Here is a 72,089-nt window from a genome sequence, read left to right on the forward strand (position 1 = left end):
CTCTTAGGTTAGAGCGTGGTGTGTTGCAGGGCTGTATGTTAGCCCCTTTAATAATTATTCTTTATATTGATGGAATGCGTTCTTTCTTGATCGATTGTGGGCAAGATGTCCCAGTGACAGACTATACTCCGATCACCACATTATTATATGCAGATGATGCCATGTTGTTGGCATATACCCCAAAGAGTTTAAAGAATTCGTTCATGGCCTTTTCTAATTTCATGATTGATTTAGACATGGAAATTATTTACTCTAAGTTACATGTCATGCTCCGAGTGTCTGAAAAGGAGTAGGCTCAAGATTAACTGTAATAAATTGACAATGATGACTAGCTTTCCTTATTTAGGGGTTATGTTCGAATCGTCTAGCCCCTGGCATACTAATACAACTACAAAATACCAGAAATCCACACAATCCATTGGCGCACTTTTCAATTTGGGTCAATTAATAGGTTCAAACCCATAGCGCCATTTTTAGACATCTATAATATCCAATGTGTGCCTGTCGCTACCTACGGAGCTGGAGTGTGGGGTTACGCATTTGTATTGTACATTCAGGGAGAGGAGGAATGTTTCTTTTAGTGTCTCCTCTCGCCACTTCTTAGTAGGCCATACTTCATTTGCCCAGAGGAATCAGGTTTATCTTTCATTGTTCCAGCTGCCTATCTGCAGTAACCCTCATGCAAACGTCAACAGTTGGTCATCAGGTACTGACTTAGATCATAGAGGATGGGTTACTCCGTCACAACGGAGATGGATATCCTGTCCACCAAAATATAAATCCTATTAAATCCTATGGGCTTTATTTTTCAGGGGAAGGGATAAATGTCACTTTTGTGATGGAGTAACCTGTCCGCCAAGATCTAAATCAGGCCCTTAGCTGGAACTGTGTTGAATATCCTGTAGCTGTCGTATGTAAACCACTTGTTTGGACAATTGGGCAGGCCTTCTCTTTTTGAGAATTCAGGAACTTTGACAAAACCTGATAGAACTTGGCTAAAGTATATGTTTTTTGGAGGATAGGTGCCTCGAGAGAGAAGAGAAAGAACTAGCTAAGCCTATCAACAGACAGCATATTATTTTACAGACTACTGTTGCATACAATAAGATTCCTTAAATGTTGATTTGCAAAACAAAAGATAATGATACAGATTTAAAAAATGTCCTTTGGAACAAAGAAAACAAACTCTTTTGCAGGGGAAAGTCAACTTGAAGGGGTTTGGGCAAAAGATAATCAGAAAATAAGAAGTTTCAAGGAAATCAGTCTATATACAAAGGGCATATCAAAAAAGTCCATAGTACAAACATAGTTCAACAATAAGAGTCCACGGTCAAATTAAATAAGGAAGTCTGACCACCAAACCAGAGCAACCGTGTAAATCCGGGTCCTGGCTTGTAGGAAAATGTGGGAAAATGTCACAGGACATTATCGCTCATAGTAATTTTCAAATCATCCACTGGAGCAAACATGAATCTTCTGGTTGGTGCGCTATCAGACACCCAGGGCCAGATTTACAATAACTGGCGCATCCCTGCATATTAGCAGGGATGTGCCAGTTATTTTGCGTGTCTCAGAAAACACCTTGCACCACCATGGATGCGCCGCATTTACAATACGGCGCACCGTGGCGCAAGGATAGACAGATGCATGAAGCATCTGTCGCCATAAGGGTGACGCAGTTCTGGAGTTGTGTCGCAAGTGCGACGCAACTCCAGCACTACTCAGGGGTGCCCTATACCTCTTATGCTGCGTCACTCCTTATGCCTGCTTCAAGCAGGCGTAAGGATTTGACGCAGCTGGGATGTAGAAGTGACTCAGTGAAATCTTGTAGATTTCACTGCGTCACTTTTACGGGGCTTCCTTGCGACAGAACGCCCACCCTGCATACATTATACCTGACACAGGTGTAATGTAGCGCAGGGCTTTACAACGTGACGCATCTCACCAAATGCATCACGTTTTAAATATGTTGCATAGTGGGGCATTGTTTACGCTGCCACTGCGTCACAAAAGTGATGCAACGGCGGCGTAAATGTGTCGCAAGGGGCTTGTAAATCTGCCCCCCAGTAGGCAAGAACATGCTGGGTAGCAGGAAAACAGTGAGGTCTGATGAACTGGGAGACTGGCGATGGGGTAGGATGAGGAGGCAGATAAGACATGATGGCAGCAGTGAAGGTGATGATGGTGCAAGTTAAGGTATCCAACTTTCCAGACATCGTCTATCGGAGCACCAGAACCTCTCCCATTAAGTCTCAGATGTCCCCAGAGATTGCCCCCTGAGCTTCTAAGTCCATCAGATCCCTGAGTGCAGCCACTGTCGGAGACTCACTTTGAACAGATTGGTCAGCACAAGAGGAGTGTGGGGTGTTGGGGGCAGAATTGTCCATTGCCTCCTGTTCTTCAAGGCAGGTACTGGAAGCAGAAGTATATGCGGGGGTGCAGCTTGAGGCCTCAATAGAATGGGGGATCAGTAGTTAAGGAGAAGCTGGAGACAGATGTCTAATGGAAGAAATTAAGGTTTAAAACAGATTACATGCACAGTAAACCAATTTTTGTACACAGACAACAAAGCATTGTTGCTATGTTTTTACGGTCATATATTTGTTGAGCTGCAAAGCACTTTAATCAATAAATGTGTGAATGTATGCAACATGAAATATATATATTCTATATTTGTAGTAAGGTACAGGTAATAAATGCCAGCAGTTACATAATGGCAATAGCCAACTAGTAGTGAAGATAAATAACATGTACAAACAACATGTATGTTAATAATCGTAAATGTCACATGCTTTTAAAAAAAACTGAAAAAGTTATTTTGAGAAAGTAAGGTTAATATAATATGACAGTACATCTCACTCAAAACTCACGTCTACCTATGTGACAAATACCAATGGACTTGTACTTGGTCTTTCTGCTGCTCCAACTCTTCCAGCTGAGCATGAAGTGTCCTCAAGGCAGCTTTCAGGACTCTCTGGTTCAGTGATGTCATACAGGGGTGCTGTGTATGTAGCTGGGAGGACAAGCCCATAATATCTTGGACTTTAATAGGGGCCGGGTGACGCAGGTCCTCCCAGCACCCCTGGCACAGCTATCCCCACCAATTTTGGACACCCACGGGACTGCAGCTCATGGCGATGTCTTCCCATATTTGGTTACATGCTGCATTGTTCAGCTGGATATCTAGTGCCCCAAAAAGATGAGGGTACGTGTCCATGACTCCCTTTACTGATGATGTTCAGTTCAGTCTCGGTGAAGGGGGGGTTCTCCTTCAGTCCATCAACCATGTAAGGGGCAACATTTGGGTCAGGAGTAGCAGGATGCTTCTCTGAAGTGAGAATCACTCCGAATGAGTTAAAAATGGCCAACTTCCTCTTCCTATATGTCATTTCCTGCTTATTTGCAGTAAATTGAGTTCTCTGCTCCAATCGTAGACTGTCTGGAACGTGAATTTCCGTTCGCAGGGCAGAGGCTCTACATGCTGAAAGGAGATACCGTACATAAAATAAAATACAGAAAACACTAACAAACACTAACAAACACCCAAAAATATGTGTGATGAATAAATATAAAATAATGTAAGGTTAAAAAAAATATTTTAAACAAAACAAATGTATTGTAGGGATGATTCCTAACGGAATATCAGAAACAAAAATATTGAATGGAGAGAATGGAGAGAATATCGTGTCAAAAATATCGAGGATCAAAATATTGAGAAGATAGGTGCGAATAGGTAAGTATAGGTTTACGATTCTTAACTCCACATGTACATACCTTGAAGATATATATACATCTTCAAGGTACATATATGAGGAGTTATGCATAATAAAACTTTGCTTACCTATAGTAACTTACCTTCACAATATTTTTGTCCTCGATATTCTTGACATGATATTTTGTGCCACTGTATTTCTATTGTCGATATTCTGTCTAACCACTCTCAGGGTGGTATTCCTGGAAAGTGTGTTAGATACCCACCATTCATCAATGTCAAGAGACTGTCCAACCAAAAAGGCAGCAAACCAACTAGCCGCTCAAGAGAAAAAAGAGTTGACAAGCTGATCACATGCCTGCATATCCTTACCTCTGTCCTGGGCAGCACACTGGTTACCCAGATGTGAGCGCAGGTGATGGTCAAGATCTATATGCAAGCCATGACGTATGGTGATATTCAGCAACACACACCTACAATAATCTTTTGCACTTCTTCAGGGGTGTACACTAGTACCCCGGCTGTACGGTCAATTAATTGCGGCTTGAGGACACCAAAAGTGTATTCAATAATGGCTTTGTATGTACGTGTGCCCTATTGTGCAACTGCTGAAAGTCTGTGGTTGGAACATGGAAGAGTGTGAGGAGATGTGGAGCGATATTAACCAGCATCATGAAGGAAAACAATGCATTATGTATGCCTACCTACATGCAGTGTGAGTCAGAGTCAGGTTTGTTGATTGTGCTGAATTAAATTAGGATTACTGTTAAAAGGCCAATAATGCTAACACTGTATAGGGATTTATTTCTTACCAGGAAGCCACACGTCACCAAAGTCACCAGCAATCAATCTACATGCAGGAGGTGACTGATGGAAAATAAGACCATTGTGTGTGCTTCCAGGAAAGGCACCATACACATCTGTAGAACAGTCCCTGGCATTGCAGACAGCCTACACGTTGATAGAGTGCCATTCGTGTATTTTGAAGAAAAGGTGTACTGCATGATGAGGTAGCGAAATGACGCGTGGGTGCACATAGTGTGTTATTCAGCCCTTCATTTGCTTGAATGTTTAGTAATTCCTGCTGACTTCTGAAGATACCTGCCCTGCCACGGGTAAATGCAGCTCACACCTGGGTCTGCCTACACTTTTGAACCCTGACAGATTGGAGAAAAACCCAGGGAAAAGGGAAGAACTAACCAGAAACAGTTTAGGCTTGGACAAAGGGGGTGTCCCCACATTAAAGCTGGCAATGGGTTTAAAAATGGCACCCTCAGAACCTCTGATCAGAACACTCTATGACGTGAGAAGATTCAGAAGAGGGACTGTCCTGAAAGACCAGACTTTCTTTCCTTGAACCTAGTACGCCGGATGTGACTCCAAGGGTCAGTTGCCTAACCTCCTCTTTGAGTTACAAGGACACAACAAGCTTCCACAGGCTTTTTCCTGCAACTGACCAACTGACCCTGTCTCAGCCCAGCTGCTTGCCTCTGCTAGAGTAGGGCCTAAACCCCAAGAAGGGCCCCTCCAGGTCCTGATCCATTTGCTGGTGTTAGAGTGTACTTCTGCAACCCCAAAGTGCAAGAACTGGACTCCCGGTAAAAAAACAGAGGTTCTGGCAGTGACGGCCCGTGTAGGGTGTTTTACCGGAGCGGTGACGTGGTGCAGAGGAGGGGCAGGGTGGGGGGTTGCAAAATGCGGCAAACAGCCGATTTCAGGTAAGTTACGAAAGAAATTAATAAAACAAATTTCGTTGTGCGCGCTGCATCGCATTTGGCGAAGCAGATCGCACATAAAAATTTGTTTTATTAATTTTTTTCGTAACTTACCTGAACTCGGCCGTATGCCGCATTTTGCAACCCCCCACCCTGCCCCTCCTCTGCGCCACGTCACCGCCCCGGTAGGTAAAACGCCCTACATGGGCCGTCACTGGGTTCTGGGCTCTTTGTGAAAAAACAGAACTGTCCCCGGTCTCCTTGCGAACACGAGTAGACTTCACGGAGGCCGACATGGGACCTGCTGATGCAACTTTCCTGGGCACAGAGCCTGAATGAACTTCTTCACCCGGAGCTCTTCGTGTTGACAACAACCTCCCTGAAATTCCCCCCCAATGTGAAGTACCAATCGTCAACCAGCTCTTTGCACTGCTGTCAACTGCACCGTAAATGTGAAGTTGTAACCGAGGCCTGAGACTCTAGCAACCCATAATTGATAAGCTCCTTTCTAGTTTCAGCTTGCAGCCCGGCTGCCGACGACCTTGTTGACAAATGCTTAGTGTGTGAAAACTTGACCAAGTTAGAAGGTAAACTTTCCACCGGGATGAACCTGGTTCCTTTATACGACCTGTGCTCCATCTTGGTTGATCTGGACTTTTGACGTTGCCTTGGTGAAGCTGCTGCAGATCGGCGCATATAAATTCTCCCTACTTCCACGGACAGAGTAACCTACAGTCACACGCACATACACTCATCATACGCTAGGGCCCATCACACTAGAATTCATACTATTACTCTATCCACACTGAATATGAGAGAGATAACCTAAACCAATCTGCATCTACAATGAGGTCAATGAGACCATAAAGACATTGTCCTGAGTCATGATTTTAAACATAGGAAATACATTTGAAAACTCAATAAATGACAAAGAAATAACCACCCGACACTGGAATTCAAACAAATGCTTATTTATCTAAATTAGTTCAAATGAAAGTCAATCATTAGTAAAATCATTATTCTCATAGTTACCTATTCTAGCTAAAAGGGTCAGGACAGGTCTCTCGGTAAAGTCTCTCGAGCTGCCGTCCTCAGCATAGGTTCAGGAAGAAGTCCAAACGCAATGACCGCAAGGAACTCAATGAATGTAATGAGCGCAATGAACACGGACCCTCTCTAGTCTAGCATATTTATAATAAAAATGACAAAGTAAAAGTTACAAACAAACGTTGAATATCCGTTGAGCCGCTGAGCAGAGCGAGCAGGAAAGGATATCACTTGGTTACATTTAAAAAACCTCCGCTCAGGAAAAATCACAAAAATAAAAAACACGGAAGAAGGAAACTCGAGTTTGCAAATGTTACTTTCGTGAATGCTCTTCCTTGGTATCATAGCAGAGCCACCGCAGACTGATCATTGTTCATTGTGGCTTTATCCTTCTCCAAGGACAATTGGATTCATGCCCATAGCTGCTGTCCTCACGGAAACTTTTAAATTCAGGCAGAGGCTGTGGTCAGGTGACTTTCAACCATGTTCAGCAAGGCCTCTCATCAAAATTCAATCACTCGAGTGCAGGCTGTAAATGGCAGCCATCTTTATTTAGGCCAAAACGGACCATCTTAATTAAAAGAAACACAAAACAACGTTACCACATCATAATGATTATACAATGTTAATCCCCACTAATACCCTTATGTGTATGTAATTATCTAGCCTTCTGCAACGCAATAAAGCATTAGCACACGTTATTTTAAAAGCATAAACACAAAACAAATAGCACTTTTACGACACTCATTTAATAAAATTGCACATTATTATTAGGCAACATATATGCATCCCACGTGTAGTTGTTTCTTCTCATTAGTAATGTTGGTTAGTCAAAACTTTTAACAAAACTAATAATTAGTAATTGTAAATCAGTAATTTTAATCATAACATATAAACAAAACTGGAGCTCAAAACTCAATAAATTTTCAACAGAAAACTCTGCTCCAGCAATCCCCCCTTTGGTGATATCTTATCACCACAAAAACCAACCCCCAAAAAAATGTAGTCCCAATTTTAGGAGAAATTGAAAATGTCTTTTATAACACAACATTAAACACCAGACTCCCTCACATCATCCCTCTTTGACTCCAAATAAACACTCTCCCTCAATTCTTCTAATTCTATTTCTTGCGGATCTCTCTTTGACCTCTTTTGTTTCTTGTCAGTATTTCCTCTAATTATTCTCTTTTTCCCTCCCCTGTTTTTACAACACAAACACCCCAATCTTAGTATCAATAAAGCAACAATTACACATGTAAAAGGAAATAATATTTTACCAATAAAGGTACTACCTATCTTAGCAATAAAATTCTTAACAGCAACTATCTTATTAGCTATTTTAGTCCAGATACTTTCAGCTTCCAGTGGTACTAATTCTTCATGCAAATCAGTAATATTTTTGATATAGACCTTTAGGTCTTTGCTTTCGTCAGGAATGTAAGTGCAACAATGTTGAACTTTCAGCATTCCGCAAAGTCCACCCTCCTTGGCCAATAGAATATCAAGGGCAAGTCGATTTTGCATAGACATGGCACGTACGGCAATCATCTCCGTATTTACCAAAAGAAACCCTCCAGCGGTACTTGTCGATAAGCGATCCACCACTGTTGACAGTTTCCTAATTCCATATGCATTTAAAGAAATTCCCACTGCTGGAATTAAAGCTCCAAAAATATCACCTACTATTTCTGACCAAGTTTCTCACAACAAATTTCGTTGTGCGCGCTGCATCGCATTTGGCGAAGCAGATCGCACATAAAAATTTGTTTTATTAATTTTTTTCGTAACTTACCTGAACTCGGCCGTATGCCGCATTTTGCAACCCCCCACCCTGCCCCTCCTCTGCGCCACGTCACCGCCCCGGTAGGTAAAACGCCCTACATGGGCCGTCACTGGGTTCTGGGCTCTTTGTGAAAAAACAGAACTGTCCCCGGTCTCCTTGCGAACACGAGTAGACTTCACGGAGGCCGACATGGGACCTGCTGATGCAACTTTCCTGGGCACAGAGCCTGAATGAACTTCTTCACCCGGAGCTCTTCGTGTTGACAACAACCTCCCTGAAATTCCCCCCCAATGTGAAGTACCAATCGTCAACCAGCTCTTTGCACTGCTGTCAACTGCACCGTAAATGTGAAGTTGTAACCGAGGCCTGAGACTCTAGCAACCCATAATTGATAAGCTCCTTTCTAGTTTCAGCTTGCAGCCCGGCTGCCGACGACCTTGTTGACAAATGCTTAGTGTGTGAAAACTTGACCAAGTTAGAAGGTAAACTTTCCACCGGGATGAACCTGGTTCCTTTATACGACCTGTGCTCCATCTTGGTTGATCTGGACTTTTGACGTTGCCTTGGTGAAGCTGCTGCAGATCGGCGCATATAAATTCTCCCTACTTCCACGGACAGAGTAACCTACAGTCACACGCACATACACTCATCATACGCTAGGGCCCATCACACTAGAATTCATACTATTACTCTATCCACACTGAATATGAGAGAGATAACCTAAACCAATCTGCATCTACAATGAGGTCAATGAGACCATAAAGACATTGTCCTGAGTCATGATTTTAAACATAGGAAATACATTTGAAAACTCAATAAATGACAAAGAAATAACCACCCGACACTGGAATTCAAACAAATGCTTATTTATCTAAATTAGTTCAAATGAAAGTCAATCATTAGTAAAATCATTATTCTCATAGTTACCTATTCTAGCTAAAAGGGTCAGGACAGGTCTCTCGGTAAAGTCTCTCGAGCTGCCGTCCTCAGCATAGGTTCAGGAAGAAGTCCAAACGCAATGACCGCAAGGAACTCAATGAATGTAATGAGCGCAATGAACACGGACCCTCTCTAGTCTAGCATATTTATAATAAAAATGACAAAGTAAAAGTTACAAACAAACGTTGAATATCCGTTGAGCCGCTGAGCAGAGCGAGCAGGAAAGGATATCACTTGGTTACATTTAAAAAACCTCCGCTCAGGAAAAATCACAAAAATAAAAAACACGGAAGAAGGAAACTCGAGTTTGCAAATGTTACTTTCGTGAATGCTCTTCCTTGGTATCATAGCAGAGCCACCGCAGACTGATCATTGTTCATTGTGGCTTTATCCTTCTCCAAGGACAATTGGATTCATGCCCATAGCTGCTGTCCTCACGGAAACTTTTAAATTCAGGCAGAGGCTGTGGTCAGGTGACTTTCAACCATGTTCAGCAAGGCCTCTCATCAAAATTCAATCACTCGAGTGCAGGCTGTAAATGGCAGCCATCTTTATTTAGGCCAAAACGGACCATCTTAATTAAAAGAAACACAAAACAACGTTACCACATCATAATGATTATACAATGTTAATCCCCACTAATACCCTTATGTGTATGTAATTATCTAGCCTTCTGCAACGCAATAAAGCATTAGCACACGTTATTTTAAAAGCATAAACACAAAACAAATAGCACTTTTACGACACTCATTTAATAAAATTGCACATTATTATTAGGCAACATATATGCATCCCACGTGTAGTTGTTTCTTCTCATTAGTAATGTTGGTTAGTCAAAACTTTTAACAAAACTAATAATTAGTAATTGTAAATCAGTAATTTTAATCATAACATATAAACAAAACTGGAGCTCAAAACTCAATAAATTTTCAACAGAAAACTCTGCTCCAGCAATCCCCCCTTTGGTGATATCTTATCACCACAAAAACCAACCCCCAAAAAAATGTAGTCCCAATTTTAGGAGAAATTGAAAATGTCTTTTATAACACAACATTAAACACCAGACTCCCTCACATCATCCCTCTTTGACTCCAAATAAACACTCTCCCTCAATTCTTCTAATTCTATTTCTTGCGGATCTCTCTTTGACCTCTTTTGTTTCTTGTCAGTATTTCCTCTAATTATTCTCTTTTTCCCTCCCCTGTTTTTACAACACAAACACCCCAATCTTAGTATCAATAAAGCAACAATTACACATGTAAAAGGAAATAATATTTTACCAATAAAGGTACTACCTATCTTAGCAATAAAATTCTTAACAGCAACTATCTTATTAGCTATTTTAGTCCAGATACTTTCAGCTTCCAGTGGTACTAATTCTTCATGCAAATCAGTAATATTTTTGATATAGACCTTTAGGTCTTTGCTTTCGTCAGGAATGTAAGTGCAACAATGTTGAACTTTCAGCATTCCGCAAAGTCCACCCTCCTTGGCCAATAGAATATCAAGGGCAAGTCGATTTTGCATAGACATGGCACGTACGGCAATCATCTCCGTATTTACCAAAAGAAACCCTCCAGCGGTACTTGTCGATAAGCGATCCACCACTGTTGACAGTTTCCTAATTCCATATGCATTTAAAGAAATTCCCACTGCTGGAATTAAAGCTCCAAAAATATCACCTACTATTTCTGACCAAGTTTCTCTCTTAAAACGTGTTAGTAAATGAATGTGCTCTACATCTTCTATCCTATCTATATGAAAAATCTTTGGAAAGACCAGGCCAACATAACACGTGCCATACCAATGGTCAGGCAACTTGTAATAAGCCTTGTTCCCACAAACATAATACACTCCTGGGAAAACTGGATCTTCTCCACCTTTAAAACCCCATCCTGTTGCAATGAAGTATGTATCATGACACACACTAGTCCCAACAAAATACCTATCATATTGGGATTTCTTTCTGGTAATGCATAGTTTACCCTTCTGTGGTGCATCTAAAGCTAAAGTTGGACTAACCCCATTCCTCAATTCCTTTCCCATCTCAATATCCCAAATTGTCTCACTCATTTTATATTTCCCTGCCTTCTCATGCATACTCACTCTCCTTTCCTCTACCATGTCTAGGAAAGCCTTCTCTTCTTCTTTCAAACTGCAAGTTAAATTGTTCCTAAAAATGTAATCTAATGTTAATTCTTCTTTCTCAATAAAAATCTCACCAAAAATGTTAGCTTCTCTAGCTGGATTCAGCTTTTTATTCATAGGCAATTGCCCAAAAATGTTATCTTTGTTAGACATCTCATAATCTATTTTCCCTAACAAATAAAAAACACTACTTAGCACACTACATGAAATTCCATACGTAGCTGGTAAATGGTGATAAGTAACACCTTCTGAAACGGATGCAGGTAACTGCATACATACGTAGCAATCCCTAACTTCCATTGTCTTTACGTATGCATACAACAACTTTGAAAAAACATTGCTAGAAAAATCATTAATTGACCTATCTTTATGTATATAAATGTTACTAATTCTAGTTGGAACTACTTTTTGTGAACTTTCTCTACATTAGTCACATTCTCAGTATGTATTCCAAAAGTGTCTATTGTAACTCTAAAAGTAACTAGTAAAGCTAATACACCCCATAATAGCATTAATAATCCAGTACAGCAGCAGCACATTCTACACCATCTTTTCAAGAAGGCACATCTACTTTGATTATTCTCTGTGTTAGCCATTTTACTACTTTGGCAGTGTCTTTTGACTTAGCCTCTTCTACTCCACTACTGAGATTTAGAACTCTAGATTATTTCACACAGCTAATTTCAAATTTTCTCTTTTCACTTTTCTCCAAGTGACTCCTTTAGTTCACTCAATTTGGATTTTCATCACTTTTCACTTCTTCTTCAGCAACTTCAAATTGTATCAAATCTTCAACAACATCCTGTGCATCTGACTCTTCTCCAATGTCAGTCAAGATAACTTTCAGGATTCCAACAGTTTTCTCTTCAACCACTTCTCGTACGGTCCCCTCTGGATTTCCTTGACTTTCTGTCTCTTCACCTTCAAACAGTGCCACGTACGTCCATTCCGGTGACCTATACTTCTGGTTAGGTTTTCTTATTCTCTTAATCTCCTCTGGTTCTTTTGAGACCTTTTGTTTTTCACCTTTTGCTTGATTCTGACTCGACACCTCGTTCACCTGTTCAGCTTTTGATGAATTTACTTGTGTCAGTCTGTATCTCAATCTCTTTGTTCTGTTAGGCCAAAGATCTCCTCTTACAACCCTCTTTGGTCTCACTTCTTTATTATTTCTCTCTCCAATCCAAGTTCTCTTTCTCAGAACTCGACCCTCTGATTTCTCATTTTCACTCTCATCTGATTCTGTCTCATTTGCCCCTTGTTCTTCAGCAGTTTTCTTTCGCTCCACAGTTTTTACCACCACCAATTGAGACTTCCCTATTTCTGTCCCTCCTCGGGTCTCCGACACGCAATCTTCTTGCTGTCTACTTGTCCCTTCACCTAGCTTATCAGGAATGTTCCCTACACCTCCTCGGGGGTCTTCCGCAATCTGTCCCTCTCTATCTTCTTCTGACCCTGTTTCTTCAGGTGTAATCTCAAGTGGATTTTCAACCTCCTCATCTGATTCAGGAGTAGTCTCTGTGGAATTGCTCTTTTCTCTTCTTTCTTCTCCACTGCTTATTGGAACTTCAGGCACTCTTACAGAATCCGATCTCTCCTCTGAGACTCTCAATGTTTCTCTTGAAACCTCTTTTGGAAAGAAAGAATCACCTGACTCTCTTTCTCCTTCAGCCCTTTCAGGATTCTTTCTCCTTCTCACTGGCTCAGTTTCCTCATCATCACTCGAATCTGACTCTTCAAAATACTCTTTACCAGTCCCATCCTTTGGATTTGGAACTCTCAGAGTATGACTTGCATGCACCCAGTTTTTCACACCGGCACACTTTACTGCAGTTGTCGTAGTCAGAACAACTTGTCTTGGCCTTCCCCACCTTGGAACCAAGCAATTTCTTCTTCTGTGTACCTTAATCCTCACCCAGTCCCCTGGACTCAGATCATGGGCTTGCTTCTTCTCAAGTGTGGTAGCGTCTTCTCCAACCTGGTGAAACACAGAATGAACTGCGTCAGCCAGGCCTTTACAGTAATCCAAAATCATGTCATCAGTTATTGTCATCAACTTGTTGACAGGCACAAATGCATGTCTCATCGCACGTCACATTAAGATTTCATGCGGACTCAAACCTGTAGTTCTATCTGGAGTAGACCTAATAGTCATCAACACTAGAGGCAAGACATCAGGCCATTTCATTCCAGTGGCTAAACACATCTTACCAATTCGGTTTTTTATTGTGCCATTCATCTGTTCAACGACGCCAGAAGCCTCTGGCCTGTATGCACAATGTAGCTTCTGCTGTATGCTCAATGCTTCACAAATTAAACCCATGAGCTCATTGTAGAAGTGTCCACCTCTGTTTGACTCAATTGTCACTGGGAACCCGTACCTAGGAATCAACTCTCTTAACAGTAACTCTGCAACTGTTATTCCATCATTTCTCCTAGTCGGATAGGCTTCCACCCATCTTGAGAACAAACAGACTACCACCAGAACATACCTCAATCTGTTCACTTGAGGCATTTCAATGAAATCTATTTGCATTCTGGTAAAAGGACCTCCTTCTCTGCCTATTGTTCCTAGACTTGTTAAATGGTAGCGGCAGTTTCAGTCGATAACCTTTCAAGTATTTGCCCGGCGGTAATCGCCTCTCATACCACTCGATAATTTACCAATGAAAGAGGCAGGCGCCGGAGACTGGAAGGCAGGAAACAAAGTTTTATTCCGTCGGAGCAGAACACATCAGATCAGACAGCAAGGTATCGTCACGAGGTGCTCTAACTGCATCTCTGAGACCTGGTCTCTTATACACCGGTTTATTGCTTTATTACACATAGTACATCCTTGAGAATCCCTTGATGCATGAGAGAACATCCCCTGAAGCCCCGGCTCAGATCCGATCCCACACATAGTTACAGTAGAGGTTCCCACCTTACCCGCAGTGGGAGATGGCTATCGCGCAGCAGGGAATTCCGCCAATTCCCGGGGGTGTGTGCGACCGGCCGGGTCTCAGGGGGTAGGGGCTTTGATCCACTGTAATCCCTTTGATGTGGGGTGTTTCCCTTACAGTAGGGGCAATAAACTGCATCCGCAGGGCTAGGTGATGGCCTGGGACCAGTTCGGACAATGGGGCGCAGAGGAAGGGGGTTATCAAAGGAGCGGCCTGACCATGTATGGGATGTCGGTCGGATGTGGTTCCGTAGCAGGGTCGCGCTGAAGGAGAGGGTTTATGGCCCGTGTATGAGAGAGCGGGGGTGGCCGGCGCGCGGGGGATGTTCGCAGCGCCAGGGGAAAGCGCTGGTGATCGAGAATGAGCGGAGAGAGAGTGGGGTGCCTAAAATAGCGGCCGTGCATTCGCTGTGCGTGGCGCTGGGGAGAGGCAAGATGGCGCAGATAATGTTCAGTTTGCAAGCTAAATTTCCACAGTCCTCCCTTTTAACATATCTCGCCAGCTTGCCTAGTTCGGATCTATCCCCATAATACCCCGTACTTCCACCTCATTCAGAGCTTTCATTCGCTCTGTTTCAAAGTCCAAAGTCTTAGGGCAGATGCAGTTCATAAAAAGCGAACATAAAGGTGGCAGACACTGAATCCCCAAGCAACATCCACATAGTATCACAATTGGTATGAGGATAAATGAAAACAGCCTCCATCCCCAACTTTTAATAGTGTCCCAAAACCAACTCCCCAGTGACCATTCTTCTTGCTCTTGATGGACCTCTGTGGACAGTCTGTGGAGGTGTTCAATTGCTTTGTAGACTGAGGGTGAGTTATCCGGTACGTAGGTACAACAGCTGGACCCAATGATGCGGCATGCTCCTCCACGATCAGCCAGAACCACATCTAGAACGAGGCGGTTCTGAAGAGCCACCAGGCGGACGGCCTGAAGCTCAGCGGTGTTGTTGGCGAGGGCGCCAGCTGTAATGTTCATCGCCGTCTCGACTGCCTGGGTTAAGTGGCGGATGGCACGGCTGTTTGCCATTGGACCCCAGAGTGGAACAAGGCCTTTCATTGCGTCCATGAACTGTGCTCCGGCGGAGTCGGCTTGCACAATGTCTTTGGCCCGCTTCTGTCGGTGGTGGTTTGCTGGAGCCACATATGTCGGAGGAAGGACAAAGGCGATGTAGCAGGTGCCTCCCCAACCTTTCGGAAGCCAGGTGTAGGCCTTAGTACCACAGACGAAGTACATATTCGGGGAGGCAACAAAGGAGGGTGGGTCAACTGAGTCCAATGTTTGGGTGATGAGGCAGGAGCTGTGGCCCACCAGCTGCGTCCCCAGGCCTTCGAGGCACACAAATCCAGTGATGTTGATGACGGACAGGGCCACTGTTAGGGTGGCGGCCGTCCGTTTCCGGAGGTAAGAGAAGGTGGGTCTGGCTGGGTTGTTGAACACCTGCATTTCAACTCGTTCTTTGGCAGGGATGTCCATGTGAAAGGAAGTGTTCGATCTCAGAGGGCAGAAGAGGGCAGAAGTTCTTCCAGTTTTGTTCAGCCAGAACCCATGGTAGAAGTGTGACATGGTTCTGCCGGAAGTGGCATTGTCCTTGTAGCTTTCTTGCAGGAGGATTAGCCAGGCGAGGCAGGAACCATGGACAGAAAAAGGTGAAGGGATGAAAGGGATAGAGTGTCCAGTGGCATGTGGCAGCAATCCACAAATCCAGCAATTGGTGGCGTTGGCAGCAAGATTGTGTTGGTGGAGCAACTGCACAAAAGAGTTATTCCAGAACTCCTTACGCCTTTCTCGGAGTTGGGGTGAAAGTGAGATCAGATGGAGTTCTTTCGTGGTGGTAGGTTGAACGGTGGTCAGCAATATCTTATGAGCGGGTGTGCCCTCCTCCATGATCCAGAAGGTGACCACGAGGAGAAGGCAAAAGAGAAGGGTAATGAAAAGTGCGATAGTCTTGAAGCTGTGCATTCGGTCAGTCTTTGGGTTTTTGTAGTGGATCTTCGGACGTCCCGTTGCTTCCATCATCTTCATGTCGGGCGCTTCCATCACCTTCAAGAGACTCGGTAGCGGGCAGAACCACAGACTTCGCTTAGTTTCTCTCCCGGTGGCCTTTGAGGTGACTAGGCTACCGCTCTGAGATTTCCACTTAGCCTGTGGTCTGCTTAGCCGAAGTTCTCTCCTTTCGTCGCAAGTTATACCCTTCCTTGGATGGCACGGTGGGATCAGGATATCTTACTAACTCGAGTGTCTCTGTATCTGGGCAGCGGCTCAGGGATGGTCGGTCTTTGTCCAGAAGTTCTTCTTGGGCGGTGATGTTGTCCGTGGTTGTCAGGGTCGGTGATACCTTCTTGCAGTGGTGTGCATGCAGCCAATTGCGTTTCCCCTCCACTCGAAGAGCTGTTCGGGTGGTGATCAGGACTTGCAGGGGGCCCGTCCACCGGGGCTCCAGACTCTTGGTGCGCTGGAAGTTACGCACTAAGACGAAGTCACCGGGTTGGATGTCGTGTCCGGGGCCCCTGGAAACATCGGGAATGGCGTGCAGCACCTGCTGATGGATAACAGACAACGTCTTAGTTAGGTTATACAAATAGTCAGACATGAGGACGTCCGGGACGTCGTGGATGGATGTTGGTTTTGGTGCAGTCCAAAGGTTCATGGGCCGCCCAAAGACGACCTCGTAGGGGGTTAAGTGGTGTTTGGTGGGGGTGGAACGCATTGATAGCAATGCTAGTGGGAGAGCGTCTGGCCATCTTAGTCCTGTGGTGGCGACTATTTTTGCTATCTTAAGCTTCAATGTGGCATTGTGTCGCTCAACCAGGCCTGCAGATTGGGGATGGAAGACCGCATGGAATTTCTGTTTTACACCCAACCCCTTTAAGATGAGTTGGATAACTTCGGCTACGAAGTGGGGGCCGTTGTCGCTCCACAAAATTCGACAAAGGCCGTATCGGGGGAAGAATTCCTTCAGTAGTACTTTTGCAGTAGTCATAGCGGTGTTGTCGTGGGTTGGGTAGGCTTCCACCCACTTGCTGAAGGCACACACAACGACAAGTACGTACTTCAAACCTTGGCACCTTTCTAACTGGACATAGTCCATTTGTAGGACTTCAAAAGGGTGATTGGGGACCCCGAACCCTCCCCGGGGTACAGCAGTTCCTTTCCCAGGGTTGTGTTGGAGGCATACTAGGCATTGTTGGACCAGACGTTTGGCTGAGTCTGGGATCTTGTCGTTGTGCCAGACTTTGGAGACGAGTTCGATCATGGGGGCAGACCCTATATGTGCGGGGGAGTGTGCCATGGTCAGCATGGGGATCAAGTATGAGTCTGGTAGCAACCATTTGTTCGAGTCCTTAGTCCGCCAGCAACCATCATCGTCCTTCAATCCCACCCGTGCCCATTCAGCTAACTCGGGTGGTGTACTGGCTAATTGGATGTCCCTAATCGTTTCCCCAGCATCCTTCCATTTCTCAGCTTGTGACCTGGTCACGTACATACGGGTCGTGGACCTATTCTCGGCTGTGGTTCGGGCAGTAATGTCAGCTAGTGCATTTCCCTGTCCTATAATGTCTGTCACTTTCTTGTGTGCTTGGCATTTGATCACAGCCAGCAGTGTGGGGAGGAGGACCGCTTCGGTCAGGGCAGAGACTAGATCTCCATGCAGGATGGGTGTGCCATGAGAAGTCAAGAATCCCCTCTCTGTCCATAAGAGCCCAAAGTGGTGAACTACCCCGAAGGCGTACTGACTGTCTGTGTAGATGTTTGCAGTTGTCCCTGCTGCCAGGATGCAGGCTCGTGTGAGAGCAATTAGTTCCGCCGCCTGTGCGGATCGCTGTGTGATGCGGGCTGTCTCAACAACTGTTCGGGCTGTGGTGACTGCATAGGCAGCTGAGGTGGTGCCATTGGGGAGCTTGATGCATGAGCCATCCACCCACAGTTCTCCGTCAGGGTCCGGGAAGGCAGTATCTCGGAGGTCGACCCTACTCTTGGTCTGTTCGTCGGTGAGGGTCACACAGTTGTGTATAGGGGACGCATTGGGATCAGTGTCGGGGAGAGGTAGTAGGGTAGCTGGATTCTGACTAGTGCATCGTTTCAATGTGATGTGGGGGGCAAGCAGAGTCAGTTCGTAACCGGTCAGTCGTGCGCTAGTCAGGTGTTGAGTCTTGGTCTGGTTCAGGAGGGTGTCAACCGCATGGGGTACCAGTACCGTGAGGGGGTTTGAGAGTACGATCCCCTCGCTTTGCCGGATAGAGATAGCCGCGGCGGCTACTGCTCGAAGGCATGCGGGCAAAGCTCTGGCTACAGGGTCAAGAGTGGCAGAGAAGTAGGCACAAGGGCGTTGTTTAGGGCCTATGGACTGGGTTAGGACAGACAACGCACATCCCTCCCTTTCGTGGGTGTAGAGGGAGAAAGGTTTAGTGTAGTCTGGGGTTCCTAGGACTGGGGCCGAACAGAGGGCGTCTCGTAATTCTTTGAAGGAGGATTGACATTCATGTGTCCAGGGGATGGGGAAGGGGACATCTTTAGCCAGCAGGGAAAGCAGAGGTTTTACGATAAGACTAAAGTTTGGCAACCACTGTCGACAAAAGGAGGTGAGGCCTACTAGGGACCGCACTTGCTTCTGAGTTTTGGGAACAGGGGTTTCTAGGATGGTCTGAATTCGGTCAGGGGTAAGTTTCCTCCCGTCTTTGGATAGTAGGTGGCCTAGATACGTTACTTGGGGCTGGCAGAATTGCAATTTCTTTCTGGAGACCTTGTGACCGTTCTCCGCAAGGAAGCGGAGGAGGTGAATGGTGGCTGTGACGGCAAGTGGAGTGGTGTCGGCCGCTAAAAGAATGTCATCGACGTACTGTATCAACACCACTCCATCGGGTAGTTGGACTGCATCTAGCTGTCTCTTGAGGGCTTGGCTATAAATGGTGGGACTCTCAGTGTAGCCTTGGGGTGCCCTACAGAATCTGTATGAACGGGCTTTTAGGGTGAAGCCGAAGAGGTAACGGCTGTCTGGGTGGATGGGGATGGAGAAGAATGCGTTTTTGAGATCAATAACAGTAAAGGTGGTGGCAGTGGATGGAATCAGGGTGAGGATGGTGGTGATGTCTGAGACCACGGGGTACTGGGGTATGACTACTTTGTTAACCTCTCGCAAATCAACAATGAAACGGTAGGCTTTCTCATCTCCCTCGCCTTGCTTCTTTACAATGGGTAGGATAGGGCTGTTGCAAACATTACTGACTACTTCTTCTACCACTCCTGCCTCGACTAGGGACTCGATGATTTCCACCAATGCCTTCTCGCCTTCGGGTGATATCCGATACTGTGGAAGCTTTGGGAGCACTGCGTCCGGTCGGACGGTTATGTGTACTGGGTCAATCACCATGCGCCCTACATCTGAGTCGGTTTTAGCCCATAGATGTGAAGGTAATGTATCGAGTAGGGACATGTCAGCATCGGTTATAGAGAGCATACGCCGTGTGTGACAGGGTCTGGACAGATCTGGGTTATCGTGTAGGATGACTCGAACTCTGTCTGGGGAGCATCTGATGGTAGCTCGAAAATGTTTTAGCAAATCAAGTCCCATAATAGCATCGGGGGTGTTGGAGGAGAGCAGAAAGGTCGTGTCAGTGGTGTTATCTTCTAAGTCAAAAGAGATTGGTGCTGATAAGGGGTTAGTGGAGGGCGTTCCATCGAAGCCTATTGAGGTTACATGTGAGCCAGACAAGGGTGCCCTAGGGATCAGTCGTTTGGATAACGCACTACGTGTCGCCCCAGTGTCTACCAGGAATGGAGATTTTGTGCCCAAGACCTTAGCAGTGACGTAAGGACCTTGCTGGTCAACACGGAGTTCGACTGGATCCCTCCCTTGCCCCTGGCGGTCCTATGCGAAGTCATGGGTGCTTTCGTAGTCGGACTGCTGACACTGGTTTTGTCGGGGGCGATCAAAGGTGTTTGGTCTGCCTGGCCTGACGTTGATTGCGTCGTTCGTGTGCCCTCGTCCCTGTCCTCTGTTTCTGGGGTCATATGCTGTGTCTCTGGGATCCCTATTTTTGTTTAGTTCCAGAAAGACCGGGCACTGGGATTTCCAGTGTCCGAACCCTCTACAGAACGCACATTGGTTCCCATCTAAGTCTCTCCGTCCGTTGTAGGGTGCAGGTGTATGGTCTCTAGGGGGTAGCTTTCTAGGGGCGGTTGGTTGGTAATTCTCTTTCGGGGGTTCCCTTCCTATGGTCACCCCTTGCAACTGCGCTATCATTACCCTCTCCTTCAGTTCCTTTTTCTTCTTCTCTGACGCCCTATCGTTCTCGTTTTTCTGATTTTCGTAGTATTGGGCCATCTGGAGAATTGCTGCGGGTTTGGAGGCTGCCCAACTACTCTCGCTGGTCTGTAGTTTCTGGGAAACTTCTTGTGACAGACCCTTCACATAATTCTGGACAAAGAGGTGATGTCCGGTTGCGGTGGTCATGTCTTGGCCACTGTAATCGGAAAACACAGTCTCGAATCGGGAGAAGTATTCAGACACATCCTCCTGGGGTTTCTGGCGGCAAGCCGTCACTATCGACCAGTCTACCTTTCTTTCTGGGATTAGAGTCTTCAGCTTTAGTACAATCTTGTCTGGGAGCTCTAATATGGCTTTCGGCGGTTTCTGTCCTGGTTCTCGCTGTTTATCTATGGTATCGAGTTGTACCCAGGTATATCCGAACGGCTCAGCGTGGTCAACTTTCTGGATTTGTTTCCACACATCAGCCGGCAGACATAGCCCAAAGAACAAGTCGATATCTGCTAAAGTCATAATCGTAGAACCTAAGGCTGTACCCAGTTCAGTGTAGAAGGCAGTCGGGTTCTTTCTCTAGTCGGGTAGGGTTTTTCTAAAGGTCAAAATATCTTGCCGGTCCCACGGCTGGTAGACCCAGTTATATACAACCCTCCCCTTCGCATCTTGGTGGTTGATGTCGTCATGTGTTCCCTGACCTCGTGGGGGGACCCAGTAGGGGGCAGCTTCTTTGATGGGCATCATGGCATCAGCCCTTCCTTCCTGGGGCTTAGTCGCTATGGGGGTTTCTGCTTTGGTGGTCTGCCTATGTTCTTTAAGGTGTCGGTAGACCTCGAGTGTACGAGTAAAGAGGTTCGTCATGTCGCCCTCTCTTTCTTCTCCGATGTCTACCTTCCTATATAGGGCCGCTAAGCCTTCGGGACCTTTATCGTGGTATCTATCCTCATATGCATTCAGGGCGTGATAACAGAGCCGTACGACAAAGTGTCGTCTGCGGCTGTCGGCATACGAGTTATACACGTCTGTTATATACTCCTCACTTTCTTTTCGCTCCACCAGTGTCCCTACTATCTTATCAATTCCTGCTCGTTCATCCTTCGTTAATCGATTCATTCTGGTGGAATCTTTCTTTCCCATCTCATGGTCATCTAGCGTTTTTTGCCGACGTTGTGTTCAGCACAGGAGGCTCGGCCGGCGCGGAGGCCGTGAGGACCGAGGCCCCTGTACTGCTTTCGCTCGTGTTCGGGGGTTGTGGGTGTTGCACTACTAACTGGGAGGGTGCATATGGAGGGGGCATGTAAATGATCGGGGGACCTAACAGCAATTCGTCATTCGTTCGCTGCTTGGAGGACAACTCAGGGTAGAGCAAAGAAGGGGTCCTAACAGCGTACTGGCCTGATGTTTCGGGCTCCTGTCTTAGTTTAGTTTCCCTTCTCTCCTTTATTTCTTCTTCTAACTTTCTAGCGGCAAGGTGAGCTGCCTTTCGTAATTCCTTTTCTGCTTTTACTTCTTCCCTCTTTTTCCGTTGCGTTGCTTCTTTGCGCCACATGCCAATACTGTCAAGCATAGTAGGCGTTGTCTTATTGCTACGCAGAGCTATTTCTAGCACTTCTATCTTATGGTCGTCGAAGGATCCCATCAGTGGCCACTGACTCTCGGGGTCCTTCTTTGTATATTTATGCCATAGCTTGGTATAAGCTACGGCGACTAGTCCATATTTAGTGAACATGTCCTTATTAGGGGTGCCCTCCAGTGGAGCCGGATGGTTCACCTCTAATAAGCGGTCCGGGCAGAACCAACTACCAATCAGTGGGGAGAAGATAGGCATGACGGGTTTCAACGGGGACAAAAGTCAGCACTACCTATCTTTTCACTGCTTGCAAAGACTAGACAGAATATCTCTATTCTTCGTTATTTGTAAGCAGAGAATACCTCCAAAGAACCAATATCGAACAACTAGTGTTCGGACAATCAATCAATCAATCAATCAATGGGAGATAAAGATAGGCATGACGGGTTTCAACGGGGACAAAAGTCAGCATTACCTACCCTTCACTATTTGCAAAGACTAGACAGAATATTTCTATTCTACGTTATTTGCAAACAGAGAATATCTCAAAGAGCACTATTCTTCAAAACAATCAATGTTCGGACAATCAATCAGTGGGGAGATAAAGATAGGCACGACGGGTTTCAACGGGGACAAAAGTCTGCGTTACCTACCCTTCACTATCTGCAAAGGGAGAGAGAGAGAGTATTTCTACTCCTCCCCGTTTGTAGACAGCGAATATCTCAAAGAGAACAATCAATGAGCACAATCAATGAGCAATACTAGTATTCAAAAAGCTTCGGACAATCAATCAATTATTTCGCAATTTGTCGTGTATCACGACCTTACCCGGACCGCGTGGACAGTTTCTCGTCTTCCGCCTCCAGCGCCCGATCGTCCTCTACTCTCCGTATTTGCCGCGGCACTCCTGATGGTTCCCAGTCAGGACCGTAGATCACTCGAGAGAGGTCTGCTCGGAACCAGTGAAGTTCGGATGATCGGCTGCCAGACGAGGGTCTATTGGGCAGGAGCTCTCCCGATCGTTGCAGTCGTTCACTCTGTCGTCGGGACCTCTCCCACTGGATCCACGTGTCGCTGATGGGCCCCACGTTTGGGACGCCAATTGTTAAATGGTAGCGGCAGTTTCAGTCGATAACCTTTCAAGTATTTGCCCGGCGGTAATCGCCTCTCATACCACTCGATAATTTACCAATGAAAGAGGCAGGCGCCGCAGACTGGAAGGCAGGAAACAAAGTTTTATTCCGTCGGAGCAGAACACATCAGATCAGACAGCAAGGTATCGTCACGAGGTGCTCTAACTGCATCTCTGAGTCCTGGTCTCTTATACACCGGTTTATTGCTTTATTACACATAGTACATCCTTGAGATTCCCTTGATGCATGAGAGAACATCCCCTGAAGCCCCGGCTCAGATCCGATCCCACACATAGTTACAGTAGAGGTTCCCACCTTACCCGCAGTGGGAGATGGCTATCGCGCAGCAGGGAATTCCGCCTATTCCCGGGGGTGTGTGCGACCGGCCGGGTCTCAGGGGGTAGGGGCTTTGATCCACTGTAATCCCTTTGATGTGGGGTGTTTCCCTTACAGTAGGGGCAATAAACTGCATCCGCAGGGCTAGGTGATGGCCTGGGACCAGTTCGGACAATGGGGCGCAGAGGAAGGGGGTTATCAAAGGAGCGGCATGACCATGTATGGGATGTTGGTCGGATGTGTTTCCGTAGCAGGGTCGCGCTGAAGGAGAGGGTTTATGGCCCGTGTATGAGAGAGCGGGGGTGGCCGGCGCGTGGGGGATGTTCGCAGCGCCAGGGGAAAGCGCTGGTGATCGAGAATGAGCGGAGAGAGAGTGGGGTGCCTAAAATGGCGGCCGTGCATTCGCTGTGCGTGGCGCTGGGGAGAGGCAAGATGGCGCAGATAATGTTCAGTTTGCAAGCTAAATTTCCACAGACTCACCACTGTCTTCTTCCCAGTATTAAACTGTTGACAAATCAAACATCTCTGACAGATGCTCTCTACAATTAACCTGATCTTTGCATTGTACCAGGTTTGCTTGAATTACCTAATCATCGCGTCCCTCCCCAGATGTCCCTGGCCATGATACATTCTTGCCATTGTCGACAGCATGGAGTTAGGCATGACTGGTCTACCATCTCTATAGATCCAAACATGATCTGTCTCTCTTGGAGCACAACCTGCCTTGATCCAATCTCTCATTTCCTCATCTCCTGCCTCATCCTGCAACTGTTTCACTTCATCCCACGTTTCTAGGACATTAGTAAACATCACAGAACAAAAAGACATCTCCCTTTCTCGTGCCCTATTAATCGAATGATTGTTCTTTGCACAATACTGTGCTATGTCATTGGCAAAACGATTACCAAGAGTAACAAAATCATCTCCTTGTCCATGAGCAGCACACTTCACAACTGCTAATTCTTTAGGCAGCTGTATCGCCTCAAGCAACTTCCCAATCACTTCAGCATTCTTTATTGGAGTCCCACTCGACGTCAAGAAACCTCTCTGTAGCCAAAGCTGGCCAAAATCATGAACGACTCCAAATCCGTACTGACTATCAGTCATCACAGTCACTCTCAGATTCTTCCCAATTTTGCAAGCTTTCGTCAATGCCACCAATTCAGCCACTTGAGCAGATCTCACTCCTTTCAAAGGCGAAGCTTCCATAACTTCTGAAACCTTGCACACTGCATATGCTGCACTTAGCACACCATCATCAGTCCTTAGACATGATCCATCCACAAACAGCACATGATCATGTAAATGGCAGCCATCTTTATTTAGGCCAAAACGGACCATCTTAATTAAAAGAAACACAAAACAACGTTACCACATCATAATGATTATACAATGTTAATCCCCACTAATACCCTTATGTGTATGTAATTATCTAGCCTTCTGCAACGCAATAAAGCATTAGCACACGTTATTTTAAAAGCATAAACACAAAACAAATAGCACTTTTACGACACTCATTTAATAAAATTGCACATTATTATTAAGCAACATATATGCATCCCACGTGTAGTTGTTTCTTCTCATTAGTAATGTTGGTGAGTCAAAACTTTTAACAAAACTAATAATTAGTAATTGTAAATCAGTAATTTTAATCATAACATATAAACAAAACTGGAGCTCAAAACTCAATAAATTTTCAACAGAAAACTCTGCTCCAGCAAAGCCTGACCAGATAAGCGTGATTGGTGCTTTGTGCTTCTTGGCACTATTCCTACTTAACACTTTAAAAATTAATGTCTCCGGTTTTACATATTGGATATTCATTGATTTTGGTGTCATTTTATTTATTAAAATGTACTCTATGATTATAAATGTTTGTATTTTCTCTTTATTATTGTATGAGTGCTGTATAAATGCTTTATACGTTGCCTCTCAATTACGCTTGACTTTTTTGTGCCAAGCTACCAGAGGGTTTAGCACAGGCTTAGTTAGTGGCTTTTGTGGATCACCCTGACAAGGACTGTGTTTATACTAGAGTAAGGGCTCCTACCCGTCTCCACAAATTACCCGATTTCTTACACTTACAATGCATAATTCCATCTCACTGCTCTCTGGAGGACCATTAGGAAGCTAACTCACTGTAATTCTATCTTATCACATCGCAATCTGTAGCGTTATTAGGACACCAACGCACTGTCATTCTATGTTAGTCACTCCTCCAAAGTCTTTATACTGTATTTCTCACGTTCTGGTGCTCCATCTTCCCTTTTTTCCACACCACCAGTGTGACCCCACGGATGGAATCTAACTTAATTCCACGTTATTCACTTCTCTTATCATAATGTGCCTCTTAATCACACTGGAAAACTGCACAAATACGACCTATTCAGTAATATTCCCAACTGTTGTTTCCACTAAACTAAGGAAGAAACGTTCAAAACCATTGTGCTCCTTGCCCATTGAGAGACTAGAACTACTGACAAGTAACTCAAGCCTCATTTTGATGCAGGTCCTGTAGATGTGCTTTTCTTCACCCCTGACATGACGGCTTGGACGATGAACCTTCAGCTCTCCAATCGCTATCGTTCCTGGAGCCTGGACACTTTTTTCTCACCTACCACACTCCCTAAAACCTGAACTGATAAATGCAAAATCATGATTCACAGAAATCAGGCAATTCTTCTTAGGTTTATATATAATTGTCTCAATTTATATGAAAAGGCCTATCCCCTTCAGGGGTAACACCCATTACAACAAATCTGTTTTCACGCGCTGCCATCGCAACGCGACTTTCACATCGCAGGAGGCTTGACATCGCATGCTTTTACAACGCATGCTAGTAATGCGCATAGACATTTACATCCCTAGCATTTACATCGGACAACGCATAAACGCGTTAAGAAGGCATGCTAGTAATGCGCATAGGCATTTACATCGCGGGATTATGGAAGCTGGGCAGATATATAGAAAATTAAAACTGTGACAATGTTGCTCAAATATTGAACAAGAATGAAAAACAAATACACGAGTTTCCCTTGATGTACCAAGCACATTGCAAAGGGCGCCGAATTTAACATAATTAGGTTTGTTCATTGCAGAGATTTCTTTTTACAGTTCCACCATGAAAAAAGTAAAATGTAAATTACGAGTGACATTTCTCTGATCATAATGACTCCTTCTCATTCGCAAGAAATGTTTTGTCAGAAAGAAGCCTGCATTTTACAGATGGCATGGGATGAAATCTACGAGAATTGCAGACCTTTACTAAAAGACAAGGAAAGTGTTCATTAACATTAGATACTTCAATAGGAATAGGAAACATGAGCAAAAGAGGCAAATAAAGAAATGTCACACACAATGAGAATTATTGGAGGACTGTACGAGATGTGCTGGCGAATGTTTCTGGCACTGGGCAACACTTCGGGGCATATTAACAAGGCGGCGATATGAAATTATCGCCGCTTTTGCGTCCGTTTTTGTGTGAAAAGCGGCGATAATTTCATTGCCTTATCAGCAAAGACACGCTATCACGTGTCTTGCTGACTTAGCGCCCGTTTGCAGCACGCCTCCGATCGCATCGCTAATGAGATGCAAAGGAGGCGTGCCTGACAAGACTCCCTTGGGAAAATATCGCGAAGGCAGCTTCGCGATATTAACAAGGGAGGGTAGCGAGTTTTAAAATCGCGTTAAGTATGCCTCAACGCAGGAATTTAACGTCTGTTAAATTCCTGACTAAGGCATACTTAACATGGGGGGTGGATTTTGTGGCTAAGACCACAGGCCCTATCATCTAGGATATCGCCGTTTTCCACCATGGAAAACGGCAATATCCCAACTATCTCTGGAATTTTTATCGCCTCGGCGATGCGCGTTGTTAATAATGCGCAAACCGGGAGCGATAAATTCCAGAGATAGCCGGCGATAAATATGCAAGCGCTAAGCGCGCTTTGCGATATTTATCGCCGGCCCTTATTAATATGCCCCAATATTCTTACGGATTTACGTTTTAGTGAGATAAATAACTTTTTATTGGGGCGACGTGTCAAGAATCTTAAAAACTTTGCGCAGTAGCCGATAAGCCAAAGTAGGCCTCTTTCACAAAAAAATTAGCAATCAGGAAGACTTATTGAGATGCAAGCACACAATCTGGAGTTCGGCGCACCGGTAACCTCATCAACTGAAAATAATTCTTCCGGACCTACAGTAAATGTGTGTCTTTCGCATCGCATTAATGCAGATACCAGACTAAGGCATCTATAATTCACAGCTGACAAGTGTGCGGCGCTGCAAATTGTATTCATCACAAATTGGTAACTTAATTCCCTGGGGTGTTAAAAATCACCAGGCGATATAGTGGGCAGGACTTTTCGAAAACATGTAATTATCAAAACCATCAAATATTGACTCCTTTAGTAATTATACAGTTACTGTGAACCAGTCTTTTTTAGTGGTGAACTGTATAATAATGGAATTCATTCCAGGGACATCGCTTCTCCTACGATAGCAGCGATTATTATTGTCCGCTGAATATTTCTCAACACAACAGTTTGTAGCTGCGCCAGTGGCAGGTTAGTGTGACGTAATAGTAACTTGAGTGCAGACAAACAGAAGATAATAAAAAAAAAAACCTTATAACCTTTCAATAACCATTACACATTTTCTGCAATGCCAAATGTGGAGGCGCTTGTAATGGTAACAATAATGCGTTCTCAGCTTTGTTATAGTTTCAACTTGAATCCACGCTGCTTACTCAAACATAAATATCCACAAAATAGTTCTCTTCATTCCAGTCACAAAATTATTCAGACTGCTCATTGTGCAAATTCACATCCTGCTAACAAAACCCATGTGATTGTCTGTTCTTTAAACTACAATGGACTCAATCTGTGACATTTCTGTACCTGAATAAGAACCCTCTAAACTAACATCGGGTCGTGTAAAGGGGGAGGGGTGGCAGTGGGGGCCGGGGGTTAGGGGCGGGATCATGCTTTTTGTACAACAACAGCTGAAACTTGGTGAGACTGGAAAAACACACAAAAAACGGGTTAACTAGTACATAAAGAATACATGGAGCGTAGTAATGGCATGTGCTTTTACAGTGTGCGAGGTAATTGACTTCGCAATAGGTGACACGGCATTGGCGTTGAAACGCCCTGTGTTGTGAAAACTGCCGGTGTGGCAGTCTTTGCGACATGAAAGACGCGTGGTAAAAGCACACATTGAAAACGTGTGCGAGGTACGATCATACAACCCCCTTCAGTGACACCTCACTGCCTCACATAAACAGTTTCCTTCCTCCTAATTACAGCTCTAGGAAAGAATATGAGGAATGGCAGAGAAGGAAGCATGATCCTGATTCATCCTAACTCAATCTATGTTTAGGAGTCAACCAATCCACCATTTGACTCCTTTAAGTCCTTGCTATCATGAGCAAACCATTATGTGTGTTGGAAAGTTATCTAAATTAACACAAAGTAGTTCTACGTGCTATTTTGTGCCAAGGGATCATTCTCATGCAACCACCCATGGGTTTTGATGCAAATCCCTATCTTGACAGAATGCACCCATCTTTGCTTTGTGGTGCAAGGGTGAGAGTTGGAGCATGGTAGCCTAAAATGCACCAGTGCCATGGAGAGAATAAAACAGTGCCATATTTTATTAGATATGGAGCTGTTTTTTCCCATCCTTTAACACAACATAGCAACATTTTCATGCTGTGCTGAGTTGCACCAGAATCAATGTCCAGTCTTGCTTGTAAAGTTGTAATCCTAAACATCTGGCCAGATGAAACGTTACATTCATGTAGCCAAACATTGTTGTGGACATGGACATGCTTCATTCCTCCCAAAGGGTCATCATCTCAACCTTTAATGTAGGTCATTACCTTCATCTATTTTCTACAATGTCTGTAGTCCATATTCCGAGTGCCCTTCAGCAACCCTAGTCCAATCCTCATAGCCTCATCAACTTCTTCATTGCCAATAGGCCCCACACCAGGACTCCTCAAATCTTTATCTCAAGGAGAAACATGAATATCCCACAACATGAAAAATTCTCCCAACAGTTAATTGGTGTTCATGATCTCCCTCCTTTCCCAAAAGTAACCATCACTTTAGATATTTCTTTGCTCAGCAGAGGTTGGTGAGGGCAGGGGCTTGTGCGGAGGTTCTTTCATCTAATTTGCAGTGAGTCTTATTCATCTCTAGTACAACCACAGCTATAAAAAGCAAGGCAAAGCATATTGCAGAATGACTTAATAAATACCCAAATTAAACAGGAAATTACAGTTTGAAATCTTGCCATTGCAGAATTGGCCTACCTATACTAACCTTGATTAGAAGGACACAATGATTATAAGGCATGTTGGTTAAGTATTCTGGCACAATATCTGTGAAGAACTCCAGACACTGATGATAGGGAAGACCCCTCATGGAAGGCTGAACACCCTCACTGTACAGGGAACTTTGTGAAGGGTGATGTGGAATGGAGTAGGTAATGTCGTGGCTGGATTTCTGGCCCTTGCGTCACTGCACACAATCACACTGTGTAAGCAGGGAAAAGCGTTCCCTCGGCACCTGTGGGCATATTATCAAGACAGGCGATAAAATTATCTCCGCTTTAGCGGCAGAAAACTGCAGCTAAAATGGCGATAATGGGCTTGATAATATGCTCTATGGAATTCCAATTGAAGCTCAGGTTAGATGTCCTTCACATCTAACATGGGCTTCAATTGGAATTCCATAGAGCATATTATCAAGCCCATTATCGCCGTTTTAGCGGCAGTTTTCTGCCGCTAAAGCAGCGATAATTTTATCGCCTGCCTTGATAATTATGCCCCCTGGATTTTAAAACCTACCGCCCACCCACAAAAAAGGAAGAAATGGAGACAGCCTGGTATAAGACTAGTTGTCTGGAAAATAATTTATGGGAAATTGTGTTGAATATTAGGATAGTACTACACGTAAGGAGGGACGTTTTAGAGCATTCTTTATAAATGCAAATTAATGTAATTAACATGTAGAATGTATGTGTAAGCCTAAAACGTGAAGTCATATTTTATAATGCCAAATGGGAGCTCTAGGGTACCATAGTAAGATGTGTTGAGATAGAAACGCTTCTAAATGCAGTGTCCTTTTATTTTTACTGACCATACATAGGTCAACATTCCTTCTAATGTGAAGACGGGAAGAATTCAATGATAAAATGTGCTAAGCTAACGTAATCCCATGGTGAAGGATATATGTTGACCTCCTCATGGAAAGATATCTCACAGAGAATATAATAGGGGGCTGAATAACATAGTTCAGATGTATTTAAAAGGTTCTTCATCGAAAAGATTTGTAAATTAGAATATGTTAGAAAGTCATGGTTTCATTTATGAAATGATAGACCTAACCGTGAACTGTTTTGTATAGAAGAAGCCAATTGCACCTCTCGATTTCAGACTCTTTATGGTTTCAAGATACTCCACTCATTTTGATATTTCGATTAAGGAATTACGTTGTATGGCACATGCTTCATGTTCTGTGTTTAATACATACCTATTAAAGATTTGAATAAAACCCTTTAAACACACTCAAATCTCATTGTTGAGTCTTAAAATGTGTTATTCAACCGTGGTGAGTGATTTGATTGATGATTTGCAGCTTCTAATTAATTCTTACCTGCATCAAAGGTCCGGAACCTTTGGCTCAATAAGAGTAGGTATTTTGTTTTTCAGGTATGCTGAAATACACTTCCCTATTAATCCCCCCTGCTCTGCCAGAGGTTAGTCAGTTGCGGAGAGAAACATTAGCTGGGGGTGGCTAGGGTTGTAGGGGTGATTGTTTTTGTGCAGGAAAGGACACATTCCTGCACAAAAACAATCACAAGAGGTATTTTACTTTTTCTATGTGTGCTGCAGAATGCAGCACACATAGAAAAAGGAAAAACTAGGAAAAATAAAGGTATTTCTCCTCGTTGGGCCTCCCGTGGGGAGGCGTAGGAATCTGACGCTTTACCAGGTTTACAAAATTTTGTAAATCTGGGAATGTGTCAGGTTTCAGGTTCCATGGATGTTGTGTGAGAACACCCACAACAACATCCATGAAACACCTCGTTCACGCAGAATAATACGTGAAAAGGGGCTATATTTACAAGGCCATGAAAAGCCATGCAGGGTGGCTTTACCTGGCCTTACAAATATGGGCAGGCACATTGTGCTCCCCGTGCATCAAAAAAGATGACGTACTTGCAGCGCAAGGGGCTTGCAAATCAGCCCCTATGTTTCCTTGTGAACTCTGTTTGCTTCCACATAAAGAAGGTTATTAGACAAAATGAAACCGAGATACAAGATGTAGTCATTTGCCAAAGTTCTGTGCTTTGTACCAGTTCTGAAGTTGCCCAAAAGCAAAACGTGTGACTATACAAAACTGCCAGTAAAAACACATTAACTAGATTCGAGCACTGAAGTTATTTATAAACCATCTGCCCTCATTCTTGCTTTTTTAAATTAGAAAATCACTTTTAGGCCTAAGATTTGATATCTATGGTGTGTTGCTGCCCTCTTCCTGACAATTTGAAGATTGCAGCCGCAATCTCTCTAAAATCGATTTCCCATTAAACGAATGTAGGCAATGATGAATCTAAGACAGGGCTTCAAATTGGGGGGCTTGAACAGGCAGTGGTCAAGAGAAGCATCATGCTGAAAACAGTACTGTCTTTTTACTGAAACTAAAAAGAGTGGCATATAGCCACTCTGTAATAGGCTATCAGCATCAGCTTTTGTCACTCATGTCATGTACATGGAGGAAGGGTGAAAAAATGACAATATAAAACGGAACGCTATGAACTTAGCGAACGCACGGGTAAAATTCTAGCCCAGCGTCTACGACAAAAATCTTCTTTTAACGAAATATATTGCGTCAAAGATATAAATGGGGCCCTTCATGAAAGCCGGGAGGGAATATTAGAGGCATTTCAGGGCTTCTATAAAATGTTGTATAACGACTTTAACAATGAAGTCAACAAGACCCTTGATCCCAAAGAGTATTTACAAAACTTTAACCAACTATCTCTGTGCACAGAAGATATAGATTTACTTTCTAGATTAATAAGTTGGGATGAGATTGAAAGGGCCATTATGAGTCTTGCAGCTGGTAAAGCTATGGGGCCCGACCAGATTCCTTTGGAATTTTATCGGACATTCAGACTCTTGCTAAAACCAGAGCTGCTTAAAATTTTCAATGCAGCCTTCCAAGAGAAAGCTCCTGACTCCTGGTCTACAGCTACTATAGTTGTGTTTGTTAAAAAGAATAAGGACCCAAAGGAATTAGGCTCGTATCGTCCTATCTCCCTGATTACAGCTGATAGTAAGATTTTTTCCAAAATCCTTGCAAATAGATTGAACGAAGTTATGCCGGGCCTGGTTTCTAATATCCAGCATGGGTTTATTAAACACAGGGACACCACAGATCACGTTAAACGTGTTATTGCAATACTGGATTGGGCCCAAGCAAAGGAATCCCCAGTCGGAGTTATCTTACTTGACGCTGAAAAAGCGTTTGACAGAGTAGACTGGGGGTTCCTTTGGTCCGTATTAAAATGGAAGGGTTTTCCACCACAATTCATTAAAGCTATTCAGTCACTATATTTTAATGCAAAGGGTGTAATAAGATTAGGCACGGACATATCCAGCCCATTTTCAATTACTAGGGGGACCAGACAAGGGTGTCCCTGCTCTCCACTTTTATTTGCACTCTATTTAGAACCCTATTTGAATAGATTAATTATAGAGCCCGGTATTCCACCTGTACGGCTCCATGAGATAGACCATAAGGTCTTAGCATATGCAGACGACGTGGCCATTGTCACTTCTGATTCTTCTTCTGCCATACCCAAAATAATAGAAATTGCTAGTGAATTCGGCAAATTATCTGGATACAAACTAAATGTTTCAAAAACCCAAATTATACATTCTAAAACCTGTAAGCCCACTGATATTGTTCTAAATGATACCGCCACATACCTCGGTGTAACCATCTCATCTAAAATAGATGACATTGTTGGATTAAATTTGGATCCTTTACTCACATCCACCAATAGAACTTTAGAAAGGATAAATAATTTACATTTATCTCTATTCGGACGGACTAATGTTATCAAGATGTTGATTTTTCCAAAATTTCTCTATTTTTTTCGTACTATTCCATTATTTTTTTCTATGTCTCTTTTTAACAAAATAGACAGGATGCTGTCTAGATTTTTATGGGGCTATCGTCGCTCAAGAAGATCTTTAAAATGGTGCACTCTACCGCCAGAGCGCGGTGGGTTAGGATTCCCGAATTTCAGAATGTACTATTGGGCTATAACTCTCAAAAATATAAAGGTTTTATTATTTCATGACCATGTTAACGAAACTTTTTTGTCACCATCTATTTTTGAGATGCTTATGGGTGTTCAGGTGCGTCAATCCTTATTTATATTCATGGAGCCAAGCTATTACAAAAAAACAAGATTTAAGGTTCTTCTCTCTGCTTTTTTGGTGTGGAGACAAATCAACAAAACTTTAGGGATAACTTTGAAATATAATTTCTATACACCAATTTGCTGTAATCTTTCTTTATCTGGCACTTCTCAAGACATTCCTATGAATCGATTTCGTTTGGGACAGATTCATTCAACTGGGCAACTGTACCATAATGGGGCTTTAATGTCTTTTAGTAATCTCCAAAATATATTCGGTCTATCCAGAAACGAATTTTTTAAATATTTACAAATTCGCAGCTTCTTGGAAAAAAAACACCTTTTACATACCAACGCGATGGAGACTAATATAGTCTTGGAAAATGCTAGGAGGGATAGCCGCATTGGCACTATTTACCAATCTATGATCACCATGTTGCATGATGATCTTGATTTCCAAACCCAGAAATGGGAAAAGACACTGTGCACAGACGGAATCGATCTTGCAAGGGCATTTGAGATCAGCAATAAAATACTAGTGAACAGCTCTCTTAAAAGTCAACATTACATGGCATCTCTAGATCTCTATTATACACCGGCAAAGCTGGCTAAATGGAAAGTTACGAAAGGTATTAACTGTAGCCGTTGTGGAACTCTAGCAGCTGATTCTTGTCATATGTTTTTTAGCTGCTCTGAGTTAACTGTATTTTCAAATAGGATAGAAAAGTTTTTGACCAATTTGCTCAATGTTAATATCAAATTATGTCCATCTGTGATTATTCTTGGTTTATATGCCCCATCTGAGAGTTTAACCGTTGATCAAGAACATTTTCTTTTCATTGGAATGTCTGTTTATCGTTCATGTATTACTTCAAGATGGCTAGATTCTGATCCACCATCATTTGAACAATGGTTGGGAAAACTGTTAAATGTTTACAGAATGGATAAAGCTGTGTATAATTTGAAAGGACACAGAAAGAAGATATTCGCTAGGAAACTTTGGTCTCCTATCGAAAACTGGATTTAATCTAATGTACTAATAATTGTGCGATCGATTGTCATTGCTTAAAATGTTGTTTTTTTTTTTTTTTTTTTTTTCTTTCTCTCATCCTTGTACCCTGTTTGCCTCTGCCATTGAAAATAATAAAAATATTAAAAAAAAAAAAAAAAAAAAATCACTCTCACCCATCTCTTCTAAAGGGACTAGTATTTTCCCAATCATATATTTGATGGCATTTAATTAGTGATGACTGAACACAATTTAAATGGTTGAAATGTTATATATGTTTACAGCGACCAATTGTATAGAATACATAAGAACAAATAGGTTTGCCAATTGGGTGGGTTCCAATGACAGTTTTTTACATGGGTGTTGGGGGCACGGCATTAAAAAGGTTGAAGACCACTGATGTAAGGAAACCTCGGGAATCAGACAGAGATATGACTGTGAGACACAACTGTGGTTTCTCACAGTGTAAACAAAACAAAATATTGCAATAGCTCTATTACTAGACAATGTATTTGTGAAGAGGCAGTAATTGAATACCTTTCTTCCTTGTGAACAACTGTCAATTGCAATCAAAACCACTCTTAAATGCTCAGTTGCCTTCCACATAGTTTATTGCGATACAAATACAAGCTTACTTGAAAATAAATCTATATATTTCTTTCACAGCAGGGCGATTTGGAACAAGACTAGTATACAAAGCATCAGTTGACAGTACATAGAGCAACCTGGATGGGATGGTTTAGGCAAAATAGCAATTTTAGTCTGGGCTAGTGCACCAGTTCCGTGGTTGATAATAGTGATGACAAACCGTTTAAATAAAGCCATGGCATAGCTAGCTAGAGGATACTATAGGGCTTTAGATAAGCAGTATATATACACATTGGAAACTTCTCAGCAGTTAGACATATAGTGGGAAATGTCACGCCTGACAATCACATCTGATTAGTTCTCTACTCTTTCTACAATCTATAACCTCCAGAAACACAGAGACTGCAGCAGCTCCTATGGGGAGGCAGAATGTGCTTGGTAGTAATGGAGGTGTGGTACCAAAATGTCTTTGCCGTAAAATAATCTGACATACATATTGTGTCCTAAAAATAACATAGGGTACAGATTTTCTAGACCATACTTAATACATAATATTTATGTCAGACAATATATTTGTACACATATCTTGCATAAAACCAGTAACAGAATCTAAGTATTCGGAAGCCCTGCACTCCCATCATTGCCACCTAAAAGTTAGGAGAATCTGAGGGGCATATTCTCAAGAACGTGTGACAACCATCGCAAAAGTTACTTAACGCAACCTACAACATCGCAGTCCATCGTGGGAATTTTATGCCGTGTTAACCAGGTATTCATAACACGGCGGTACCATGCGATAGTCACCAGACAATGTATCAGATGGCCGCACAAAAAAAAACACCACGCTGCAAAAATGCGAAACACGAGCGCAAAAAAAGCTGCGACAAGGCCAATCAAGATAGAAAAAGCTGCGAAAAACAGCTGCAGGCCTGCAAATCCCACGCGTCTGGCCGGAAAATGCACTTTAAAAGCTACAAAAACAACACACCAGAAACAATCCAAAGTGCGTAGTAACATGGATGCACGATGACCGAGCGCAGAGGCCAAGATGAACCCCACAACCCCCACAGACCAACAGCAAGGAACAACGGGCTCGGGAAAGGCCAAGGAGAAGAGGGAGAGGAAGACTGGGTGCAGTCTGCAGGAAAACAAGACCAGCGTCACGGAGGTGACAGAACACAACCAGCAACTGACCCACAATCAAACTACCTGGAATGCAGCCGGAGTGTCAAGGAGGACAATGGAGGAGGCCAAGAGGCACTGGCATGACCTGAAAATCTAAACCAGGCACAAAGCAGCTGCCAACAGGAAGGCAGAAACGGCCACAGAAGGTGGGAGTCCTGCGCCACAGGAGGAGCTGGAGGAAATGGAGGCCACAGTCAACAGTGTGGAGACGGTGCAAGGAGTCGGGAGTGCGGACATAGCTCAGGAGGACCTGACACAACATCAACAGGGTGAGTAAAGACCAGTGACTGTGGGGACGGGGGAGATGGGCACAATGGCACACATGCACAACCATGTGTAGCACACTGCACACTCACATTTACCCAGGGTCATGTCCCCCATCCCGTGGCACACTGCAGCACACACAAATAGCAATCACAGCACATCCCAAGACAATGTGGCACAAAGTGCAACACCGACACAGCAGAACAGGGGACACAACTGTGTCCGCCCATGCGCAGAAACAGGCCAATCATATGTGACAGAGCAGGGAACTGTGAGATTCATATGTACGGATACAACCTCACATCAGTCATGTAGTCCAAATGTCCACTGTCTCCCCTCAAATTGCCAGCACCGCCCAAACAGTCACAATGTACATTGTCACACAGTCTGCATGTCTACAAGAACAATGCGCAAACATAAATGTCAACACAATGTCAACATGCATCTCCCCTTCACATTGCAGAGGGACAAACAACACCTCCAGCAGGTCCGACCAGACAACCCATCAGTGATGCTGGAGATGACCACCACACCTTTGACACCGACGCACTACAACAGCCCATGGACATCCCACGCAACTGTTGAACAACATGGAGGGAGCCAGAGCAAGTACAGAGGTCAACCAACATACAAACAGAAGTGTCCCTGAGTTTCAGTGAGCTGAGGTTGGGGCCACAGAGCGGAGGGTGCTCATGTGAAGAAAATGTCTAGGATTGTGTCACTTCTGGACATTCCAGATGCAGCTGCAGTGGGGGGGGGGCGTTACACCTGCATCATCCTCCTCATCATCGTCCCAGGTCTCCCACACTGCCTGAGGTGACATTGCTGCGTGAACTCTCCACACAACATAAACAAAAGAATAATGGACGATGATTCATGGTGCACAGAGCTAGTGGCACCCGGAGTGCTAAGCAGGGGACCAGGCAGAAGATGGCATCCACGACAGGTGTGAGCAACTCCAACAGTCTGCCAGTACGACCGTTTTGACACTGGTAGTTGGTGGTTGGACTTGGCCCTGGCGATGGTGGCGTGTGCCTTCTGTGGTGATGCGACGTCCGGGCCGGTCAGGACTCGATTTGATGTTTCAGCACTGGTGGGCAGCAGTTGAGGTCGGAGGCAGCAGATGGCGCAGGGCCACAGACGTGTCCCGTACCTGACCAGCACAGTTAGTGGCACCGGATGCACTGCGGCCGGCACAGGCACCCCGCCAAAGGACGGTGACTTGCGGTGCAGTCAGATGGGCCACGCGAGCTGGACGGGTCCTCATCAATGTACTAGGTGCATGTGGCGGAGGGTTGCGGGGGACAGTGGAAGGTGTCCTCCAGGGCATGATGCAGAGGGTGGAAGCTGTCCGGAGCAGTAAATGGAGGAGTGGAATGCCACTGCATAATTTTAGCCACAAGGTCAGTATCACCGACATGATGGCGACAACAACCCCAAGTCCATGGACTCAGTCGCCACCAAAGTTCAACCAGAAGTTGTCCATGGTTCTCGGGGAACAGACTTAGTGGCACAGGGGCTAAAGGGGGATGCAGTCTGCGTTGAGGCCTGTACTATGACATCAAGTCAGCCATTAATGAACTAAGACTGAATTTGAATAGTGTGACATACTCGCCCTCAGCGTAGGCCGAGAGCAGTAGTCCGCGTGGGCCCACAGAATCAGAACCACTAAGTTCTGGTGGCCACACATCGAAGGGTGTATAGTGACATACATTCAGACATACTTAATGTGCTCTGCCATGGTGTAATCAAGACTCAGTTCCAAATGTGTGACCTAGGTGGCCGCAGTGTCGGCCGGAGGCCGCGGTCAGCGCGGCCCTGACGCGGTTCAGTGAACTCCTCTTGGATCTCTCACACACGTTATTGGAATGGCATTTGTATTACATTTGTGGATGACAGGTAGTGGTACCAGATCTGTGCGGGTGTTCAGTCAGTGACGATGTCATGTCCTACCTGGTACGGACTGTTATGGATTGGCGTGAGTCCTGCTGTGCCGCAGTGTAGGCTGACGGCGTAGTCATCAAGGACCCACAGACACGTGTGGTTGGGATGGCAGCACATACTTGGTGTCACCACATCGAAGGGACTACAGTGAAGTATATTCTGCAATAATGTGCGTACTCTGACAATGTATGATCAAGACTCAGTTCCAAATGTGTGTCCTTCTTGTCCGCTGCGTATGCTGGTGGAGTACGTCAATGATAAAGGAGTTCCGCTGGCCTATGTCGCGTAGGCCGTGATGGTTCGAGGACTCTGCCAAGGTCATGGGCCTCGGGCTTGGAGCTTGCACCGGCACGTGGTGGGCCCTCTTTGACACACGCCGGTGTTGGCAGGTGGGTATTGAGGCCTGGGTGCACAGGGCCTGGCAGGACTGGTACGGTGACCTGCGGCCCGGGGTGCAGCAGGCGCATAGGATCGCTGGCAACACCGTGCACGGCATCGGCCTCCTGGTGGGGTGAGAGGTGCCGCCCTGGCAGAGACGTTGGGCATTCTGGAAGAGGACCACGCACAGAGTTAAGTGCCTTTTATTCACACCCCTACGCTGGCCTGGCGTACGCCGGGCCAGCCCACTCAGCTCACACTTACGGGGGGACATAACGAGCTACATTTCCGCGATCGTCCCCACTGGCTGGGGTGACATGGTTGCGTCCACTGTCCACTACACTCCAAACACCAGCTGTGTGTGTTGGCATGGATATGTGTGTGCTCTGCATACTGCAGTCTAGCCAGCATATCACCACCACACTTGGCATAGTGTACAGTCTCATTCATCGGTCACTTGCCTCCTTCGCACATGCCTGGTCTCCACCTCTTCCGACAGTCTGCTATTGTGTGGCCGAGGTGCCATGCCGTTGATGGCTAATGTACATGGCTGGCCCAGGTTCACACAGTGAGTTGTGCTGTCGTGTCTGGTGGGTGTGCATGTTGTATGTGAGCTTGTGACGTGTGCATTTCCTGTGTCGTGTGTTGCATGATTGTGAAGTTGAGGTGTGTGGTGTGTGCATTTGGTATTGGGAAACAGGCAGTGCGATTCCGTAGGTGCCATCCTGGTGGCGCAGGTTGATGATGGACTGTTGGAAGGTGTGGGAATCATGCACACTGCCTGGGTCGTTTGAGGCGGCATTGGCGGGGATTCCCCGTTGGTCCACTATTGCCTGCACCTTGATGGGATACGTGCGCTTTCTGTTGCACCTCATGTGTGCAGTGTTGCCAGGGGCCTCTAGTAGGACATGTGTGCAGTCAATTACCCCCTGACACGTGCGGGAAGCCAGCTGTGGCATACACGCCTTGCTTGGTCTCTGGCTGTTCCTGCGCAGTGTGTGGGAAGTATAGATAGTGGGATACCAAGCTGATGGTGTCATTCATGGCCGTTGTGAGGGACTTGGATTGGCCTGGCTGTGTGACTCCTCCGTCTCAGGTGGATGTTGGTTGGAGGGTACCAGAGGCCAACAGGTGCAGCACGGCCATCAGCTTTGTCTGAGGTGGGATGTTGGTTGTCCGCTCTGTTGGTACCATCAGACTTTGGGCAATTGTGGTCAGGATGAGGAAGAGGGTTGTCCCTCTGAGCATGTAGTGTGCAATGACACTCTGGTGTTGGGTCTGTGAGGTTGGTGCATTTTTGGAGGGTCACTGTCTTTGTCTGCACTGCCTCAGTGTTGGTCAGGGGTGGCGGGGTGCTGTGGGGTGGGGGTGGTCATGGGGGTGTTGGCGGTGGGTGTTGTGGCCCTCGTGTGTCCGGCCCGCATGTTCAGTGGCTCCATGGCATCTTTTGTTCTTCAGGTGTGGCTGTGGGCTGGTCTCCCTTTTGTGGTGCAGGCTGCCGTCTGACTTTGCACCAGGTCAGAGCAGGTGTTAATTTCCTGCAGCTAACGCACCTTATCGCAAGTTTCGTGGTCTTTTCGCAGATCTCTCTGGTCGTTGAGAATGTTGTGGAGTGGTGTTGTTGGGCTTTTTGCTCGGGAACGCCTACTCTGCATCTCATTAGCGATAGTTGCCGGGGTAATCTGTGGCGATGTTTTTTGTGACTGCTATCGCGGGTAAACTGGTGTTATGGGCTGTTAGCACCAGCTTGTGAATGGGGTGATAAGTTTATCGTGACTTTGGCTGAGATAAAGTGCCGATAGCTCCTTGAGAATATGGCCCTAAAAGTAGTGCTCAATCTTGTGCTTTGCTGATACTTCTGAGATGAAATCTCAGGGAATAGCCCTTGACCTTTTGGTCATTGCGCCACTCTCCGTACAAGTCTAGGACTCTGCTCCTAGTCCCAAAGCCTCCTGTTCAATTCTATTGTCGGAGGACCACTCGCCCTGCCAGATTGCTGTGACAGCTCCCATATAGCCTTTCCTGGTAAACATAAATTTGTTTGTTAGTTGGTTTTTTAGTCGTTATTGGTTTTCCCTTTGAGACTTTTATTTTGCATAAGCACACTTTATTTTTCACTGGTCTTTGGGTTTGCTGCTTTGTAAACTAGACCGATTTGTCCGTCCAGCCCGCTCACAATGTTTTTGTGCTCCCCACCCTCCTGCCTCCCTGAAAGTCCCTCCCACCTCCCAGACTACTTATGGAGGTCGTTGGGAGGCTGTGCAGCTTGCGCACCAAAGGCGCATTAAGGCAAGCCCATCTGTGCTTCTCCTATTGCCTGGAGTGTGCCCAGGGCCAGGACTAGGCGCCAGGACCCCTGCCATCTGCAGCTACACAGCCGAGTTCCTGGACCCCGGACGCTGGAACAACAGTTCAACCAAAGGCCCATTCACCTGCCACCACTACCACTTCTCCTGCCACACAGTGCCACTAGCCAGCACCGGACCACATGCCACCTCTGCTCAGAAGACTACAAACAACTTGCAACCACTCCAGTGCATGATGCTCTACGCCCACTCCCTCGGCAAACATGGCATGGAAATCTAGAACACCATCATCACCCTCTCCCGTCATGTTGCCTTCATCACCGAAACATGGCTCAAACCCTCCTTGAACCCCGACATCGCACCACCACTCCCGATGGATACAAAATGTAACACTGAGACCGAACCAACAAACAAGGAGGGGGCATCCCCAGCATCTTCAAGGAAACCATTTGATGCACTGCCTACAACGACCCCACGCCTCTCATGGAACACCTCATTTTCCAACTACAAACTAATGCCAAGATTATGATAAGAGGCACCCTATGGCATACAGACCCCCCGAACCTCTACTAGCTTTTTCCCATGCCATTTCTGACCTCATCGCCCCACTGTCGATTGAATCCCACCACTATGTAGTACTCAGCGATCTCAATTTGCATGTTGATGACCCCAACAATGCCAACTCCATCACCCTCCATGAGTACCTGAACAACATTGCCCTCACACAGCTGGTCACTGAACCCACACATAAAGCTGGACACACACTGAACCCCATGCTCACCTTCATTGACTGAAACAAATTCAGCCACATCACAGAGCTCACCTGGACCAACCATGCCATTGTTCACTTCATCATCCCTGACACTCAGTACACTATCACCAAGTCAAATAGCTCCTTCCACCACAGCTGGGGCAAAGTTAAGACACAGTGGACACAGGCCCTCAGCACCATCCAACTCAAAGCTTCAGCAGACCTGGACCAAGCTGTCCAGAACTTCTCTGCCTGGATCACCAAATGCATCGAAAGAGTCGCCCCGCTAAAACCAGCAAAACCCTACAAAATCTCAAAACAAGCCAGCTAGTACACCCCATAGTTCAGAACCATCAAACACAACTTTAACCAATTCGAGAAAGGATGGCACATCACCAAGAAGCACCAAAACTGCATACATAGCAGCTCCTAACAACTACCACTGGAGCATCAAGGAAGCCAAGAAAGAAGCCATCTCTGCCCGCCTTGATACCTCTGCAAACAAAATGAAGGAACTCTTCGAAATAGTCCAGGAATTCTCCAATGTAACAGCCACAGAGAACAACATCCACCGCTCCCAAGAACTCTGTGACACCCTGTCAGACTACTTTCACAGCAAGATCCCCACCATCTACAACAATTTTGACCCTGAACCCATCATTCTCAACCTCAACAACCTCAACCAACCAGTACACACCAGCCAAATGATCACTACCTGGTCTCTGCTCACCACTTAGACCACCACTGCCCTCCATCCACTGACCCCTTCCCCTACCATTTCTTCAACCTCGGAACCAACCAAATCAACACGGGCCTCTCCAGCATCCTCAACACATCCATCTCCACAGCAACCTTCTCAGACAGATGGAAACATGCAGATGTCAGACTCCTTCTAAAGAAACCCTCCACTGACCCCATCAATCTAAAAAATTATTGACTGATCTTCCTGCTCCCCTACCTGGCCGAAGTAATCGAGAAAGCCATCAACCAACAGCTCACCGAATACATGGAACAAAATCACCTACTTGACACCTCACAAACAGGATTCTGTGCAAACCACAATACTGAGATTGTGCTGATTGTTGCCACAGACGACATCAGAACTCTTCTCGACCAAAGAGAAACTGTGGCCCTGATCGTCCTCTACCTCTCTGCTTCATCCAAAACCGTCTCCCAACAAACCCTCATCAACAGACTCTACAACATTGGCATACAGCGAAACACCCTCAAGTGGATCGCCTCTTTCCTTACAGGACACAGAGGATCCAACTGCCTCCCTTCACTTCCTCTCCCAAAGACATCATATGTGGTGTACCCCAAGGATCATCCCTCACCCCCATACTATTCAACACCTACATGATCCCCCTCGCAGACGTCGTCAGCTCCCATGGCCTCAACATAATCTCCAACGCAGATGGCACTCAACTAATCCTGTTGCTCACTGAGGACCCCTCCAATACCAAAACCAACTGCTGCAATGCCATGACCAAATTAGCCTACTGGATGAGAGACAACTGCCTCAAACTCAACTCTGACAAGACAGAAGTACTTATCTTAAGGAAGAACACCTCCATCTGGGACCACAGCTGCTGGCCAGCAGAACATGGGCCAACACCCACACCAACAGACCACGCACACAACCTTGGCATCATCCTCGACAGCCAACTGACCATGAAATGACAAGTTAACAGAGTCACCTCTTCCTGCTTCCACACCCTCCGCATGCTCCCCAGAATCTTCATATGGATCCCAGTTAACACCAGAAAAACCATCACTCAGGCCCTCGTCACTAGCTGCCTAGAGCTACGACAATGCTCTCTATGCTGGCATCTCCACCCAGCTCCTCCAGACCATATAGAATGCAGCAGCTAGACTCATCCTGGACCACCCCAAATGGGCCCACATGAACCCCCCCCCCATCTCAGAAACCACAACTGACTCCCCATCCTGGAAAGGTGCAAGTTTAAGATCCTCACAAAAGACTACAAAGGTCTACGTGATCAAGCACCATCCTATATCAACCATCCATTGAGCTGCCATCTGCCTGCAAGACACCTGCGCTCATCTTCTCTTGCCTGCCCACACCCCCGCATCTGTCACAGCCTCAGTGGGGGCTGCTCTTTCTCCTACATTGCTGTCAAGACCTGAACGACTTGCCTCGCCACCTCCAAACAGCACCCTCCCTGGCAGACTTCAGAAAGAAACTCAAGACCTTGCTTTTCGACAAAGAAAAGGTACCCTCCGCACCCAGATACCTCTAATGCTGATTAATTGATTGATTGACTGAAATCGTGCCTACAGATTCACAGGTTTTTCCCAACTAAAAATATATTGGGGCAGATTTACAAGCCCCTTGCATCATTTTTGCATCGCCGTTGTGTCAATTTCTGTGAAGCAGCGGTGGCATAAAAATGTGGCCCATTTACAACGGGACACATCTAGGGAGATGTGTTATGTTGTAAAGTCCTGCGTCACATTATACCTGCGTCAGCTATAATGTATGCAGGGTGGGTGTTCCCAAGCAAAAAATTCCTCGTAGAAGTGATGCAGTGAAATCTACAAGATTTTACTGCGCCACTTCGAAGACACCACTGCGTCAAAACCTCACGCCTGCTTGGAGCAGGCCTAAGGAGTGACACAGCACAATGAGGATAGGCCTCAACATGCATTGCCGGAGTTGCATCGTGCTTCCGACACAACTCCAGCAATGTGTGACTTTTGTGCCAACAGATGATTCAAAATTTGACGCACTTGTCAATCCTTGCCCCATGGTGCACCGTATTGTAAATACAGCGCATCCATGGTGGCACAGTGAAAGTGACGCATCTCTACAGATGCGTCACTTTCTTGTTAATCTGGCCCATTCAGTCTACTGCCTTGCACGGTATCTGCATTTGTTCTCTTTTAACATTATCAATTTTTAATCATACCAATACCAAAATCATAAACTACCCCTTTTCTCCTCTGACAAAAACAACTTGATCCCCCATTTCATTCTTATTCCATTCTCCCTGTCTTTCTTCCCACAATGTTGGGGTTAAGATTAATAGCAATTGTTTTTCTCTGCTTTCATTTCATGAGCTGCTAACTCTGCAATTTACCATCTGTTTAGCCTCTGCAAAATCCACCCCAGTTTGTTTTAAAAGGCTCTTCCTGACACTCAGGGGCCTGGATGAAAGTCTGCACGTCACTGGAGAATTACAACTAGAGCAGTGCCCCCTTAGTGCAGCAGACATAGATGACATCCAGCATGCAGGCCTCAGTAAACATTTTGACCCCATACTTTGCAATATATCTGACTGGTATGGCCTTTAGACCAACCAGTCTGCCACACTAGATGCCCACATAAACATCGCTATAACCAGGTCCCCCCTAGCCAGCCCCACCAGGTGAGGGCAATCACCCAAAAAGGCTGACAAGCAAGTTGATCAAAAGTAACTACAAATAGGAATCCGAGGTGGGAAAAATGGGAAATGACAGGCGTCGGTGGTAAGGGTGTGCCAAATTCCCGTAATATACTTTTGAGTAAGTATGCAAATTTCAGAAAAATAAAAAGAAATTAAATGTGATCATGCAAAATGCAACCCAGTATTTGGCACTATATTTTACGGTGAAAAACAAGTGTTTCAAACAGCAGTAGTTTTCTTTCTTGTCGTTCACATTGTTCCTCTGTGCTGCCTCTAAATGTCTGCCCTTACCAGTGCTTAAATATGTGACGTGGCATAATAACATAATTTCGGGAATTTCATATAACAGGCGTGATGTGCAATTAACGAAATTACACAAGATTATAACAGCGTATAACACCTGACAACAATCTCTTTGCATGGCATTCAGCATCAATTGCCAACCCATAAAGCCATTGGAGTAGGAGTAGGACACTTTCGTAATACCAGGCCTCTAAAGATGCATTGTTCTCTCATATTCTTCCCAGGTGTGAACACATAAACATGAAAAACAATACAAACTGATATCACATAATTACCACACTCCCTGCACTTCTACATAAGCAATAAATATAGGGGGATATTACCAAGAAAGTTTGATAATTATCTAATTATCGCAAAGCGCGCTTAGTGCTGTTTTTTTTTTTAATCGCCGGCTATCGCTGGATTTCTTCGCTGAGATAACGCGTTATTATCAACGCTTATCTCCAAGGCGATAGAAAATCCAGCGATAGCGGCGAAACCCAGCAATAGCGCGAGAAAACCAGCGATAAATACTACACGCTAATGAAAAGCTTGCTAATAGGCAGGTGAGGACTTAACCTTAAAGTCCCCCCCCCCCCCATTGACTAGGATTGTTAAATCAGGTTTTTAGCAGGTGTTAGATTCCAGAGATATTCGCGGTTATATTTTTAACGCTTCGCGGGCATTGCTAATAGTGGGAAGCTGTATTAGCGACTGTTTTCAGTCGCTTTAAGTCGGGAACGCCTACTTTGCATGTCATTAGCGATATATATCGCTGACATGCAAAGTGGCACCAAAACGGTAGCTTTCGCCATAAAGCTGTCGCCAACAGCAACAAGGGCAATAGAAATATCGCCGCTTTAGCGGCAAAAAGTGCCGCTAAAGCGACGATAAGGCCCTTGCTAATATCCCCCATATTTTGTCAACTAAGCACACCATCAGCAACATTTATGACTTAAAAATATGGGGCCAGATTTACAAGCCCCTTGCGCCACTTTTGCGTCACTTTTCCCATGTTAAAAGTGACGCAAAGGTGGCTCGTGGAGCTTGTAAATCTGCCCCATGATATTTTGTCAACAAAGGCCATCGTCACCCAGCGATTTTTTGCTTTCCGATTTAGAAAAATCAGGTTTTCCTCATTTTTACTGTAGAGCATCTCTCTGTATCCTATTCCCTTGAGACCTGCCAGAGTTGCATCAACATTTTTATTCACTGTTTTCAAAGCCTCTAGTATGGCTGATGGACTAGACTCGAGAGGAGAATGACTTGCAAGAAAATTGAGGATTCAGTTGGTTGTCACCTGATTGAAACCAAGACTGAGGTAAGTGGATTGTTGAGGAGGATGAAGTTTTGAAGGTTGAGGAGAAAAAGTGAAAAGCAAGAACTTGTGAAGTCTTATGAACACCCACAAATTCGCCCACATTATAGCTTCCTTCTGTCTTGGAGAATTCTTCTTCATCACCTATTAGTTACTATTGCCAAATATATTATGGAGCTAGGCATCTCATGCCTATATACTTATGGATGTTCTTACATTTTTCGCACAAAAATAGTCTCCACACCAAATATAGCTTCAGCTAGCTAATCTCTTGCTGATAGTTGGTGCAATACTGATTTAACAACTGTTCTGGTTAAGTTATAGGCGAAGCTATCAGTGGCGGCTGGCTTGCACCGTGGGTCATGAGGCACAATAAAACAAAAATAAAATAAATTTACTCATCTTCGCAGTGCAATGTCCTCCTCCCTCGGATGTCTTCCAGGAAGCTCCGGATGCAGGAAACTGCACTACCCAATCCCGGTTCTGCTCTCACAGCAAGAAAGCAGCACAAAGATTGGCTAGAGGAGGCTCTCCCAGTGCTCCTAAGAGCACTGGAGGCCTCCACTTTCTTTAACCTCATAAATGAGGCCCTAAGTTTGGGATTGGTTGCTAAAAAATAAAATGGTAATAAATATACTTTATTACCATTTTATTTTTCAGCTCTGGGGGTTGTGTGGTGATGCTCCTCCGCTCAAATGGAAGAGCCATCCCTGTATACTGGTGCACTGTAGGCCACCTCAAGTCAATTGTTAGTTGTTCCGCATCCACCTGTGGAAGCAAAAATGGCTTGTCAATTAAAACAGCTTTACTGTTGCCCTCTTCAGGCCTCTTAAATGCCTAGGCCATGGCTGCGAACTGTGATACTGAAGTGATGTATTATGCATGCAGAAGGGTCATTGGACTCCCCTTTACCATTCTTGACAGTAAGACCGTCGAATACACCTATAGTAGTGTAAGGTAATAGATCCAGCTCTGCATTGGTTTCATTCTTTTCTGGTCAATGAAAGCTAAGATATATTTTTCCCGCCAGAATCCATGAGTTTAGCTTCATATGTGTGAGGTTCCAACGTGGCTTATTTCCTCTTTGACTTTTTCAGTGTGTATCTCACAACAATGACTCGAAAGTCCAGTGCTTGGGCTGCATCGATTACATCCACACTTATGACAGCCAGATCCATCTGGATTTTCAGGGGGCCGCAGTGCCAGTTGTTCATGCATGCATGGCTTCAGTCTCGAACAAGATGAGGGGCAACTGGTCCTAACTTAAACCCAAGAAGATGGCTATTTTGGTTTCCAATGATAGACAGAGTCTCTGCCTTTTGGGGCTAGATGTACGCACCTATCCGTCACATTCACAGTAGTGGAAAAATCTGGGATTTAGAACTGTCACAATTGTATCTCTCTCCGAGGTCAATGCTGCAGTCGGTGTCTGTTTTTAACTCTCGAAGTGTTCTGCTGCATCCTCCCTTGAGTCACCCCTGACGGAGTAGAACAATGGTGAATGCCATTATTGATGTGAGGACGGAGGAGAAGGTTTGCTTTCTATAGCCTTCTCTTAGCTATTTCTGGAAAGGTCTAACTTGTGTATAGTGCTGTCTCCAGTCTCATCTTGCCAGCAAGTTGACCCTGCTTTATCCTTGTTTAATTTTATGCCAGTTGAAGCAAGGGCCAAAATAAAAGTCCTTTTGCTACAAAGTGGAAATATTTGGGGTATGCTGTTGCCCACCTCAAGGAATAATAACACTAACTTGTCAGAGTGAATCTCAAAGTTACATAATTACCCTGACCTCAACCCCCTCGTAGATATGGCACAAGAGCAGACGAGACTTAACTTAGGGCAATGTGTAAAGTATGAAGCAGTACCAAATCCGTAATATAGTCAAAACATCGAACCATAAAAATCCCAAACAGAATTAGAAAATAGTGTTACTTTTAATGAAGAACATAACAATAAAACAAAAAATAAATCTGTAAGAGGATGCAAGATATGGGTTTTTACAGTTTTAAGTGAAAAAAGTGACAAAAAACACTGAGGGGCAGATTTACAAGCCCCTTGCGAGACTTTTACGCCGCCGTTGCGTCACTTTTGTGACGCCGCGGTGGCGTAAACCATGCGCCACGTTGCGACTTATTTACAACGTGACGCATCTAGGCAGATGCGGCACGTTGTAAAGCCCTGCGCCACATTAAACCTGCGTCAGGTTTCATGTGGGTGTTCTGTCGAAGGGTGGGCGTTCCCTCACAGGAAAGCCCCATAAAACTGACGCAGTGAAAGCTACAAGATTTCACTGACTCTGATTGAAGCAGGCGTAAGGAGTGACACACCACGTTAAGTATGGGCGGTCCCTGTGCATTGCAGGAGTTGCATCGCGCTTGCGACGCGACTCCAGCAATGCGCCGCCCGTACGCCACAAGATGCGTCATGCATCTTCCCCTCCTTGCACCATGGTGCGCCGCATTGTAAATGTGACACATCTGTGGTGGCGCAAGGGGGGATTATGTGACCCATCTGTTCTGGTGCATCCCTGCTGATTTGCAGAGATGCGCCAGAAGTTGTAAATCTGCCACTAAGTGAGTATGATAGTGTATAGACATGGTAGACTGGGACCTAAACACATTTTTAGGCTGTCAGCGATGAATCCCAAGATAGAATACACCTTGGCGGATGACTCAGTCAAGTTTTTTATCTTCTAACTTAGTCTACAAAATGTAAGTGAACATCTCTGTGCCTGGCAAAGAAGCAGGTTGCATTCAGGAAGGTCTCACCAAAGTCAAATAGGCATTGAATGAGGTCCCACTGAAGCTGTTGGCTTTGGCAGGAAAAGCTCAAATTGGGAAAAGTCAGCTTCGTGCATGGAAAGGTTAATGCATTGGCCGGACACTTTTGGCACCTTTTCCAGTCCCAATTTCTACACTGTGTCTTAGTTTCTTTTTAAGAGCTTTGATTCCTCTAGTTGGGCAAAGCTCTAGTCTGTCTCCGAACAAAGGTCTACGAGGCCGGATACCTTCTTGCCGAGGTCCTGCTGATATGGATTTGCTATTGCGGAGAAGCTCCAAGTGGGATGAGCCTGGTCCTTCAGCCCAGGAAGGTTGTGCCTTTGCTGGGTTGAATCAGATATTTGGTCCAGGTCCTCTGGAGGTCTGGTGGCCCAAAAATGTATTAAGTCAAAATTTTACAAACTATTGTTTCCTCAGCTCTTCACCAAAGGCTTGAGACTTCATAGGAATCTCTTGGGACTTTAGGGGCGTATTCCCTTCAACTGTAGGTCCAGTAGCTACTGGGCAACTAGCCTCCCAGGAAAAACCTTTTTTCAGCTTATTGTTTCCGTATAGTTACACAGGAGGGCAGTCCACTGCCCCTTGGTGTCCACTTCTTTGTCCCGAGTACAAGAGGGAACAGGCCCAGTCCTTCAGGGTTTTAAACAGGTCCCAGCAAGCACAGTCCTCTCCTCTTTCATTCTTCCATAGCCCAGAAAGAGTTCTGAGGAGGATGCCTTGGGGTGCCACATTTATGTTTGCCACTAGGTAGTGGGTCGGGGTTGACTCCTAACTCCTCCCTAACCAATCAAGTAAAATGTAACATGGGCAACTTTTCCAGCAGTTCCTGTTTGCCATACTGCAAACAATACAGCAATGCCCCCCAGGCCTAAAATCCAAGATGAGGAAACCCTGTCTCATTTGTGCAGAGCCTGTGGGCATGCATTCATACAGTCAGGGAAATGAGCAGTTTCCTACTTTGTGGTCACTCAAAACTGGATCAGGGTAGCTTCCCTTCCACTAGGTTGGTTGCTAACTTCACTTGTGGGACAAAGGACTGCGTTTTCCAGGTTTACTTGTGAAAGGGCAGGTCCCTGTATAAGTTAATGAAGTTCTAGAGTCCACTCTACTGGTCTTCCTGAAAGGGGAAGCAAAACACCTCCCCACACCCCTGCCACGGTTCCTGTGCTCTGAGCAGTTTATCTCATTAAGGCTAAAAACAGGCTGGATAGCTGCTGGAGAGCTAATTCAGATTAGTCCCCAGGAGCTTCAGGCAGAGAAAAGGTAACTTACTGAAACTTTTTCCCCCTGAGTATTTATAAAACAAAACCACTTCATCAATTTAATTGACTTTTAATAAATATGAATACTCATCTTTGAATGACTATTTTAGCTGGTTCCTGTCCAAAGTTACAGATTCAAGTTTATAGTAGGAACATTTTCTAGGATCCAGCTACAGCTCTGTCATCAAACATATTTTCTGGGAGCTAGTGCCTGGAGAAACATGGCAAACTTTAATGCACATGTTCCACTTTTAAATATCAGCACCCTTCCTTGTCGACAACAAGGCAGGCTTAGGGGTGATTTAATATTAATCAAAGCAGGATTTTCCACCAGTCAATAAAGGTTATTTTTACAAGTTTGACAGCATGTTTTAGGCTGCTGCAGTCATGCTACACATGGTAGGTCTGAAGCCATATTTTACAGGCGCAAACTTTGGATGGCAGAATAGGTGCTTCAGTCCACAGGTGGCCTTTAAGTCCCAGCCTTGGGAACATTTGATATACCATATACAAGGGATATATATGCAAGTTAAATATGTCTATCAGGGAAAAGCCAAATTAACCATGTTTAAAGGGGGAGTACAGGCACTTTACTCCTTTTTAGTAAGTATAAAGTGCAAAGAATTCTGAATCCAGCATCGCAGGTAGGGGTCAAATTGGTGGAACATTAACACAAAAAGGAGGTAATTTCCTACATATTTGTATTATAAATTGTGTTAGGTACACTAAATTGAATTGCGTCTCAATGCACGTATGTGAAATTTATAAACAAGGGACTTTGTTTCATGTACTTTACACTTAACTTTTCTTTCTTTCTCCACCCACCAACCACCAAATGGCTCTCCCCTATAGACTTTTTTAAAATTCATTAAAAAATTGGTTTGCCGAATTGGTTTGATGCACTGCCATTCATCAAAATGTAGTAAATGAGGCACTCATTTACATAAAAAATCACAGCGCGGTGCCACAAACCATTTTGCTACGCCGAGCAGTATCATTTTAAAAGCACAGGGTTTTGTCGTATTAACAATACAGCACACTTGTGTGCTTTCCTCAGAGCTGGTGCACAATTGGCTGCCATGCACCAGCACAGGCACACTTGTGTCATGTTGCAAGGGTGCCTGCATTGAGGGTATGATTGTTTTTTGTGTAGGAAGGGACACCTTCCTGCACAAAAACAATTGTTGTTGGCATTTTCCTTTTTCTATGTGTGCTGCACAATGCAGCATGCATAGAAAGAGAAAAAACAAGGAGACATAAAAGCATTTCTCCTCTTTGCGCCACCTCTGCGCCTCCCCTGGGGAGGAGTAGGATTCTGACACATTCCAAGCTTTACAAAACGTTGTAAATCTGGGAATGCATTGGGTTCCATGGATGTTGTGTAGGAACACCCACAGCATCACCCAAGGAACGCCCCTTCTATGTAGAGAAATGCGTGAAAGGGTCCCATATTTACAAGCCATGAAAAGTCACGCAGGGTGATTTTGGGTGGCCTTGTAAATATGGGCAAGCCCAGTGCGCTGCCGGTGCATCAAAAAAGTAATGCACCGGCGGCGCAATGAGCGTGTAAATGAAGCCCTGTGTTTCTTGCAAACTTCATGGCCTGTGTTTGTTTTGTTGCTGCAACAAGTGCACATAGAATAGTGGGATAAAGATAGGAAGTCAGCTGGAAAGAAGCTCTATGACAATATACACAATATGAAATGGCGATTTATTGTTGCTATTTTTTGGGAGGTATGACATACAATATTTTCGTATTTGTGATTAAGATGGCCTTGCAAGGGCGCCATGGGCCCTAATACAAGCTTCGAAAATGGGTCTCCCATTTGCCCCTTTAGGTGCTGAATCACAGCCACATTTGGGGTGCAGAGGGTCCTTAAACTTCTGGCCCCAAAGACCCGGCAACTGCTGCAATATAATCTATGGCTCTGAATAAATAGTCCCACAATAATAGATTACTAATGGTTGATTTTCTAAATGACATGGAGTAGTGTGCTTATTTAGCTTCAGGCTTATTTGAGACAATTAAAAAAAGTCTTTAAAATCAGTTGCAAGTCCCTTAATGGTGCTGCTATGTAGCTGCCTTTGTAACGTTATCTTTGCTACCAGTACTGTTTTCATATTACAGGATGCACCTTCGAACACCAGAGGGCAGCAAATACATATAGAAGTAGAACTGGGCTGTTCTAATTTGAGGTGCTCCAACAAGCACAGGGATGTGTGGGAAACCTCCCAACCACGAAGAGGAACTGTATAGATTAAATAACACAGAATTAAAATACAGACATGCTAGTCTAGTAATTATAACAAAATAACTTGAAAAACAGCAAATCATTTAGGTAAAGCAATACATTACACATCATTTCCAAAATACTGTAGGAATGTATTTAAAATGTTGCACCCTATTTGAGAGATGCACTTTTTTCAGTTTAGAAGCCTTTTAAAAACTATACTAATGGTACGTGAAGAACATTATTCACTGAGGGGCACAACATGGTGCAAGAGCGCCGCAATTGTAAAATGAGATTTTTGAAGTCACGCTACCGAGGCCCTGCCTGGCTTCATAAATCTCGAGTAATGTAATGCAGCACAAATCACTTCATTGCGTTACTCTGCCCCAGGGAGGCGGTTCCATGGGTGTTGTGTGGGTGTTCCCACGCAACATCTATGGATTTTGACACATTACCAGATTTTCAAGAACAGGTAAACCTGGGAATGTGCCAAAAAGTTGTGCTTCCCCAGGAAAAGCGTAACGAGGAGAAATATGTTAATTTTGCCTCGCTTTTTCCTCTTTCTATGAATGCTGCAGCACCTATCAAGATTGTTTTTGTGCAGGAAGGTGCCCATTCCAGCACAAAAAAAAATCCTGCCTACAACACAAGTGCAAGGGTGCCTGCATTGGCGCTAGGCTGCCAAAATGCAACAAGCGCGAGGGAAAAGGACAGGAAAGCGCTATATTGGATAAATATAGCGCATTACTGCCCTTTCACCATGACTTGCTGCACTGCCCTGCTCCACAAAAGTCATAAATATGCCTCAGAGTCTTTTTTCTTGTGAGTCCCCTCAATTAAGTTGTGCGATAGACGTCAATATACATCTCCAAGCATCTTTCGAAAATCAAACATTTTTCTGCCTTTTGTGCTAGGTGTGTTGTAGCTACTTCATTTTCGTTGTGTGGGGACTGTTTCAGGTAATATGTTGTGCATTTTAGATGTGTGTGTGTAGCTATTCAGTATTGTAGCATGTTGCTGTTTGGTTATGTGGTTCATTTTGATTTTGAGCTTTGTATTAGCTGTTTAGTGTGTGCACATTTTGGTGGAGTAGTGTGGTGTATTATATATACTTCATAGCAAACAGACAAATAGGTTGGAGGTGCTTTAATTGCTTTTAGTGGCTCTGGTATGAATTTCACAACTGAATTGAAAGTATTCTCAAGCAGTCTATCTGATAACTGACTTTGCAGTCCCCTCAGGCTTTCGTGGTCACAGGACCTCTGTATGCCGGTCTAACCGGATTTAAGTGCATTATTATCCACCGGCCTTCAATGGTTGAGTATTGTCTTAATACTGAGGACGCTCATGGTATCTTAGATCCCTAGTGATTTTGAATGTAAATTACATGCCTCAAGGACAGCTGGTGTGATATTTCATTATATTGTTCATGAAATGTTGTGAACTTTCATGGAATTACACTTTCAGAGTAAAATGTGGTTTGTTGGCATCTCACACAACTTTGTTTACGTGAGCGCAGACCTTGCATAAAATAACCTTGTGAGGTATCTGCAAAAGACTGGTTTGAGCAGATAATGTCTCTCTTGAGATTTTTTCTAGGCAAAGTGGTCTCCCACTGATATGTGAGATGCATGCAGTTAGCAAAATGTAATGCAAAATTTAAAGAAATTTCTTGAATTTTGCATTATGCGAAATTAAGGCAATTTGTGAATTTTACAGGTGTACTACAATTTTCACCCAGCCTTATATGAAATTTAAGTGAGTGGGCACTTATCCCTGTGAATCAAGTAATCATGGCTAGCCCTCTGGCTTCTATCTATTTGCAGAGCAAGGATTTTTCTTGCAGGAAGGCATACTTGGTCACCATTGAGCCATCCTTTACAAACGATTTACGTTTGTACTTCGGGTTAGGAAATCTTCTGGTCACCTTTTATGGAATCTTAGGGAGATATAAGGTCCCTGACTGGCCAGTATGTTTGTTCTTTATGAGTCTATGGAAGAATAAAGTGATTTGTCTGTTGTATCTTATCCATTAAAGAAAATGGTGAAAACTGCTGTGTAATAATGACCAGATGCACAGATTCTTGGCGGCTATGCGCCTTTGGGAGGGAGGGGTGCAGACAAACGCCAACCACTTGTGTGTGTGAGAAAGGCTGCTTTATTGAAACAGGTGCACACAACATAATATACCTGGCTAACCGCCATACAAAACTAAAACCTCGCTATACATCCATATACTATCGCCTGTCCCACCCCTATGACCCCCAAACATGCCCACCCTGCAGATAACTTATTAACTGTATTGCACTTCAACATTTCCAAATTGAATTCCCCCTACGTCCTGTGTGTATCTATATGAACCTGTAAGTAACCAAATGTCCTAAAGAGAATCTTTAACTACCTGCCTACCCTCCCCTTGCACATGTATCCTCCACTGGCAACGTCAAGCAACTTCCCCAAACTCCTGTCCAACGGTTCATGCTCCCCCGCCACCCAGACAAGGAGGGTTAACGCTAACACCCCTTTTCTGCCTCCCCACCCCATCAGCTGTAACCTTTCTTGATTCCAAATCGCCTCTAACGACTCACGTTCAAAACCTTACCCAAAACCTCCCTAATCTCCAATAGATACAAGTCCATACCAATACGGGAGAGATGGACCCCATCTCCCCTAAAAAACTCCACCGCCTCAAACTTAATGTCGGAGTGACATATTCTCCCAAAGCCAGTTTCCCTGCAAAGACAAATCATTTCTCTGTTCAACTTCCTTCTTGCCTATTCAATCGCTGCTGGTTTGTATGCCCATCTCCAAGACCTCTGCGGAACAAACTCCGTCCATAAAACAAACATACCTGACCAATGTGCCTTAATCTCCAAGAGATTCTTCTTCATAATTCTTGTCAAAACCATGTCTTTCTCCCTGACCAAGTCGTTCTCGCCTAGATGGATAATCAAAACATCTGGGCACCTGGGCCCTGCCATCATCCCATTCAGCTTAGGAAACAGATCCCTGCACAACATTCCTCCTTTTCCCTTCCAGGCCACTTGAAACAGCTTAGCATCAAACCCCAAATTGGCCCCCACCCCCTCTGTCCTGCTTGAATCGCTCCCCATTTTTTGAACGAATGGCCCACTACCCAGATCAACACCGCCTCCGACTTGGGGCCTGAACCACACCTGGAAAGAGACAAAAAGCAGTAAGGGGCAGATCTATATTGGAGATGCGCCACTTTTACGCCGCCGTTGCGTCACTTTTGTGACGCAGCGGCGGTGTAAACCCTGCGCCACGTTGCGCCATATTTACATTGTGACGCATCTATGGAGATGCGTCACAATGTAAAGCCCTGCGCCACGTAAAACCTGCGTCAGGTTTCACGTGGGCGTGTCGACAGAGGGGGGGGCGTTCCCTCGCAGGAACGCCCCTGAAAAGTGACTCAGTCAAATCTATAAGATTTGACTGAGTCACTTTCCCAACGCTGATGCGCCAAAACCCTGTGCCTGCTTGAAGCAGGCGTAAGGCTTGACGCACCATGTTAGGGATAGGGTAGGTTGGAACAGTGCTGGAGTTGCGTCGCGCTTGCGACGCAACTGAAGCACTGCGCCAACCTTACGCCATCGGATGCGTCACACATCTGTTTATTCCTGCGCCATGATGCGCCGCATTGTAAATGCGGCGCATCATGTGTGGCGCAAGGGTAAACTTGCGTGACGCATCATTCCTGGCGCATCCTTGCTGATTTGCAGGGATGCGCCAGGAAACATAAATCTGCCCCTAAGTGTTTACAATGGTGATGTCCGCGCGCCCGACTCCTCCCGCAACTCCCGAACACAGCACCTGAAACATCCGATGACCAACGCCTCAAGCGCATGATATCACCTCTGAACCCCCCTGTGCTGTAGCGTCAGACACAGCCTCAATGCAGGAAAGAATGCGTTCCGAACTCAGCTGCCCGCACCCCCAATCTACGCAACAATGCTTGCAGCATTGCCAGAAGCTGATAGGCTGTTACCCTGTCCCCGTTTATGTGCCTAAAAACCAACCTGCTGTTCCTCCCGCATATTCTCGCCCAGTGCTCAACCCAATCAACTGGGCACGGTCCCGAGAAAACCAAGCTGTGCAAATCAACCCTCTTGGCCTGCACCCTCTGATCCACCTTGGATCTCCGTATCATAACCTCCCAATGCCCCGGCGCCTGTAGCATATCCTCCCACAACAGACCCCCCGCGCCCTTGCCCCCAGCAAGCCCTGCAAAACATCCAAACCATTAGCGTGGAGAACAAGTCTGTCTTCTCAGTATCCTGACACACACTGATGGCAATTGATCCATCACTCAAGGTACGAGACAGGGGTCATCTAACCCTCTTGCTCTGTCCCTGCTTCCTCGCACAGCCTTCCAATATCAGGCATCCCAGTTCCCCTGCCAAGGGGGGTAACCCCACAGTAATTTACCCATGAAAGCTAGACCTGCCAACTTTCCGGCAATAGTCACTCTCGACAGCCCCTTGTCAATCAATCCCAAGATAAATTGCACTGCGTCTTCCCCGTGTGCCCATCCCTGTGCCCTGCGCCACGCCCTGTCGCCAAAAACTCCTCCCAAGCTTGGAAATACACCCTGAGCGTGGAGTCTGCCAATGACCCTAACACCAATTGCACCATCCTGCATTGCCGATGGACCATAACTTCTCTGGCATTGGGGTTGGTAGTCTGTCCTCTTCCTTGGCTAGCCCACGGAATCTCCTCCACTGTGAATGAGACAAAGCATCCACAATGTCATTGTCCACCCCGGCACGTGGCACACTCTGAAAGTTATGTCATGATGCAAGCAGCACAGCACGAACACCCACCATAACTTCAGCACCTGCAAATCCCTAGCTGACTGTTGACTACATGGACCACCGCAATGTTGTAAACCCGGAATAACAAGCGCATGTGCGCCAATTCTGCGCCCCACAATGTCACCGCTACAACCAAGGGGAAAAGCTCCAGGAAAGCAATGATCCATCCCCCATGTGCCCACGCCGCTGGCCATTGCTCCGCGCACCACCTACCCTGCCAATACACACTGAAGGAGGGGGCCCTCTACACAACCACCTGCTATGCCTTTCGAAAATGAAGAGTCGGTCAGACAGTAGAGAATATAAACTTACATTATTCAATATGTACTCTGCAGAGGAGCCCAGTCAGGCCTTCACCCTAAGATGTCTTCCAAGGGACTGACCCCCCACAGTACGCTAATACATAATAAACCCTTCTGGAGACTTTGGCCATGCCGCTAATGGAAAGTTACCGGCTTGAGCCCGGCATGAACAAAGGGGGTACAGAGAGATGGCTAACACCTGCTAAATGTGCACACTATCAGTACTTCAAGGCCACTGTGCGGAGTCTCAGTGTCTCCTACCATGGGAGCAGAGCTACACATTGAGATTGGAATGAGAGAAAGAACATCAGTTCATTAGTAAGTCGGGTTACCGCCTTGAACAGGAGAGAAAATAATAATGAAGTGCGGTGTTTTGCTGAGGCAAGCGAAAAGAGAAATGAGGTCTAGTACGAGCACAGCCCAAGCAGCCTTGTAATGATTGCGAAATACAAAATGGAGTCACACAAGCTACCTAAAACCTACATGTTGCGAGGATAACTCAGTGGGTTGCATAACATGAATACAGATGTCGTCTATTTAGCCACATATTGCTAACCTAATGTAGGTGCACAACGGGAAGAGAAATTTCAAACCTAACAACGCTGAGGCCATGCCCCCAGCCGCGTCGGAGAGAATTTGTACGTCCCACTCCGTCGCACCAGTGGAATACGTTAAAATCCCATAGGAACACGCACCACATACTCAAATCCTTTTTCACTCCCGCTGCCATGCACACATGGTGATGGGGAAGAGCCTTTCCTGCCAATACCCTTCCCAACCTCGTCCAAAAGGACCTACCCTACCGTACCACTCTGCATGCGAAATTCAGATGATCCAACAAAACCTGGATTTCTTTCACTTTGACCTTCTCCCTCCCCAGCATGCCTTCTATCAGATCCAGCATCTTCCCTCACTTGTCTCCCGGCAATCTTGCCTCCATTCTCACTGAATCGATCTCAATGCCCAAAAACTACAGCACTGTGTCTGGGCCCACCTTTTTTTCGGGGCCCAACGGCACACCCAGGTCGCCCATGAGCTCCTAAAAGGTAGCCAGCCACATCTGGCAGTCTACCGAGCCAGGCACCCCAACAAAGAAGAAATCGTCCAAGTAATGTGTCACCAGCCGATGTCCCGGGTGCTGTGTGAAGGCCCATTGCAAAAATGTGCTAAAGCACTCAAACAATGCACAGGATATCGAACATCCTATTGGCAGCGCCTTGTCCACATACCAGTTGCCCTCAAAATGCATACACAATAGTTGGAAATCCTCTGGGTGTACTGGGAGCAGCCAAAAGGCCGACTTCACGTCGCCTTTTGCCATCAATGCGCCCGGAGCCACCGTCACAACCAGTGGCATGGTCTTGTCCACCTATGAGTAAGACACTGACGCCTCTTCCATGATGAAATCATTCCCCGACTGACCCGCCGGCCATGACAAATACTAAATCAAACAAAACTGCCCTTCCTTTTTCTTAGGCACCACCCCTATTGGAGACACAATCAGGTTCTCTATAGGCCAATCTGTGAATGGGCCCGGCATTCTACCCTCCCGCGCCTCCTTTTCTAATCTGTCCCTCACTACTGTCATCCCATCTTAGAAACCGTTGGCCCTCGTACCCCAACTTGAACCAATTACGGAATCCCTCCCTCAACAGTTCCGCATCCCCTGTTCGCCCATTGGACCCCAACCAGTATTCCAGTTGCTCTAGGTTAACCGGAGAATGAGCCCTTCTCCCCAAGTCCTTGTCCCCCTCTGCCACCTCTTGCTCCTGTAAGCTGTTGTTGGTGGCCCCGTGCTCCCCATACTGCTGCCACGTTCCCCCCTGTGCTTTGTATGCGCCCCCTGCCCTGAAGCAGCTGACAAAGGGGTGCCTGCCTGAGCACCTGGAGCATTCTTGGTGGAACTCGCAATATTCTCTCGTACACAGGCCCTTGTTGAAGTCCCAACACACCCCACTGACCCCGCCAAGACTTTGATGGTGCCCAGAGCCTCCCCGGGTGGCGCCCTTGAAAGGGCCGGTATACTATGGACAGGCCACTGGCTGTAAATATCATCTTCTCCCCTTTTGCAGCACCCATTGTGTGCTGCCAAAGATCAGAGTCTAATTCCCCCCACTTTGCCTCAGGGTTCAACGCCAGACGTGTCCGAAACTTCTCGTTGTACTGCACCCACGCGTATCCCCCAGTGATCTGCACTTTCCGAATCACGTCCATGTAATTGAACAACGCAACGCAGTGCTCGGGGTACTTTTCGCAATAGACACTTGCATATATCAAGAACGCCGCCGTCCATTTCTCTATCATGAGGGTAACCTTTGGCCGTTTGGCCAGTTCGTACTCCTCTTCTTTCGAGCCCACCTTAGACCGCACTTCTCTATGCAGGAGTTTCAGCATTTCAATGTACTCCCCTTTCCAAATGCATTCTTTTGTCACTAACATTAAATGGGGTCCCAACGGCTTCGTCACCCCCATATATGGAAATTTCTTAAACTTCACCACCTTGCTGTTGGGGCTGTCCTTTTTTTCTCCCCCCGCACTCCCAAGGTCTGCGGATTTGCTGGGGCCCCCCAAATCCCCACTACCCACCTGTTCGTCCATGCCCACTCCCACATCGGTCAAATATTTGCCTTTGCACAGCCTTTCACCCCCGCCGTGCCTGCGCTAGCATCCACACCCGTGGACACCACTGTAGGAGCCACAACCTCTCTTGCTTCCTTACCTGGAGCCAAGGTCTGTGCCCGTGTTGGTGCTTTCTGCCTCGCCACTCCTGACCCACCTGGCTTTCTTGCATCCACTTTGTGCCTCTGCAAAACACTAGACACTTTGTTAGCAGGTTCCTCCTCTCACCAACCTCCGGTTCCTCCTCCCGGAGCTCTCCCTCCTCCAGGCGATCCTCTTCATAATTTAGCATCACCCCACACAAAGGGTCCTCCAAGCACTCCCAATCACTGTGCCAAACCATCGGTGTCTCCAGCTCTGCAAGTTTTGCCGGGGCGCCGCAATGACCAGCGTCTGGTGGGCTGAAGCGAACCTGACCTGCTGGTTTGCTACTACCCTACGTGCCTTTGCCGTCTTACAAGCCCCAGAGGTTGAGCGTGACCTACCGGTTGCTTGGGCCAACGAGGTCGCTCTGAGCCATCATATGTTGGACGCGTCGGGATCCCTTGCCGATTTTGGGCAAACCGTGCGGGACCTAATTTTTCTTCCCCTCGGCATGATGGAGCCGTCCCTAGCTCTGCCGAGTCCGCTCCCACAACCCATACCTGCCCCTGCAACAAACAAAACAGGACTGGTGTGCTAGCACCCCAAAACCTGACCCGTGTCCCCACCGGGACCCCGAGCATGTTCTTTTTTTTTTTTTTTAGGGATTTATAAAGCGCATGGCTACCTGCAGACATCCCAGCACTGGAACAGGGGGTGACAGCTATCATAAGTGAGATTTTAAGGGAACAGACACATTTTGAGTTTTTTTTGTAAAACACTGTTCTTTTTTGATTAATCGTAGGTCTGGATCCATACTGTTCCAGATTTTGGGAACCAGATGTAAAAACGATCCTCGACCCCACCTTGATCTCTTGACTTTAGTAGTGTTCATCAGAAAATTCGGTCCTGTCCTGAGATATCGACGTTCCCATCCCCCTCCCCAGACTGATCGATTCCCAAGGGCCCCCCTGCCTTGCCCACTCCCATCCCATTGACCAACCACCTATGAGAGTTCCCTTACATATGCCAAAGTCCTAGTCCCCTGAGTCCCCAGCCCCCACATCCTCCCTCTCAGAGTCCTCCCCTCTGTGGTCTCCTTCCTCCTCGCTGCACTCTAGCATTGCTGACACTAACACGGAGGCCGGCACACCAGTCCCCTCTCCGTCTCTCCCCCGGGGGGCAACCTCCTCCGCATGGCCCTGTCATCCCCACTTACCCCAATGACCCCCCTACTCATGCACGCGTCTATACACGCCACCAAGTCCCCCTCCTCTAACTGTGCCTCCCCCCAGGCTGTGAAAAAGTCCATGCCCGACCAATCCTTACCCTGTAAATTCTCACCCTCCCCACCTTCCCCCACTCCGGTTTAGCTCCCTCTGATGCTGCTCCTGATGACCGAGGGACCTCCCCTCCCTTGCTGCACCCATGCCAATCCCCATGTGGGGCACTTGGAGCCGGCTCTCCTCCCACCCGGCCCCTCCCTCTCACCCTCCCAAAAAACACACCAGCCACTGCCCACCGGTCCACCGAGGCCGCTTGCCTCCTGGGCCCACTCTGCCTCACACCTCCCATTGAAGTGGGCTGCTCCACTGATGCCGCCCGCTTCTTGGACCCTGTCTGCTCGATCTTGCCTAATGAAGTGGGTGGCTCCTCAGACGCCACCCGCTTCCTCCCTTTTACGTCCCCCGCTGCCCTGTACATGTGCTGCAGACGCGGTGGGCTGGCTCGCCTAACTCCTCCCCCTCAAATACCGTTGCGCCTGCCGCATGCTCCACACTCGAGCCGGCCGGGTAAAAATTACTATTCCCACTCCAGTGAGTGCAACAGTAGGGAGAGTATTGGATAGCAGAAAAACAAAAATGACTAATAACATTTAAACAATTAATAAAACATGAATAATCTTAAAAATAAATATACAATATTTAATAAATACACAATTAAATATATTAAACATATAAAAAGAACACACAATATAATGTTAATTACATATAACAAAAACCTACAAATATAATATAAAATAATGATGAATACATTTATAAACAATATTTATTTAAAAGGAATAAATATTCCCATACAAACAAATTATTTAAAACATAAATATATTTATTTTATTTCCTACCCTATAACACCACACCAATAAAAAAGAGAGCAACATTTTTATTGAAATTTAATAACATAATTAACATAATTAATAATGAATTTAAAATATATTATTAATAAAAAAGACAATAAACATTCATTGAGGAAACATTCTCTAACATTATAATATCCACAACACACACCTAAAATTAATTACACAATTACCATGATTAATTACTAATTAATTATTTTAAAATAATTAACAAATAATTAATAATTCATCAATAAAAAGAAATAACTTCCCACCCTTCACACCATTTATACCTATAAACACTACAATACACACCTAAAATAATTACACAATTACCATAATTAATTACTAATTAACTAATTTAAATTAATTAACAACTAATTAATAAATCATCTATAAAAAATAAATTACTTCCTACCCTTCCCACCATTTACACCTAATAAACACCACAACACACACCTTAAATTAATTACACAATTACCATAATTAATTACTAATTAACTAATTTAAATTAATTAACAACTAATTAATAATTCATCAATAAAAAACGAAATTCCTTCCCACCATTTACACCTATAAAAAACACAACACACACCTAAAATTAATTAACCAATTACCATCATTAATTACTAATTAATTAATTTAAATTATTCAACAACTAATTAATAATTCATCAAAAAAAGAAATTACTTCCCACCCTATTCCCCTATAAGCCAGCAACTCGCTACGGAACTAAAAATGCAAAATTCAATAAAATAAATTCATAACTACTATAAATAATCAATAAAATGTATAAAAATTTAATTTCTTCCCACCCTATTTCCCTATAAACCCACAACCCACGACGGAACTAAAAATGCAAAATTCAATGAAAAAAATGTATTAACTACTAAAATATTAACTCATATAAAAAAATACAAATAATTCTTATACAAAAAAACAAACATCACACACACACACATATAAATGATATACTAAAATACATAACATTAATAAAAAATCGATATTTTTAACAACTATATTTTTAGAAATGATATTAAACACTTCGATATTTTTTACACCAATATTACTTACCTAAAATCGATATTCTTGACCACGAGAATTTTACGGTCGATATTCTTGACTCACGATATTATTACCACGATATTTGTGCAATTCAATATCTTTACCTCAATATTCATTCTCTGCACCTTTCAAAGCATGATGGGCTGCCATGACCCAGTCATGTCACAATTGTCCAATTCTAGATGTACATTTTGGTAATAACAAGATCACAATCAATGTGGTATTATTATTATATATTCCCAAAAGAATTAGTAACTCTAAGGCCATACCTACATCCAATACTACTGTGTATAGAAATTCATGTGATTCTTGAAAAAATGTGTGCTAGTTCGATAAGCTCATTTACTAAAATATTTAGGAATTTGACAGAAGTGCAAAATGAACATTGTCTTACTTTATAGTATTTATAATGGGTGTACACAGTTCTTATTTTGTGAAAAGGGCAGTTGCCTAAAATGTTTAAGTCAAGCTTCGAGACTTGTATATAGTATGTGGGTTTCAGGTCCATTTGTTTGTTTCAGTATCCTTTAAAAATCCTTACTTCCAAGTGGTTAATCTTTCCTATGTGTCCCTCCTTTTCCTCAGTTGATCTCAGTAGCTGAAAGAGCAGCACCACATTTATTGTAGTGTTCCGCCTTTTGCATTATAACAACTGGAAAAGGGACGACTTTTTCCTTTGCCTAAGAGCATTCACAAGAGCGCTGGATGTTTTTAGTTGCTCCAAACTCCCACCTCCATTTCTGTAAACAGGGCTGTAATTCTTCTTGTTATCTCCTTACATTTGTTCTAAATTCAAAGCTGTTTCCCTGAGGGCTCCTGTTTACTTTTCTTTCTGTAACTTCAAAGTGAGAGAACCATAATTAGCAGATCAATAATGGCTGCGCTCTCTCCTCTGGCTGCTAGTAATGCCTGACCCACCACGATGGCTGTGGGGAGGCCACAGCTGCACCTAGGTGTCTGCTACTGAACCAGTCTGAGAGGAGGCACAAAACACTGGAGATACAAAAGACATATGCAGCTTTTATTTTACTTCACTTTTCAGGCTTATTTTTATGGGTTTAAAGGAATGGAAGTAGATGCCGGCTGGACACGTGTAAAGACGTAAGCAGGAGATGGCGTGTTTTCAGACGTAAGATCACACTATTATGGCTGTGACAATTAGGCGTTGAGTGAGAGCAAAATTTTAAAGCACTGCGGTAGAAGTACAGAGCATACTAGGCCATTCCCATTGTGCTGTATCTGTAGCCACTTACTGACATTGCGCGTGAATCTTATGTTCTAGGAGTGTTTTTGAGTGGTGTTATCATCCTAGAATGCATCGATCATGCTGACTGCTTAGTGGCTCTAAATAATTCGGTGCATGCCCGTTCTGTACAAATGTGAAGACCACAGCAGTTGTGAGATGATGTTCTGCACAACCGAATGAATGTTTTATGACTCCTTCTGCTTAACACCCTCAGTAACATACTTTGGCAAAGTGTGCATTACAGCGTATTTGCATTCAGGGTAATATTACTCCTAAGAACGTAGGCACTTTCAGGCAATGTGACTTGCCCAGGAAGCCACCGGGAATTAAGTAGACCTGCATACTAAGGGGGGGATTAGAATGACGGGCGTGCTTAAGTCCGCCCGCCATCCTCGCAGTTTTGGGACTGGCCGCCAGACATGCGGCGGTCCTGCACCGCAAATTAGGATGCGACCGTCACCCTGGCAGTCGCATTCCACAGTTTAACATTGTGGCGGGTGCAGCTTACAGCAGCACCTGCCGCAATGCCAAATTGCCATGTTGTGCATTTCCATGCACTACGTGGCAGGCACCTAGCGGTGCCTGCCACCTTGTGCATGGAAATGGAGGAGGGTACCATGGGTACCCCCACTGGTGAAATCTATTTTTTCTACTTCTTGAAATGCCAACTTAAAAAATAGTGGAAAACCAGTTTGCTCCTTATTATGTATTTGTGTGAATGTTCTCAGTTCTGTATTTCACAAGTCAGTAGATTAGCATACGTGTGTATCCGTGCAAAGTTCCTGTGATGTGACCTCGATTGATTTTGCTGCAAATCACATAACTGAATTTGTAAGACTGAACCAGAGAAACCCAGCCCCCTTTTGAGACAAGGGTAGAAGTGCAGATTCTTCTCTAGCCTCTTGCCTATTTACTCACCTCACTGTTTATTCAAAAGTCACCTCTTCCACAGTGCCAAGTGTATGGTTAGTGATTGTCAGTTGTATTTGTTAAATCACAACCGTGCAACATTCTGTTAGCTGCACCGTTGAAGAATCTGTCAAAGGGGAGTGATGTTTGTGCTTTGCAGTGAGTCGTGGGCTGTAAGTTCCCTGTTTCTCAGGTCATTCGACAGAAATGATATTCCAATTGCAACAACGGCGGACCTTTCTTGCCGCACCTCACACCAGTTCCAATAATTGTAATGGTCGTGCAATCAACCCCAACGCCAGCCGTTGAAAGGCGTCACTGTGTTCCAGATCAAAAAAGATTATAAATAGATGGGGGTGCACAGTTCAAAAAGGTCAAGAGGCAACTAGTTATTGATAAATAACTTCTTTACTTAAACTTTAAAGAGTTAATCTGGTATAAAAGGTCCAACCAACGCGTTTCATTCCCCCATAGGGAACTTCATCAGGGCTGCAACACGACAAGACAACATATATATTACATTCAAATCATAAGACACAGGACTAACACAACAAACAAATAAATATTAAGATTGCACCAAAACAATATTTTCAATAGACCGACATAAACAGAAAAATAGACATCAGACGTTTGACTAATACACATTACATTACATGTGAGATCACAAAGCCACGCCCAAGTGAAATATCAGCAATTTACATATAGAAAATAGAGAGAAGCATCCTGAACGTATATAAATATGCCATATTTATAGAACAGAGAGTACACTTTATATTATTTCTTATTTAAAAAGGCATACACCATATACCCACATTTCCATTAATCACCAATGAGATCTTCCAAAAATTCTAATACATGCTTAGAACAGATATAAATGGCCAACTGGTGGATTGATCAGTCTTTACATTTCATATGTGGTCATAAAAAACGGGGGGGGGGGGGTGAGTGGGAGGAAGGGGGCTGTCTTGTTTTGATGTATTTAAAAAAATGAGGAAAAAACCGTCTTCAAAGTAATTAAATAGTTCCAAAGAACAGTATTGTGTGTCTGTTGTACATAATCATACCATAACACGTGGATTTTAACCAGTAAACGGATGGGAGCATACCTTGTATTTTCCAATTTTCTGTCACCGTATAGTTTCCAAATCATTCAAAGGGTAGAGTGTATTGCACTTGAACCCATATTTCCTGTTAAAAAATGCAATATCTAATAATAAACTGTATTAATCAAAGGCCAATATCTAACATATCCTAAAACTAATCAAGTGAAAAATTGGGTACCTTTTGAGAAAAGAGACATTATCAGAAACAGAAATGTATCAACCAAAGAGTACCACAAAAAAGCGGCGCAAATCATATTCACGTTGGCATCATCACTCTGTTATTAATATTCTAAGGGGTGGAAAGCGCTACGTACCCCAACCGATAGTCATCACAAGTGCAGAATATATCAAATTTCGCAACGGTCACACCTTCACCGCGCAAAGTGATGCAGTGAAAATTCATCTGCATCACCTAAAACTACAGCTCCCATCACACACTGTGCCTGGAGTGTTAATGGTGGATCAATTTGAACCGTTCTATTGGTTTACCTTCTAAGTACTACCGCAATGATGTTTAGTTAGCATTGCTAGAAGTAAGTCACCCTTCACTGGACATCCAAAGGAATAAAAATATCTCAATTCCAAACAACTATATTAGCACAAAGGGACCCTAACCAAAATATTCAAGCAAAAACAGGTGACTCCGTACCATGGGAGTTAGTGAAAAGGCCATCAAAACACGACATTGAGTATCAAGTTAAACAGGAGAGAGCAAAAGGGAAGAGTAGCTTATTTGGGAAAGTAGAAAAGTTATGAAAACAGGGGGCATATTGTTTGCTGCAGCATTACAAATTTAAAATGCTAAGCAGCATGCCGGGATCCATACATCTCATATGTACTATACGTGAGAAAAAGTTTTTTACACAAAATAAGAAAATAAAGCAAACTGCATATATCCCCAGTCAGCATCTCCTTACCTAAGCCAGGCTTTCAAAACTTCTGTTACTTTCCGGTTTATCTCGTCAGTAAAGCAACAAAATTCACCATTGTTTTAACCCCTTCACTGCGGCGCGAATTCCGCCGCAGCGCTGGGGGGGTGAGGGGTGAGTGCGGCGCCGCCATGCTCATGACGGAACCACGCCGTCATGAGTCACGGGCGAGCTGTGCTCATGACGGCGTGGTTCCGTCACGACTCCGCCCACTGTCCATTTCGCCCGCACAGGCGGGGAATTAGTGCCGCGTGGGAGGAGCGGCCGCCAACGGCCGCAGCATGACGGAACCACGCCGTCATGAGCACACGCCGCCCGTGGCTCATGACGGCGTGGTTCCGTCATGAGCGCACAAGGGGTTAAATATACGGAGCTCCACCCTCAATTTTGCAGGTAATCAATGAATTTAGACCATATCAAGAATAGTTATTCGATCCTGTATAAGGCCAACGCAAACCGGCTGCCAATACTAAGTGGTCCAAGAACGTCGAATTTCTAAAAACGATACCCGCATATGTCAAGAAAAGAAAAACATATGGAACCTGTGAGTCAGGGAAATGAAAAAAAAAATGTAAATAGTATTTGCTAAAAAAGATGAGGTTAACCACATTACGGTCAAACACTCACCATCTCTAATTTCACAATGCCTGATAAGCATGTAAAAGAATATGATAGAACAAAACAATATGTATCATAAATATAAGTCGCAATCGATGAGAAAGGCGCAAAGTAAGTAAAGTGAATCATCAAAAGTCAACATCCATCGAGATACGCAAAGGCGCCATCTTGGACCGGTCAGATCTGTGACAAATCCATGGGCTATACAGAATCTAAAGCGGTGCCACAAATATCAATACAATAATAAGTCAATATGGACATAGTGTTTGTTTAAGGTAAATGTATAAAAACTATTGTATATTATGAGTGCAATTCCAAGATCTAATAGCAAGTGCCAACCGGCAGTTCTAATTGGAAAAAATAGGTAGACTCGATTTATTGAGTATATATCCCTTGAGAAAAAAAGAAAGAAGCGGACATCATCTTAAGTACGGTGTAAGTTTAATTTTAAAAAACACCATAAGTTATCAGAAAAATGGGCGAAGGCACCATAAAAAAATATATACCATAAAGTAAGAAGCTGTAATGGCTTCTTCAACAATGGGAGGGGTGGGATGTACTAGAACGAACCTTACCACAAAATATCCAAGGTTTACAAATTAACCCTAAAAAGGAACACTTTTTTCCTCGACAATGATTCATAAAGTTAGCGTGTGTGACCACACAGCATGATACATGAGGATTCTTAAAGAATGATTAATAAATGATTAATAAAATTAACGTGTGTAACCACACAGCATGATACATGAGGATTCTTAGTGGAGTCACCTAATAAAGTTTATCTCATTTTAAACATTTTGGGACTGTCTGGGGTTCACAAAGATGTATACCACAATTAGCAGATTTTGGTAAGCCAATGGGAACGTGAACTGGTAGCAAATAAAAATAAAAATAAAAGTTAAGGACTTGAAGGTAGATAGATAGATATTGAACTTTATTCGATATGTAAAAACGATATCAAAAAAGTACATACATATAAGGAATCCGTTAAAAACAATTAAAATTACATTCAATTTGTAACATGATTAGATTCACAAAGATTAAAAGAATAGATACACTCAAGCATCGAGATATAAGGCCGCTTAGGTCTGCATTGATGTCCTCAACCTCAACGTCATTTTCAGGTAAGATGACATGGCTGCCAGGGCTAAAGGGGTTTCCAGAGTTTTTAATTTGTGGTATGCCAGTTTGCATGAGCGTAAACCCCAAGATTTGAGCAATGGTTTTAAAAAAGTGGTCCTTGGCAATTGATAAAATCTACAAAATAGGATGCAATGAATATTAGATTGGGTCGATAGGCCATCACAAGGGCATTTCTGTAAGTCGTTGGACCAGCAATTTGGGTTGGGGAAGGTTAGAAGTCTAAAAAAGGTGTTAGTACGGAAACGGGTCAGGAGCATGTGGGTAAACGGTGATGGTTCTAATAGTAGGTATTGCTGAGTGCCACTCACAGTGATCACATTTTGATAATCAGCAATTGTAGTCTTCTGTTTTTCTAAGAACCAGCGTTTACGGCACAGGTGATTTAAAACAAGTCGCTTTAGCTCGACTTTTGATATGTTAGTTAAGGTTGATGGGTCGGCAAAAAATTCCGGGTGCCCGATGTCAGTGGACAACCTTTTGACGTAATTCAACCACTTAATGTTCCTGACCTCTGTCAGTTTTAGACAGTCTGTGATAATTTCCCTATTAAATGGGGTCTCTTCATTGGTCCAGACTTTATGCCATAAAATAAGGGGAGAGGAATTAATCGTATCTACGATGTGTGTGAGGCCCAATTCGGTATGCACCATATGAGTAGAAGTGCCTGGGGGGACAGCCAGGAGGTAGCGTAGAAAAGCATTCTCGAGGCGCTGGATTTGTTCAACGGGTTCGATCCCCCAGATGCCAGATCCATAGGTACGAGTTGAGATACACTTCGCCCGATAGATCTGAAGTAAAGGGCGTATTGCGCGACCCCCTAGTTTTTTAGAAAAGTTTGTCAGTGCGCCATGGCTTTGGACAATGCTAAACCTCTGGCTTGAGCCGCGGCTCGCCAAGTGCCTCTCTTATTAAAAGTAATGCCCAAGTAAGGGAAGCTATCAATATTGATTAGTTTTTTACGGTTCAAAAAAATGGTACATGGCTTTTTTCCGATCCCTAGGCCACAGGACATAGTGTAAGTTTTGGAGGTGTTAACATTTAAGCCTCTCTTTGACATAAAGTCAGTAAATTCAGTAACTGCCCTTTGTAGCCCCGTGGGAGTCTGGGACATAATTGCCGCATCGTCTGCGTAGAGCAAAATGGGGATCGGTTTACCATTGATTGTAGGGTAATCGTGGAAAGTTCTGGTCAGATGGTGGCTGACAGAGTTGATATAAAGGGTAAAAAGTAAAGGAGCTAGTATACAACCCTGTCTGACACCTCGTCTGATAAAGAATCTGTCGGAACATTCTCCATTGTTACCATATCTCACGCGGGCCGATGCATTCCTATACAGCTCTTTAATAAATGATATAATAATAGGATCTAGGCCAATCTCTGTGAGGGACTT

This window comes from Triturus cristatus, chromosome 7 (genome assembly GCF_964204655.1).
Source record: "Triturus cristatus chromosome 7, aTriCri1.1, whole genome shotgun sequence".
NCBI classification, from domain to species: Eukaryota; Metazoa; Chordata; class Amphibia; order Caudata; family Salamandridae; genus Triturus; species Triturus cristatus.